Source organism: Panicum virgatum, chromosome 2N, assembly GCF_016808335.1.
Source record: "Panicum virgatum strain AP13 chromosome 2N, P.virgatum_v5, whole genome shotgun sequence".
NCBI classification, from domain to species: domain Eukaryota; kingdom Viridiplantae; phylum Streptophyta; class Magnoliopsida; order Poales; family Poaceae; genus Panicum; species Panicum virgatum.
Window position 1 is genome coordinate 33752726 of NC_053146.1, and position 72089 is coordinate 33824814.

The 72089-nt window shown below is 47.9% G+C and overlaps 1 protein-coding gene across 3 annotated transcripts; it reads left to right on the forward strand.

The window, feature by feature from the left end:
- Positions 1-20274: 20274 nt before the first annotated feature.
- On the forward strand, positions 20275-45967 carry LOC120660224 (transcription factor TGAL7-like). 3 transcript variants are annotated; one of them, XM_039938644.1, is made up of 11 exons: positions 20275-20676; positions 21379-21467; positions 22223-22281; positions 22462-22617; positions 22912-22977; positions 23150-23209; positions 23716-23793; positions 23890-23944; positions 24544-24815; positions 27998-28225; positions 45412-45967. In XM_039938644.1, exons 1-11 carry the CDS (start codon positions 20654-20656, stop codon positions 45574-45576), a joined length of 1251 nt encoding a protein of 416 aa, XP_039794578.1. In that variant the 5' UTR covers positions 20275-20653; the 3' UTR covers positions 45577-45967. The 3 variants fall into 3 exon arrangements, with proteins under 3 accessions (XP_039794578.1, XP_039794579.1, XP_039794580.1); XM_039938645.1 differs by having other exon boundaries at positions 24547-24815; XM_039938646.1 differs by lacking the exon at positions 20275-20676 and having other exon boundaries at positions 21381-21499.
- The last annotated feature ends 26122 nt before the right edge of the window (positions 45968-72089 follow it).

Consider the following 72089-nt stretch of genomic DNA (forward strand, 5'->3'; position numbering starts at 1 on the left):
ACTCTTAAGATAAGAGCAAACCATAACAGATCAGATCTACTAGACATAAAAGAAGAAGGGTGTTGCCTCTATGCGACTAATTCTATGTGATAAGAACTAGCATGAGATTGAAACGTGACTGCACAGAGACAACATGATATTCGCAGATGATAAGCAACGAAGCACAACATATCTACTAAAAGCCATGCTACGAACATCATGATAACTAGTATTACTCGCCATCAAAAATGCTTCAGTACGAGTAATACCAAGGTAAAAGCAAGAACAATACTGCCCTGATCGCAAGAAGCGATCAGGGTAGCATGGCACTTACTTGGATGAAACCCTAGGATTAGGGGTGGCGATGCGCCGAGAGTTGTTGTTTGCGAGTTGTGATGACGCTCTTTTTACGAATAACAAAGGATACATATTTATAGTCCGGAGACTTGGGAAACAATCTAAACTAATCTTGTCCCGATCGGACTCTATCTCTAACCTTGAAGTAAATCTAAAGATACATGGCCCATGTGGCCCAGATGCTCACGCAGGAGCCGATTTACAAGTCTTCCTCAGTCTTCTGCTTTAAGCCCATCTTGATTTCGGCCCATAAATTAACCCTGTTAATTTATGGCGATAACAGTTATTTGCTTATCAGGCCACTTCTTACCAACCAATGCTAAGCCTAGGTCCGTTGAACCATCAGAAGCTTAAAGCAAGGTTTTGGTCATTCACAGCCTAGTCCAAGTTCATGCCAAAGTTCAATAGCAAGCAGTCCCGAACTAGATCAGTGAGACAAAACAAACCCACCTGGATCTTTTCAATATAGCACAGCATGGACATCATTCAGATTTTAATGTAATTTAGCACAAGATTATCATATAAGCATTGAAACTCGAGCTGCATAAATGATTCCAAGAAAAGGATATAGCTGCCAGTCATGTACAAGACAGTAAAAGCAAAGTCAGCCTACACACACTAGTAGCCAAGTAAAGCGGTGACCATATTTCAGATTTTCAAAAGAATAAAAGCCATGCACGGTATCAGATATTCAACATATTCAAATGAGCCTAACCACACATGGTCACCAGCATCCACACCTCAAAATATATACACAAAACACAAGTAGAAGCTACTAAGCATACAAGGAAGCTAGTGTAAGTGATAAACGCATATACTGTATGATGATGCAATGGTGGGTTTGAATAATACCAATCAAATTGACTGTTGACGAGCCGATGGTTAAAATCCCGTCTGGTCCATACTTGCCATAATGCATTCTCATCACAACTATCGGCTGTTAGAAAGACGAAAATCTGTAGTCTAAAGTCCAATCAGCACATCTGTTGTCATAGAGAGCTCTTCAAATGCTTTGTCGACATGGATGAAGTAACCGATGTTGATCGCATCGAAAGAGCACAGAAGCTGAATCAGCTGGCTGATGTGACGAATGCCCTGACCCTCGATCCACGGGGGTCGGGCGAGATGGACCCATCCGTAGGCGACGAATGCCCTGACCCCGTAGGAGCAGCATTCACCGATGTCGATGGTGTCGTAGGAACAGGAATAGCCGATGACGATGACGATGTAGAAGTACTGTTGGCTGGATCAATAGGCTAATGTATCATACACTCCCACGCCCACATGGGAGCAGAAGTAGCCGATGTCGATGGCCGGAACTGCGAAGGAGCGGAAGTAGCCGATGGCGAAGAAGCTATAGGAGCACCGGCGGTAATTCTTCATCCGGACGAAAATTTTTGTATGGGTCTCCATATTTCATCACCAAATCTCCGCTTATGCCCCCCGAGCCAGATCCTTCATGTATTGGAGGAGATCAGCTCTCCAATCGGCCGTACCCAATTCACTATGAACCAGAGAATTCAGACGTTTTGCCGCCTGATTGCTGGAATCGGCTGTGTTTAGGGCTGATCTGCCCATCGGCCCGGACTTAGATATTATCCATGATAGAGCTCATACGCCGTGAGCTTCTGCACCAGGTGTGCCAGAGATGTGAACTCCAGCTGGAAAGCCAGATCCTTGATCGGCTTGGCGAGTCCCAAAATAGCCAAATCGACTGCCTCCTTCTCTGTGATGCGCGACGAGTAGCATCGGTTCTTTACTTCTCTGAAGCGCTGTATATACTCTGACACAGTCTCTCCTCGCTTCTGCCTGACTTGGGCGAGGTCGGCAATTCCAGCTTCAGCAGGCTCCGAGTGGTACTGGGTATGGAATTGATCTTCAAGCTGCCTCCAAGTTCGAATCGAATCCGGAGCCAGTGATGCATACCATCCAAAAGCTGGGCCTGTAAGGGATTGGCCGAAGAACCGGACCCTCAACGGATTCGACACTGAGATCATCCCAAGCTGCGTTAAGTATCGGCTCATGTGCTCGATGGAGCTGGCTCCTTCTGACCCATTGAACTTGGTGAACTCAGGAAGCCGATACTTGGGTGGCAGTGGGATCAAGTCATAGTCACTTGGATACGGCTTGGAATAGCCGATCGCTTTCCTCTTGGGTAGGATGCCGAACTGGTCTCTCAGTATTGCACTGACCTGCTCCACACTAAGAACTCCTGGGGCCGATGGCTCAGCACTTGGCCCAGTAGCGTACTTTGCCAGCCACGCTTGTTTCTCCGCGTCTACTCCAGAAGCTCCTGGGTTTACCATCTGCACCGAGCGTGTTGGATTGACGCTGTCAGGAATGTAGGCGCACGTGTAGCCGTGCGGAATCTCCTTGGGTGGCTCGGTGAGGAATTGGCCTTCTCCAGGATCGCCGCCGATCTTGTGGACGACATAGATCGGTGAATTTTGTGGTTTTGGAGCCGCAAATGAGAACGGCAATACCGGTCTAGAATGCAGTGCAGCTTCCTCTGTGTGGCTCCCCAGGGTTGGCCCCGATGGAGAGTACTGGTTCTTGATTATCTCCTGGATGACGCGATGCGCCATGCGCTCGAGTTCGATCAACAAGCTCTGAGAGTGCCGATGAAGCGCATGGGCCACCATGTAGTTCATCTCCTGACTCAGGGCTCTGGTGCACTCTTCCGATGGCACAGATAGATCTATATTGTTGAGAGCGCCTTCTGGTGAGAACCCCTTCCACCTGATGCCATGGTTGCGGGTCTTCTCAAAAGAGCCGATGAGATCGGCTTCCAGCAGAGCTTTGATCTCATCATACTTCTTCTTGTGTTCCGGAGGGAGCTCTTCATATGTGACGGGCTTGGGAGCGGGTTCTTGATCTTGAGCTCCAGTCATTGTTGCAGTGGACGTTGTTGCCGAGAAGAGTCCCACCGGGCGTGCCAGAATGTGTTGTCGGTCGAAACCCACCGGCGAGCAGCAACAGGCAACACGAAGAGCCAGGAGGTCGCCGGGGCGCTGGCAGGCACTGCTCCCTTGTCGACGGCCCGCAATTCCAGCAACGCGCCGCGGCTTGTGAAGACGCAGGGCGTGCCACCTGACCTATACCTGATCAGGAAGGTGCGGACGTGCTTGCGATGATTGACCTGCACACACAAACACGTGGAAATATAAGTCCGAGCCATGGTCGGCTCCCCGGGACGACTCTTGCATCGGCTTTAAAGAGCCGATCAAGTCTCGGTGTCAGATGGGATCTGTATTTATCCAGATATTGATGAATAAAGCAAATAACTGTAAAACTGCTTCAATTAAATCTAATTGATCTAATCCACAACGGTAAAGGCTTCACTGCTAGATCGGAACATCCTACATGTGACTGGGCCTAATAAACGTAACAGATAACTAAACCATAACCAAAACAGAGGCCTAAGAACAAGCAAGAGCCGATTCCCGGATCAATTCCCTGTTAAGACTAAAGAAAAGCAACTAAGACGCCACCGGATCGTCCAACCCGTTTGCAAGGCCTAACCTAGCAGATATTACGCCAACTCTTAAGAACAAGAGCAAACCGTAACAGATCAGATCTACTAAACATGAAAGAAGCAGGGCGTTGTCTCTGTGCAACTAATACTATATGACAAGAACTAGCATAAGATTTGAAACGTAACTGCACAGAGACAACATGATGTTCGTAGATTATAAACAACAAGGCATGATAGATCTACTAAAAGCCATGCTACGAACATCAAGATAACTAGCATTACTCGCCATCAAAAACGCTTTAGTACGAGTAATACCAAGGTAAAAGCAAGAACAACGCTGCCCTGATCGTGAGAAGCGATCAGGGCAGCATGGCGCTTACTTGGATGAAACCCTAGGATTAGGGGTGGTGATGCGCCGAGAGTTGTTGCTTGCGAGACGTGATGACGCTCTCCTCTACAAATGTCATAGGGTACATATTTATAGTCTGGAGACTTCTTGCCGTGCAAGGCAACCTCTAAACTCTTTCCTAAATGAAGACTAGAGATAGATTACAACTCAATAATGACTCGAAGATTAGATAACATGATCTGGACTCTTCCCTCCACCGGCCCAGATCTTCATTAAGCTTCCAAATATCAGCCGAAACATGCCGTATAATTCTGGCAGATTCTGGTCGTCCTATTGTTTCGGCAGTTCCCGTCAACTCCGAGCGAATCTGGATGTGATTCCAATCGTATTGGAAAGCTTATCTCCTTAGCTTTCCATGCATATCTAGAACGTCCAAAACGGAGTCCATATGTGGCTTGGGCGTCCATTTTTGTGCGGCCTCTTTCAGCAGTCCGAACCAGCCTCGCGAATAGACTGGGCTTCAACATGGATTAGGCACGTGACCCCATCTCAGCTTGACCTTTGAGTGCCCAATTATCATTGTATTTGGCCAAACTTAAGATATAAGCCTAGCTAAGTGGACTCCTTTACCGTGGGCTTCTTCTGACATTTGGCCTACCAATCCTGGTCAAATTCTGGCGATAACAGACCCGTGCGCCGCCGTGACGAGCAGAGGAAAGAGGCCACTTCTGGAAAGCGGCCCCAAGATGAAGACGAGCCGGAGCAGCGACATGTCACTGAAGAAGAAGTGCGTCACATCCGCAATCAGCTCCCAGCTTCCAATCGGCTTCTGGAAAAGTACCAGTATCAGTACAAAGTGCGCCGCCGATATGAATCAGAAGAGGAGGAGTATGAGCACCGCACAGGGAGGACGCTGGGGAGGCGCCAAGCTATACACGACCACTGGCATTGCCCGTTCTTCAGGTACTATTGGAATTCTAGCATGAGCCGATTGCCTACTATAGATGATTGCTTGGAGTGCAGGCCTCGGGAACGCCAGCAAGGCAAGACATCGATGTTCCAGCGCTTAGGGCCCAGAACAAGTCACGATGATTGTGTGAGGCGGCCATTCGGGGATGATCTCGAGCCAGAAGAGGAAGACAAGTATCATCATCCACGGTGGTGTCCTGACGGGCTCAGCCGATCACAGAAGCGCAGAGTGCAGCGCCTACGCAATCTCGAAGAGGCGGAAGCAAAGTACCTTGACGTGCTGAGGAAAGTACGTCCAGATCACGCAGAACAAGTCAGGCGCCCACAAAGGGTGGAAAGGCGTTCTCCAAGGAGGGAGTGGCGCCCCAAGTAGCCAAGAGCCGATGACAAGCCATCGGCTCATGTGAACATGGTGTTCGTGCTCCCATCGGAGTTTCGGGCGCTACAACCGGAGGAATTGGCCATCGCGCAGATGGATCTTGGCCCCCAATCGATCATCTTCGAGAAGCCAAAGGAAAAAAGCTACAAGCACCTGAAGGGATTGTATCTCAAGGGTTTCATCGATGGCAAACCTGCGAACAGGATGTTGGTTGACATTGGCGCCACAGTCAACCTGATGCCGTATTCAGTGCTGCGCCGGTTGGGTTGTTCCACTGTTGATCTTATCAAGACCAATGTGATGCTCAATGATTTCAACGGCTAGCCGTCGGAGGCACAGGGTGTCCTCAATGTGGAGTCAACAGTAAGAGTACATACACAGTACTGCTTGGGAGGGATTGGATTCACTCAAATTGTTGTGTTCCTTCCACGATGCATCAGTGTTTGGTCCAGTGGGATGGACATGAAGTGGAGGTGGTCCGTGCAGATGATTCCAGCGAGGTTTCGCTTGCCGACATGAATGCCTGGGATGCGGAGGGGCAAGAGCCGATTTTAGGGATCACGCTGGAAGATTGTGATCAGATTGAAGCGACAAAAAACGGGCTGAGGATGGTCTTATCCACTGGCCTCACAGAATAGACACATCCTGGCAAGCTACAGAATCCAGCAAGGTTAGAGAGGCCGGTCCCAGTGACCGGCCCCAAAAAATGAGTAATATAGATTTGGGGTCGGAATTGTTACATCATGTACATACAATGGCCTACTATGGCAGTTGGCCATTCATTGAATATTTGGTTTCGAATGATAATGGAAGTATAGAAATGGCCAGCCCATGCGGTTGGCCAAATAATTTTTCTTGTCATCTTCCTGTGTTTGCCGCTGATTTTGTGGATAACAAAGACTCGCCTGCGTTCGCAGCTGGTTTTTCAGAAGACGGCAAGCTGGGATACGGGTTCATGTCAGCTGATGATTTGGAAGAGGTTGACATCGGTCCTGGGGATAAGCCACGACCGACATTTATCAGCAAAAAGTTGGATCTGGTTTTGCGTAAGGAGATGATTGCACTGCTGAAAGAGTACCGGGATTGTTTTGCATGGGACTACACTGAGATGCCCGGTCTAGACAGAAGCATCATCGAGCATCGGCTCCCGCTCAAGAAAGGGTTTCGGCCGTTTTAGCAAAGAGCACGTCAGATGAAGGCCGACATCCTAGAAGAAGTCAAGAAAGAGGTGGAGAAGATGTTGGATGCTGGGTTCATCAGGCCGTGTCGGTATGCAGAATGGATCTCTAGCGTGGTACCGGTACAAAAGAAGGATGGTCGATGGCGTGTCTGCGTCGATTTTAGAGATCTCAACAGAGCGACGCCAAAGGATGAATACCCGATGCCTGTTGCAAAGACATTGATCAACGCAGCTGCCGGCCACAAAATGATGAGTTTTATGGACGGTAATGCCGGCTACAACCAGATCTTCATGGCCCTAGAAGACGTGAACAAGACCGCGTTCAGAGTACCAGGCGCGGTCGGGTTGTTTGAGTACTTGGTTATGCCCTTTGGATTGAAAAATGCCGGTGCAACGTACCAACGTGCCATGAATTACATTTTTCATGATCTCATCGGCAAACTGGTAGAAATTTATATTGATGATGTTGTGGTCAAGTCCAAATCAGCTGGGGGGCATCTAGAAGATCTACGTCAAGTCTTGGAGCGGACTCGAAGGTTTGGGCTCAGAATGAACCCAAAGAAGTGTGCTTTTGGAGTATCGGCCGGTCAATTTTTGGGATTCCTGGTGCATGAACGGGGAATCGAGATCGGCCTGAAGAGCCAAGAAGCTGTGAAGACGATGAAGCCACCTACTATGAAGAAAGAGTTGCAGAAGCTCATCGGTAAAATTACTGTCAGACGATTTATTTCTAATCTGTCTGGGCGCATCGAACCGTTCATGGGTTTAGTGAAGATCAAATCTGATGATGAGTTTCGTTGGGGGGCAGAACAGCAGCAAGCTTTCGATGAAATCAAAGAATATCTATCAAAGCCTCCAGTGTTGGTTCCTCCTCAGCAAGATAGGCCGTTCTATGTGCACCTATCTGTGGGTGACACTTCCATTGCTTCGGTTTTAATCCAGAAGCACGACGGCCAGGAGAGGGTGATTTTCTACCTCAGCAGGCTCATGTTAGACGCCGAGACCAGGTATCCTGAAATCGAGAAGCTTTGCCTTTGCTTATTCTTTACATGTACAAAGCTTCGTCATATTTTGCTCTCGGCAGAAACAATTGTCATATGCAAATCGGATGTCATAAAGCACATGCTATCGGCTCCTGTTCTGAAAGGCCGGCTTGGAAAATGGATGTTTGCATTGTCAGAGTTCGATATTCAATATCAGCCTGCAAAAGCAGTCAAAGGACAGGCACTGGCGGATCTTGTTGCAGACAGGATCAGCACTGATATTGCTGCACTATTTATTCGTGCTTGGGCTATGTTTTTTGACGGATCGGCTTGTGATGATGGGTGCGGTGTGGGAATTCTGTTGGTGTCGCCTCGAGGGGTGACTTACTCCTTTTCCATCAGGATGACTGCCGCATGCACCAATAATTTGGTGGAATATGAAGCCGTTAGCAAAGGGATGGAACTGCTCCTAGAAGCTGGTGCAGAAGCGGTGGAAATATTTGGAGATTCGAAGCTGGTGATTTCTCAGCTCACGGAAGAATATAGATGAGAGCGAGGCTCTTTTTCCAATATGGATGCAGTGCCGTGAGTTGATGTCGCAATTCAGGTACATCAATTTTCACTGGATACGCAGGACTCTGAACAATGAAGCCAATGATTTGGCACAGATGGCTTCCGGGTACAAGGAAATGGCCAATGGGGTCGACGTAGAGGTTCAGTTTCTAGAACCTAGAGATTGGAGAGCCGATATCTTCAATTACTTGAAGGATTCGGCTCGGGGGGCACCCAAGAAGATAAGACTCAAGGCGATGAAGTACGTTCTGATAGGGGATGATATGTTTTACAGAACCTTGGAAGGACTACTGCTTAAATGTCTGGGACCTTCAGAGTCAAATCGGCTCTTGCATGAGGTTCACGAGGGAACCTGCGGTACTCATCAATCGGCTCATAAGATGAAGTGGCTGATTAGGTGATCGGGTTATTACTGGCCCACTATGCTTGAAGATTGCTTCAAATATTACAAGGGATGTCAGGCATGTCAGAGGTTTGGCAAAATTCAGATAGTGCCAGCATCAGTAATGAATCCTATCATCAAACCGTGGCCATTCAGAGGTTGGGCCATGGACATGATTGGTCAGATCAACTCGTCATCTAGCAAGGGTCACCAGTGGGTCTTAGCTGCTACAGATTATTTCACAAAGTGGGTAGAGGCAGTCCCCATGAGATCAGTAGCGTCAAGAGATGTGATTAGCTTTGTCAAAGAGCACATCATTCACAGGTTTGGGATTCCTCAAACCATTACAACCGATGGATCGTCTTTATATCAGAGGAGTTCAGAAAGTTCGCCGATGACATGGGGATTAAGCTGATCAGATCATCTCCATACTATGCCCAAGCTAATGGACAGGCTGAAGCATCCAACCAGAGCCTCATCAAGCTCATAAAGAGAAAGATTGATGAATATCCTAGGCGCTGGCATGAGGTGTTGTCAGAAGCTTTGTGGGCGTATCGAATTTCATGTCACGGGTCCACCAAGACATCGCCGTACCATTTAGTCTCGGCCAAGACGCTATGTTGCCATGGGAAATCACAGCTGGATCAAGGCGTGTCGAGTTCCAGAATGATCTGACAACTGAACAATATGCAGCCTTGATGAATGACAATGTGGAGGACCTGACAGAGCTAAGACTTTGGTCATTGGAGAAGATTAAGGAAAACAAGGCTAAAGTCGCTCGTGCATACAACAAAAAGGTCAGGCCAAAAGAGTTCCAGGTTGGAGACATAGTTTGGGAGGCAGTACTACCATTGGGAACCAAAGATAGAAAATATGGCAAGTGGTCTCCAACTTGGCACGGACCGTACAAGGTTGATCAGATTTTGCCTAAAAATGCATACATGCTTGAGGAGTTGGACGGCGTCAAGTTTCCTATTGCTGTTAATGGCCAACACCTCAAGAAGTATTTCCCGAGCATGTGGAAAAACAAGTAACAAGAGCCGATGAGATCCATCTGGCTGTACTGAGAAAGGCCAACACGTTGAGTTGGCCGGTAAAAAAAATGAATGAGAGGCCAACACATTGAGTTGGCTAGTAAAAATACATATGAGAAACAAGATAGCCGATGTGTAACCATCGACTTAAGGTGTTTTAAACGAGTACAAGTTTCAGGTTTAACAGGCAACATCAAATGTTTTCTGAATAGTTCTACTAGTTCAGGAATCCTTCTATGGCATGGATGGCTTCTGCACGTATAGCGTCAGCTCTTGCAATGATTTCTTCGTCGTCCTTGTCATCGCCTGATATTATCTGTCGACTCAAGGTGCTTATCTCTACAAACTCTGCCTGTATTTGTTCAGTCATTTCTTGGGCTTCTTGCTTGGAGTTTGCGATCGAAGCTTTTTCCTCTTGGATTAGTCTTTGGGTATTGCGGACCTTTTCTTCAAGTTCCATCAGTTCCTTTTTCAAGAGGTTGAGTTGTCTTGTGCTCTCGGAGATATCAGCTTTAGCATCCAGAGTTGCCTTCTTTTGGTTGAGTAGTTTGCACTTCTGAGTGATGTCGGCTTTCAGAGGGATTTGAGAATGACGCCGTTCTATTCTCTATTGTGCTGCCTTCACCTCTGCCCGAAAGAAAGGAAGATGGCCGGCTGGCCAAAGTTTGACTTGAAGTGATTCTGGAAGCTGGGATTCTATCTACTCGAGAATTTCTTTTATCTGGCTGGAATCATCAACCAGAGTAATGATCGGAGCAGATAGTAGATCCTTGATGAGTTGAAGCTGATTTGCCAAGTTAGCCGATTGTTGCAAAGATGGTGCTTTTGCTCCAGGGGCAGTCAAACCCATTGATGCCGGGTCAAAGGAAAGCAAACCTGAAATATCAAAGCCCTATGGACATATCTGAAGTTAGAGCAAGGTGCATTTATGAAGCTGTCGGATGGTTCAGAATTGGTTCTTGTAATGTTACCTATTCTGAAGAAGAAGCGTTAGGCGGTTCAAGAGCGATCGTCCTAATAGAGCTTGTGTCGACACCAAGAACATTGACTGTGTCAGCTTGCCCCTCGCTTGCCTCTATCAGTACATTAGGATTTGCAGTTATCTCATGTTGTACTGGGCTTTCTGCATTAGGGATGTCTTCAGCCATGTCCTGAAAATAAAATTACGGTCAACCAAAATATATGTGCATAAGGAAGAAGTTTCAGAAAAGATGAATCACCTGGTTGGAGTTAGTATCTGATGGACTTGGGGAAGATTGGACAATTCTCTTAATGATCCTTTTTGTAATCATCTTCCACTTTTTGGTTGGAACTCGGGGGGCAACAATTGCAGAAGCTTGTCTTCGTTTGGAAGCCGACTGAAGTAAGTCTGGCTGAATAGTCATTATCACTTTCTTCATTAATGGTGATCCCTTGCAGAAGAGTACATCAGGGGCAGCTGGAAGAAAGTGGAATGGCTCCCTGTTGCTGGTTATAGGTTCTGGACTATCTTGTTGCTGCAAACAGGGTCAATTTGCTGCAAAAATAGAGGACTTAGAAAGAATGAATGCATAAATTCAGTACCTCTTCTTCGGGGATTACGTATTCAGGGTCAATTTGCAGCAGTTGAGGACCTAGAGCTTTCTTGAATACATGTGTTTTCCACATTCCCCACCATGTGCTAAAATCGATTGATGAAGGATTAAAGGACAGATCGGCTGGTATTGGAATGTGGAGATCATCGAACATGCTATAGCATCTTGAGCTGGTGAGACCATCAGGTAGATTGGCTCTACTCTCCACCAAGTGGTGAATATGGAAGTGGGGAGGGACTTGTCCTATGCCAAATTGCCGAGCTGCTATGACTGGTTGGCAAGTTTCGTAACCTGGCTTGATAATTCTATTGGAGGTGCTGATGCCAATAGGAAGGAAGCCAGGTCGGATCATTAAAGAATACAGATGCCGAGTGCTGTTGTCATCGGCAAAGCTATCTAATCTGAAGGCAATCGGGTTCTCAAAGACTTCAGATTCAGTGAATGGGAAAAAGAGAGGGTTGTCTAGACCTTTGTAGAAGACTCTGAACCATTTTGTTGTATCTGTCGGCTTCAGTTTACTGCCAGGAATACTAAATAAAGCTTGGCCATAACTAGTACATCTAATTGGTTTGCCACTCTCATCAGGAAAGGAATTCTTGGTTAGGCCTTGGAAGTTTGGGATCTGGTACTGAAAGTATAGTTGTGCCCACAACTGAATAAACCACCAAGGGCCTCCAGTTCTCAGTTTCTTTTGGTTAAGCAAGTTAGATGTCATCAAATGGAGATATCTGTAGGTTTCTCCAAGGAAAAGTTTACCTAGGCCAGTGCGGTTGCCATGGGCCAAATGATAGGCCAAGGGAAGATAATTCTTAGTTGGAGCTAAGGAAGGGCCACAGAAGATGAAGTGCTCTAGCCAAAGATTTAAGAAGGCTGTGTGTTCCTTTTCAGTCACTGGACCTTTTGTTTTCATGTGCTGGTTCATGTAAGTGCCCCAGTTTGTGCAGTTTTCCTTGGATGAAAGTTTAAAGGGGACTTCTGCCATTTTGTGGGCAGCAGGATTGAGGGATTCAATGTCTAGGCCAGTGATCATGGTGACATCTAGCAGAGTAAGGGTCATGGGACTGTGGCCAAAGAGGAAATAGTTCAGAGCATCAGACCAAAAATAGCCGATGGTTTTCAGAAGATTTTCATCTTTGTCAAGAGGTGATAATGATAAGCTAAGTGCATTAGCTATGTTCAATTCCTGCCACAAGGGCATATAAGCTTTTACTACTCTGTTGTACCATGTAGTCCAGCTCTCAGGGGGGTTAGGCCAGGCTCTTAAGCAATCGGCCCAAAGGTTCAAATCAATGTTTTGACTTACGAAAGGAATCCTATTTGCTTCACAAGAGATTAAATCTGTGGGATTTTCATAGGTTCGTGGGCCAAGACAGAAAGATTTTGGATTGGAAGGATGTGGCAGAAGAATGTCTGACACCTAAAGTTCAGAAATTCAGAAATTTACATGTGGTGTCATATTTCAAAGTTTAATTTGTTCAGAGGCTTAGTAAGCTGAGGAAAACTAAAAGAATTAGGCTGAATATTACCTTCAAGCCGCAGATTGCCGCATCATCGATTGCAGGATTTGTTGTTTGAGCTACAGAGTCCGCCATGGTTCAGATCTGTTGGTTTAGGGTTTGATTGCTATGGATTCTGAATCGAATTCAGGATGCTTAGATAAGTTCTTGCTCGAATTTGTAGAGCTGGGTTTTCGAATTACGCTCAGATTTGAGAGTTTGTTTCGAGTTCGGTTCAAAGTGGAAGTGATACTCTACTCTTGTGCGGGTTGCTTCTAGTTTGAATTTCGTCGGCTCTTAGATATTTATAGAAGCCTGATGCGTTGCCATCGGCTTTTTGGAAAATAAATCAAACACAGAGCAATTGAAGGAAATTAACTTCATTAAAAGGAAAGGTTTTTACAAGGAAAAGCCGACTTTTACAAAGGAATTAATCCTTCGGCTTTATGATCCTACTCCTACAATACTACGTCTACTGCTCGTAGGTACCTAGTACCTACGGCGCTTGGGGCTTTGGGCCGGCGCATCCCCGCCGTCGCTGTCGTCATCGTCGTCGTCGCTAGCGCCGTCGAAGGCGCTGCTGCCGCCGTCCGTCTCGACGTCGTCGCTCCAGCCGCCGCCGCCGCCGCTCTCTTCCTCGCTGTCCTCCTCGGAGGACCCGAGGAAACGGAAGGACTTTCCGCCCGTCGGTTCGTCGCTGGAGGAGGAGCCGATATCCTCTTCCGAGGAGGAATTGACTCCATCCGAGGAGGAGTCTTCTTCGTCGCTGCTTTCCAACTCCTCCTGGAATAGGAGTTGGAGATCTTCTCCCTCGGTCTCGGGCTCGTCCTCCTCGGAGACGACCCTGAAGTCGAACTCCTCTGCATCCCAATACAGAGGGGCCAGCGCCTCGTACGCTGCTTTCGAGTTCCACTCAGGAGTCGGCTCTCCGGGATGGAGTCGATGGAAGAAGCGGAGAGGGAAGAAGAGGAAGGAGAAGAGGAGGAGGAAGAATCTCCGAAGGAGTTGGAGCCGGAGGAGGAAGAAATCGCCATGGTTACTGGACGTGGGGTTTTCTGTGCTACTTGGCTTGAGGAGGAAGATGAGTTTGCCGTGAAGAGAGCCAATTCGGGATGAGATTAAATAGTAAAAGATGGAAGACGGATCAACAGTTTAATATTCTACGAGGAGCCAGTTGCAGAGACGTTGCGTCTTCCTTGGTGGTTGCAGTGGGTTTTAATGAGCATTAACGGGAAGATGAAGCGACGGAGTGGTTTTGGAATTATCATTGCCAAAACCAGGGGGCCATGTGTTATCGCCATAAATTAACAGGGTTAATTAATGGGCCACGAGCGAGTTGGGCTTAAAGCAGAAGTTTAAGAAGGCTTGTGAATCGGCTCTTGCGCGAGTATTTGGGCCATGTGGGCCATGTATCTTTAGAATCAGTTTAGATTAAAGATAGAGTCCGTTCTGGACGCGATTAGGTTTAGATTGTTTCTCAAGTCTCCGGACTATAAATATGTACCCTATGTTATTCATGAGAAGAGAGAACGTCCTCATGTTTGCAACAACAATCTCGGCGCAATGCCACCCCTAATTCTAGGGTTTCATCCAAGTAAGCACCATGCTGCCCTGATCGCTTCTTGCGATCAGGGCAGCATTGTTCTTGCTCTTTACCTTGGTATTACTCGTACTGAAGCATTTTTGATGGCGAGTAGTACTAGTTATCTTGATGTCCGTAGTATGATTTTTAGTAGATCTATCATGTTCTTATTGTTTACCATCTACGAATATCATGTTCTCTCTATGCATCCATGCTTGATCTTAAGCTAATTCTCATTGCAGAGGCTTAGTTGCGTAGGGTTAACACCTTGCTTCTTTTCTATCTAGTAGATCCAATCTGTTACGGTTTGTTCTTATTTTATAAGGATTAGCTCAATATCTGTTAGGTTAGGCCCTACAAACGGATTGGATGTTCCGGTGATGTAATAGATGCTTTATTTTAGCCTTAATAGGGATTGTTCCAGGAATCAGCTCTTGCTAGTTCTTAGGCCTCTGTTTTTTATTATGGTATTAGTTATCTATTATGTTCGCTAGGCCTAGTTACGTGTAGGACGTTCCGATCTAGCGGTGAAGTTTTTACTGTCGTGGATCAGATCAGCTAGATTTAATTGAAGCAAGTTGCTCATAATTAATTGCTTTATTTGTCAATATCCGGATACACACAGATCCAATCTGACACCGGGACTCGATCGGCTCTTTGAAAGCCGATGCAAGAGTCGTCCCGGGGAGCCGACCACAGCTCGGACTTATGTTTCCACGTGTTTGTGTATGCAGGCAATTCGTCACAAGCACGTTCGCACCTTCCTGATCGGGTATAGGTCAGGTAGCACGCCTTACATTCTCCAGAATCTCCGGGCGCGTGACGGATTGCGGGCCGTTTACGAGGGAGCAGTGCCTGCCAGCGCCCCGGCGACCTCCCGGCTCTTCGTGTTGCCTGTCGCTACTCGCCGGTGGGTTTTGACCGACAACAGAAACAAAGATTGATTCGTTATAACTGTGGCGACAAGTCCTTTTACAGTGATCCAGGGCCCCCGTTCTTGATCTCCTCCACTTTGTCGATTAGTCCTTTGGAATCGAGTTCTTGAACCCCTCTTGTGATTCGCTTCATCCATATTTGCAATATCAGATTGCGTGTTTACATCTTCTTGCTTGTGTCCTTCGATTCGCTTGCAGGAAAAGCCTTCTCAGTGAGGTCAATCAAGTTGTGCTAGGTTGGTAACCAACGAAGCAGTGGTGTAACGGTTGCTTGACTTTGAATCGTGCTGATTAGAAGTCGGATCGCCAAAATCACACACTCCACCAATCGAATTTACCTCTACCTCTCGGAAGATCGGACCTACTCCTCATCAGAGAGCAAGAGAGAGGAGAGCCTTCTTTGAGAGAATGGAATGAAGTGTGTGTGTGTTGAGGGGGGTGGAGAAAGGCCCTATTTATAGATCTAGAGGTCGGTTTCCCGCCAACGCACATATGGAAGGTGATCAAGTGCCTTGGTAGCTACTCCTCCTCGAAGTGCACCTGGACGGGAACCAGGCCAGGTTCGGCCGACCCCACCTGGCAGCCCCTTGGCCTGATCCTTTGCTGAGTGGTTGATTCATTGGATCTTATCCTTTTCCTCTAGTGCATCTTGCGTGGAGGCCCCATTTCCTCTGACATGTGGACCCTCTTTGTAAGGGTGTGATGCCGGATGCGATATTCTACGTAGTTGTATGGCGTCTGCTGCGTGTTTTCATCTTATTCCGCTCCTGCTCATCTGAAATGTACAAAACTCAAAAACAACTATGGAGCGAGGTTAGTGATACAAATATGTGAGTAAGGCATGTGGTTTTCCTTTATTATTGAGTATAGTTGACGGGTGAAAATGGCACTTAAGCACCGTCAACACGGAGCTTGCTCACTGACGCCGTCCCCGCGGCTTCTATACAACCCGCAGAGCTTGGCCTTGGATAGAGGATCCTGGCCATGGAGGAGCCCACCTCTATGCCCACTAATGGCGGATGGAGAGGAACTCAGCCATGGTGGAGCTCGGCCTCGGTCCGGCCATGGGGAGCTCAACCCTAGCCTAGTCATGTGTATCTCAGATAGACCTTTTAATCATTGTAAGGCTCTTTTACTTGACATTGTTGCTTATTTTGCCATTATAATGTCACTATATGTATGGAACTTGATCCTGGCATACATATAGTTATGCATTCGGTTTTCTTTTAAAAACAGGGTGTGACAAGTACACGAGGTGAGCTCACCAACCTGACAACAGTCAGGTAGAGGAACGACGAGATGATTGTTGATGATCATTAAGTGCAAAATATGATTGTCAACTATACTCAATAATCAAGGAAAGCTATACACCTTACTCGCATATTTGTTTCATTGTCTAGTTCCACTACTATTTTGTGAATTTAGCCATTTCAGATGAGCAAGAGTGATATAAGGAGAAAACACGTTGAAGACGCCACAAGAATGCGCAGAAGATCAAATCTGGCATCACACACTTAGAAGGAGGGCCCACCTGGCAGAGAAAACGGGGCGCCAAGCAACGTGCACGTCATTTGAATACATGCACTAGTACTCTCTAACCTAGCCTAAGCTCCATCTAACATAGTTTAGTTATTTCTTTTTCTTCTTTCTTTGTTTCGTTCCTTTATTTCATGAGAGTTGTCGTGTGTGTGTCACAATACCATGTTCATCTCTTTATCATGGCTTACCCCTGTCAAAGTTATGCCTATTACTTAAGGCATGAAGTCATGATTATTACTAAGTAATGTACCTTTGTCACTGTCATCCTGCTTTGGGAAAAAATAAATAACGATATACAAATACTTTCAGGTGAAATGCTACAACGGTATATCCGTACGCTTGCAGATTATTTCTGTAATCATTAAGTTATACCACCGGCATTTCCTGGCGCGTCGCTTGGAATGGGCTTAACACCCCTGTTCCTAGTGATTGCACGAAGAAATATCAACAAGCATTTCTGGTGCCGTTGCAAAGGATGGCATGTGAACAAAGATATTTTACTAGTGCATAATCTAGGCCACGTACATAAAGATATAGTCACTACTTTTTCAGGCTAATGTCACTTTATGTTTTCTTCTACTCTTTTTGTTTGGAAGCAAATAGGGGTAGTGTATGACCGGTTTCTCCCAACCAGGGAACTACACAGAAAATCCAGAGAAGCTCGTGAGGAGGTCACAACCTCGAGTCATCCCTCCTTCGGCTATTCTCCCGGCACAGGAACCCATTTCCAATGCACCCATCATTTTTTAGGCTATGGCTAAGAAGAACCTCCGTGAGTTCTCCATCCCCTCCACCGCCAATGTGGCGACCAGACCCAACATCAATGTTGGGAACGTGAACTTCGAGCTCAAGTCAAGCCTTATCAACATGGTGTAGGCTAGCCCATTCTGTGGCAAGCCAAATGATGATGCAAACGCACATTTGTAGAACTTTCTGGAGCTCTAGACACCGTGGTGATACGGGGTGTCGCCGCCGATGCCATTAAGCTTCGTCTATTTCACTTCTCCATGCTGGGGAAGGAGAAATTGTGGTTCTACAAGGAAAATGACATTAACACCTAGGACAAATGCTCCAAGGCGTTCCTCGAAAAGTTCTTCCCGCTGGGCAAAATAAATGCCTTGCGCCGGAAGATATCAAGTTTCAAGCAGACAGGGATGGAATCCATCCCGGAAGCTTGGGAGAGGCTGCAAGAATACATCCTGGCCTATCCCTACCATGGAATGGATGAATGTCTCATCCTCCAAAGCTTCTACAATGGGCTAACGACGATATCAAGAGCCCGTATTGATTTTGCTGCTGGAGGAGGTTTCCTCAACCTCACAATCACCAAAGCCAAGGCACTGGTCTAGAAGATGGTCTCCAATCAGGGGTGGAGCGAAGAACGACTCCAACCCCGTACAAAAGGCATGCATACCATCAAGGAGACAGATATGATCGCCGCCAAGCTGGACCTCCTCATCAAGAAGATGGAAGAAGGGAGCAAACAATAGATCCATGCTCCCGTATACGCCATGGGTTTGCACTTCACATGCGAAGTCTGTGACAATGATGGACACTCAGAGAATGATTGCCCCGATAACTATGATGATGCCGCCTACATCAACAACAACAATGGGTATCATCCACCGCAAGGATGCTAGCGGTGGGGCCAAGCACGCCCACCATTTCAGGGAGGTAACAGTTTTAGTTCCAATTTTAATTCAAACCAACATCCCTTGGGAGAATTAGTGTTAGGACAAGCTAAAACCAATGAAAATATAAATAAAAAGCTTTTGGCCAATGATAAAACCCTGGAAAGTCTAAATGTGAAAATTGAAACTTTGACCTCCACGCTTAAAAATCAACTAAGTTTCAATAAAATGATCGAGTCTCAACTAGCTCAAGTTGTTGCTGTTACTGATCCTATTTCTGAAATATTAAAAGAGGTGACCACGAGGGAAGGTAAGTCCACTCGTGATCCACTACACCCTAACCATGCAGGGAAAGCATCAGCACAACAACAAGAAGAGAGGCCATCAGCACAAGAAAACACCAGGGAACCCGAGAAGGAAACGGCCCCGTAGAATTTCACTGACACAAGTTTTGTTGACATGAACCAAAAAATACATGTAAACATCCCTCTGCTGGACGTAATGCATGTACCAACATACACCTGCTACATCAAGGACATCATCAACAACAAGCGACGGAAGAGTGTAGCACAACTATACTCAACCAACCTCTGGAGAAGAAGAAAGATCTAGGGTGCCTAATGTTGACGCTTGCTGGAGATCATTTTCAAACATCAATTTGATCAGAAAATATCAAGAGTTTGGATGTACTATTACCTAAATCCACTATTACCTAATAAATAATTACGACACAACAAACATTTCGAAAGAAAACATACCTGACATATAATACTATAAAATAGTAGGTACATCATAAATTTGGATGTACATTTGATAACCTACATGCCACAATGTTTCTGGTAGTAGTTGTGGTCAAATACTTTCTGAACATCAGTTATAGTTAATTAAAAGTTTTGTATAATCTCTGAGTGCGTGAAAAAACCTTTCTACACTGACTTGTAATTACAGCCATCATCAGTATATCACCGTGCGTATGATCACATACCATTTATCACTTTCAGTATGTTCATATACTAATTCTAAGATATTTTAAATGGATATATATATTAAAAAAATTAAAATCATTCACCTTACTACTAGTATATAAAAAAATAAGTGTGTCCATATACTCTATGTATGGTCATGTAACCAACGTATATATCATGTTCTAGTATGATCACATAGTCCATGTAAATACTCTTCATTTGATCAGATATATCCTACATCGATACACACGTGGAAGTAGCTACAAGTGAGCTTAGAAAAGAATATATATAGGGCGAGGCTAAAATGCAACAAACTGCATTCTCTGTAGAAAATGCACCCACCCTGCAGTTGCAACCAAGAGAATACATCTATTGCAATTGGGTGAATAGACCAATTGCAATTTGACAAAACTGATTGCAACTGGGCACGAACTAGTTGCAACTGGACATGAACTAGTTGCAACTGGACACGAACTAGTTGCAACTCAGACCAATTCGGTTGTAACCGGACAGTAACTAGTTGCAACTGAGCATGAGCCAGTTGCAACTCAGACTGACCTTGTTGCAACTGGAGGCGATCTGGTTGCAACTAGACACGACCCAGTTGCAACTGAGAGGGTAATTGCATTCTCTATACAAAATGCACCCAGATGCATTATAACAAAGCACTAGTATGGTCCCAAGTTTTAAGACACGTGTCTTCACAAGTAAAATGTGTTGCATGTTGGATGCACACGTGCAATAAGACAGCCTCCAACTTAAATTTCAGAGACTGAACCACTGACATTTACGGCCTACCTCATTTACTCACACGCTTCCATATCTAGAGGCCTCTTCACAACCTTCCAATCAACATAAAGACTAGTATGATTCTCACCCCGGCGGCCTGTGCATCTCTCTCTCCCGGCTCTCTCTCTCTATACCTCTCTTAAAAGTCCTCTCAGGTTCTTGGTCAAAAGGTGAGGGTAGAAGGGAGGCGATTTTAGGTGACATATATACAAACGAAAAGGCTTTGCAGACTTCCTTTAAAGCTTTGTGCCAACTATAAAAAGAGAGGGTGCAAACAGAAGACGGTTTTGCCATTAATTCTGGTTTTGGATCCTTTTGCTGGGGTTGTGCATAGTGTGAGGAGAAAGAGCCGGGTGGAGGATGGTCAGGGCCTTCATAAGGTCTTCATCAGGCGGGGTTCTGCTGGAGAAGAAGACCACCACCACCACCATCACCAAGCACCTGAGCTCCCCCTGGGTCTCCGGAGCGCCTAACCGCCGACGATGATGCCTGCTTCTTCCACCATGTAAGTCGCACAAGTTATATATCTAGCATCACAGCTGCACATGTTGATGTCAAGTTCCCTTTTCTTTTCGTGTGTTTGGGGGAGCTCTATCATCTGTGTCGTCTCCATTGACTGGAGAAGGTGTTTTGTGCTTGCATCTTTCTTCTAGAGATTAGGGATTTGACAACTCGCTCTCACATGGTTGCTTCTCTTACGCGCAAGAGAGAAAAAAGGTGTATGAGAGGTTCTGTGTGTTTGCTAGGGTATATGTGAAAGAGATTTTTTCCCTTGTGATAAGAGGTTTTGACCGCCCTCAGAAGACATGGTGCCATCCATATCTTGCATCCCATCGTGTGGATTTAAGTTTTTTGCTGCTTATTTCTAAAATTCAACCACACATGGACATGAAGAGGCCGGTTGAAAGTTGGGGAAACACAGGACCCCCCATCATGGAACACAATATCTCAGATTGTTTATTGGTTAGTTAGGGGTCATGATAATAGTTTAGTTGCTGAAGTAAGGAAGGACACCAAATTACCAAATACCAGGATATGATTCTTTTCCTTGTATCTTTCAACAAGTAGCTAGATCAGAGGCTTTTAAAGGATTTGTCACACCGACTGTTCTATCTGCTCCATTAAACAAAGCAAATCCCCCCTACTTGCTTTCAAATGCTTCCAACAACTAACTCTTGCTTATTTCATCATCCAATTTCCCTTTTAGGAGCAAGGAATCAGCAAGCTATGACATGGCGGAATTCGACCAGTCAGCAATTTTTCTCTACCTGGATGGCCACGATCAAGAACAACGGCGTATGTTACCGAAGAAATCATCTCTCCTCTCAGTAATTGTTTCCACTCATCTTTAAAAACAAAAAGTTTAATTTCCCCCTTTTTACATGGATATATGTCTCTGCCACCTATATATATAGATATGCCTGCAGGTCCTTCTGTCTAGGTTAGCAGCTAATCCCCCTTTTCTTCCATGTCATGGTTTCTTTTGGTGCGTGCTGCTTTCTTTTTCTTCGGATTCGGTATTTCTTCCTTCCTGTGTGAAGAGTGTGACATGTAACAGACTCTGTCACCATGACACGGCCTTTGCAGGAACTTGTTCTAAAAGAAGCTATAAATATTCCCCCTTTCTATTTCTCACCCATTCCTTTCCAATTTGCACCTTCTCATGTACTCTGTTGAATTATAGCCCCAGAAGCATCTCCCGGACGTTGCTGTACATGTACTGACTCGATGTCTCTCTATCTCTCTCTGTGTGTCCCTTCTCTCACGCGCGCGTGTCCATCTGCGCATCCATGTATCTATTGGGGGGGGGGGGGGGGGGGGGGGCTGTCCTGTAGAGAGAGACATCATGTAACTTAGCAGAGGCAACTCTATCTATTCAAGCACTGGTTTATACACAATCCATACTACGCACATCTCTCTCTCTCTCTCTCTCTCTCTCTCTCTCTCACACACACACACACACACACACACATTCAAGCACATTGCACTTGTATCCAGTTTGTCTCTGTGTATAAATGAGCTTACAAAATTATCAATTGCATACTTTGCAGAGACTCTAAACATCTTCCCATCGCAGCCGATGCATGTAGCCGAGCCAATTCCTGCCAAGGTACGTACACAGCTATATACACAACTACCGGTACAGTACTCCATGCAAACTCCTGCTAATAATGCTTTGATGGATAAGCCTGACTGGTACTCCATCTCCATGCATGGTGAACATGTTCTGTAGATAGATGCATATATATGGTGTGTTGAACCTGTAACGTTAACTGATCTGTGTGTATAGGATGTTAGCGTGGGCATGGTGGCAGCCATGCCCAATGGCAACTCTTCTCCTCCCAAGAGACAAGAGCAAGGTGGCCAGAGGAGTCCTGCTGTACCTCCTGCCCCCACTGTGGCCTTGCTTACCTCAGCCAAGGAGACCAAGAGTAGCCTAACTAAGGTATCGATCTAATCTCTCTCTCTCTCTCTCTCTCTCTCTCTCTCTCTCTCTCTCTCTCTCTTTCTCTCTGTGGTCTTATCTAGTTTCTACCTTTTCTAGTTGGGAGTGGATACTGCTGACAACTTATAACAGGTCTGGATTCTTTTGGTGACGTTGTTCAAGCTGAACACTGCATAATTGAATCTAAACCTAGATGTCTTGTAGTACTAGTGTGACTGGACGTCACACCCCCCCCCCCCTCCCGCGTGTATATACGCACACATATTTTGACTGAACAAACGAGGTGCCTTGCAGAAGGAAGCAACTAACGGTGGGAAGGGTGCAACATCTGGCGATCAGGAGAGAGTGAGGGACCCTAAGGTAACAGTCTGTGTGACCCTTAGCCTTATATTAGTGTTCTGTTACAACAGCTCAAAAGTTATATCATCGAGGGTGAAAAGTCACATCCTACATACTACATTGCAGTGTTATACCAATTTTTAGGTTATGGTACGGTGCTTAGTTTCACTTGTGTTCATATGTGTTGTTGCAGACCCTGAGGCGGCTTGCGCAGAATAGAGAGGCAGCTAGGAAGAGCAGACTTAGGAAGAAGGTGAGTCAGTCAACTAAGTAACGGCATATCCCTTAATCATGTTGATGTATTTGTTTCTCAAGCAGTACAGCATTTTGAATCCATTGTTTCCTGACTGACTCTTGATTGTCAGCAGGCTGATTAAGTAAATTTTACGATGTATCAGTTTTTGGCTCTTTCTTTGGCCTGACATTTGCTAAAGGACATGTCTCAATTTTCCTTTCCCATGAATTTGACAAACCACCTAAAGAATAACATTACTTTCCAAAATCTCCATGTATTCTTCCGTTCCTCATGATTCATTTTCGATATACGTGGAACTCAAATCTTTGTGACCCATATAATTATTTAAAACTAGCATTCACTAAATGTTTCATTTCTTAATTTTGGATATAAGAAATTGTATTGATTTACTAGCTCTGTAGCCAGCCTTTTATGGGATGTTCAGAGAAAATCTACAAAACGAACAATTAATTGTGCTTTCATACCATATGATTGATGCGTTCACTCTACCTTTTACTCTTCAGGCTTATATCCAACAGTTGGAGACAAGTAGGATCAGGCTAAGCCAGCTTGAACAACAAGTTCAAGTGGCAAGAGTACAGGTACCTGTAATGGTTTTTGCTACACAGTACTTATATTCTTCATGTATATGCATGTGTATGCTAATTAACAGGTGAATGCTAACATATAATGTTCAGGGCGTCTTCCTGGGCACTGGCGAGCAGCCAGGTTTTCCTTCTGCCCCTTCACCTGGTAATGGGACACTTCATCATCTCTTACTTTTTTTAATCAACAATCTCAACCTTGTGTTATTGCTTATTATTTATATCTCAATTTTCAAAGGACTCCAGTTGTAAGTTTCTTGATTGTGTTTCTCTTTATTAAAAATACTGCGAACGGCCCTGCCTGCCGGCCGGGGTTCGATCCCCTTTGGGGATAGATTTTCCGGTTGGTAGTGCAGGGGTAAAAAAACCACCTCGTATGTCCCCATGTCCAAAGCATAGTCTGGGTCCAGCCTAATTCACAAGGCGACGGACCACTATGTATGGGTAGGGGCAGGGGTTCGGGGTTTTCTTGACCTGTGTGAGAATGTCTTTTTCTTAATACAATACCGTGGGGGCGGTTTTTCCCCCGCAGGTCAAGTTTTTTATTAAAAATACTTTAAACTAATGTTCAACAAAAAATACATTAATTTTGAAAGAGCTCCATCAGCTACCTTTTGAATTTTTGCCAACATTCTAATAATTCCTTACTTCTAATATTTTTTTCAAAAAGAAACATGTTGAACTACTACACATACTACAAATGATCCATAATTCTGTACATTAATTTGTTTATGTAATATTGATCAGCAGCTGTGGTATTTGATATGGAGTATGGGAGATGGGTTGAAGAACATAGCAAATTGATATTCCAGCTCAGGGCCGCGCTGAATGAGCACCTGGCGGATGAACAGCTGCAGGGCTTTGTCAATGGTGCAATGGCACAGCACGAAGAGCTACTGAACCTCAAAGGTGCCCTGGCCAGGGCCGATGTCTTCCACCTCCTGTCTGGAGTGTGGGCAAGCCCTGCTGAGCGTTGCTTCCTTTGGTTGGGAGGCTTTTGCCCCTCGGAGGTTATAAAGGTATATGGTTCGTAGAAATTTGTCTGCCACATTAATATATATATAGTAAATATATACATATATAGTAGTAAATTTCAGCCATTTATCCGTTATATGCATAGATATAATACTCTATGATTATCACAACTACAGAAATAATTTATAAGAATGACTTATTTTTTCAGGGGCGGGTTAAAAGGTAATCCGCTCCTGCAAAGGGCGCGGAGCTACTGTAACAATTGATTTGCTTCTGAAAATGTATTTCTAGGACGGGTAATGGCGTCATCCGTCCCTGGAAATGGCCATCATTTTTAGGGACGGGCGACACAATCACCTGCCCTGAAAATCGATTGTTAGGGACGGGTCCATCACCCACCCCTAAAAATGCAGTTGCCCCCAAAAAATTGATTTTAGGGGGTCAGTGATGGCGACCCGCCCCTACAAATAATCTCACACAAAAAAATCATAACTTTTTCATATAATCTCGGATGAAGACAAATTTTATACCAAAGTTGATCTTGACGATATCTAAAATTTGTATTTGATAACTTTTTCAATTAAGGTCACTTAATAGTCCAAAACTAAATTCTATAGTCTCAAAATCTAAGTTTTGATGATTTGTTTTCAAACAACCTCGGATGTAGAGTAGTTTTATATCAAAGTTGTAGTGTTAAGATCTATTTATAGTTTATACATTATTCATCAAGACCATTTAGGATCACAAGATCATTTACTCGTTATGCCCTACATATGGCTATGACTATATACTATCTCATACAACTCAAGTTATATTTTCAAATTATTTCCACAATCTTAACTTTTATATACATTGAAATATGTTTGGCATAATTTTTTTTATATCTATAGTTCACATTAACCATAGTGTAAAAGTTTCATTTTTTTTATTTTCTGGGCTATATTTAAATATTTAAATAATTTTTTAAAATAAAATAGAAAAATATTTTTAGGGGCGGGTGATGGTGTCACCCACCCATACAAATCGATTTTAGTGTCAGTATAAAAGAATAGTATATCTCATAGAGTCACATGTCACTGTTTTGTGTGGGGGAGGGTATGCGTGAGGCTTAAGGTTAGCGGTTGAAACCACAGTTTATGCAAATGTGCATATTTCATCAAAAACATTATATCTCGCCAGTAAAGCGGTTTGTGGTGGCTAGTTGACTGGGATATTTTCTCCTTTTTTTGCTATTTTCAAGATTTTTCTAATTTTTTTTCCTTTCAAGCTTTGTCAAAAATTGATTTGTAGGGGTTTCTAATGTGCATTTGTAGGGACATGCACATTACCCGTCCCTACAAATTGACTTTTAGCTGCGAGAAGTAGGGGCAGATACCGTACCCTTTCCTAGAAATATATTTTTACCCGCCCTACAAATCTTTTGTTTAGTAGTGTATTTTTTTATTTAAGTATTTCCGTGCAATCCAAATTACTGAAGTGGTAACCAACACAGTGACAGGCACAGTGTGCACCAGTAACATTCCATAATTATGAGCATTGTCGTGTGTTTGTGATCGCTAGCCCATAACCCATAATAACCAAACCGTGTGAACGAGTTGACTCTTTAAAGATACTTGTCCCTTTTTTCAGACGGAAGTTGTGCTGTTTATACACTCCATTTGGAAAGGTCCCTTGATGTGTGTTATCCAAAATATTATTGGTTCCTAGTTGGCGCCCTAGTTGTAATCCTCAGCAGTTACGTTGCAGGTTGTCTTTCTGTCTCTTGTCTCATTTTCGTTTACATATATATCTCTCTCTTCTAATAATATATCATGAGAAAGCTTTTGACATCTATTTTTAAAAAAGTATGTGTTCCCCTATTGTAGAATATGAGAAATAGCTGGTTGGTAAAATATGAGCTAGCTAATATTGTGAAACTCATGGGCTACCTTAGTTTTCATTTACCATATAAAAGTTTATCATGACCTATATATATGTCCAACCTTCTAGGTTGACCCTTCATTGCATCTAGCTAGCTACTTGATCTGGTCAATGATTGATGTCCGTGGTAGATTGAGTATGTGTTTTTAACTTCCAATATGACTCTTAAATTTATTTTTGTGGTTTGGTAATCTCTACCTAACCCAAGAGCGTTGAAAGGGCTGGATGCTCGGAAGAAACTTTTTTTTTTTGTGGCTGTTGTACTGGACTACTGGAGCAGCATTTCATGTACCTTGACGGATTCTATAACTGACGGAGTTGAAAAAGAAAATCTTAGCTAATAATAATGTGGTAGGAGAGATCCTACCTAGCTAGTTCCCTGAAGTTGATGGACAAGTTAAGAGGGTTTTTGGATTCGTGCACTGGCTAGACAAGAGGAATCGATATGGGAGTAGGTAACCAGACAGGAACAGGTATTGAGGTATGGAAGATGTTACCAGATGCGTGATGGAGATAGACTAATAGATAGATGGTCCATGTGGGCTTCGTTTTTTTCCTTCCGTCCCCTTCCATATTGTGCCTATATTTCACTTCTTTGGCCTTCGAGAAGGTATATATGCATGTTTCTATTACATTAAATTACTGACACATATTTATAAATTAAAATTGAAAGTGGCTGCACAAAATACAAATTGAAAATGGATTTCAATAACCTGATATTTTTTAAACAGCATTCATTGTACCCTTATTATTATTTTTCTTGTGAAAATTTTCCATTTTCATAATGTCAAAACAGAATTATTTGGTGTCCTAGATTTATTTAAAACTAGGTTTCATCGTCCTAAAAATGCTTATTACAGATATGATGTCTGTAAAAATATTTTCACTAAGTTAACATCACATACATTTACATGTCTTTTCTTGTGGACTTTTATGCACATCTAAATTTTCAACTTACTGAGCGCACATTACGGCATATAGATCATACTGATTGAAGTTTTCTTGGCACACTTTTCTCATATGATGCATACACGGACCATTTGTGCACCCAGTCTTATATATGGGCATATGACAAATTCAATCTGACATATACATGATTATTTACAAGATATATATTGCGCATGTATCACTTTATACATTTAATTATTTGCTTTAATAATTGGCATTTTCAGTTCTATATGCATGTACGAAAAAACACAACATATATCTCTTCTCATGATATATGATGGATCATGTTGATTATTTATGAATAAGATGGACTTACATATCATGCAGCATGATCTTTACGGCATGCATGTATATGCAGGTGATGCTGAAGCATGTGGAGCCGCTGTCAGAGGGTCAGATACTTGGCATATACAACCTTCAGCAGACAGTGCAGGAGAGGGAGGAGGCTCTCAACCACAGCATGGAAGCCACCCAGCAGAGCATCTCCGACATTATCGCTGCACCCGATGTCGCTCCCGCAACCTTCATGGGCCACATGTCCCTCGCCATGAACAAGGTCAGCTCTATGGAGGGCTTTGTCATGCAGGTACATACGTAATTCTTTCACACACAAATACTTGGTCAATAGTATTGAATAACTCATCGATGCAATGAAGTGTCACACATAACTATGTTTATGCATTATTATTCATAATAGTGCCATCAGCTTAATACAATTGAGGGCTAGGCCTTTTGTAAAATCACAAAGTGAATCTAAATCCGGGTTAAATATAATGAAGCATAGGTGGCACTAAATAGAGAAGCTGTAGATGCAATGGAAAGGTCCAAGAAAGAGCAAAGGTTCTTTGGGATCTAAGGCCGGGAGTCTCCATCGATCCTAGCCACTGTCATAAGAAAGTCGCCCTACGTACAGGGTTTCCTAATGTATAAGTTTTGGACAAATATGGTAAATCCGCAAAAAAAAAAAACTACCACAGCAAGTTTCACAAAAGGGGCAGGTGTAGAGGATCCATTATCGTAAAGCGCCAGCATCATCCGAGGGTCATCTACTCATCATCTTTATGGTTGTTGAGAGATCACGTCCAAACAAAAGGCTGAACAGTCTGCATATACTACCTAAACAGAACAGCGTAGCCGAGGCTCTTTGTGTCGTCAGGTCAAACACATATTTGTACAGCTCCAAGTTCAACAGAAGAATCATATCCCTTCCACACATGTGTTGCGGAGGCGAAGAGCAATCAATAATACATGTGTCGGTGTCCTGACCCGGGGGTCCGGATCCCAACTAGTAAATGCTGCGTGTTTCCTCGTCCCAGATGTTGATGCAAGAGGCAACACAATAACACACGGGTTTATCCTAGTTCCGGCCGCGAGGCCGTATGTCCAGCAAGAAGATGTGCGAGAGCACTAGCGGTAGCGGGGCGTGCGGTGGTCCCGGACCCCCCAGGACAGAGTGCTGGCGTGTGCACTAAGGAGGTCCGGGAGTCACACGGAATTCCCGGACCCCTCGAGGGAAGAGGTCCGATTCTCCGGCTGCTGGCACCGGGCGTCCTTCTTCGGGGGGCACGTGGCAACAACGGACCCCTTCCCAAGCAGAGGGTGGGCCCGGGGCCATACGTGTGATGAGGTGGTGTCCGGACAGCCGGAGTTGGCAAAATAGTAACGGGAGCAGTATCGAGCGCGTCTCATCCCGCGTCGCAGGTCTCATAGTGTTGCCACAACACCCGGGATGGCGGAGCAGTGACTGGAGTTGGCGGACGGGACTCCGGTCATAGCCACTGTGGGGAATGGCGGCCTGACGCCGTCTGTCCTGGGCGTTGTGGATGAGTGGTTGGCTTTTAATGCCTCCGTACGATGGGCGGGTGAGCGGCAGGGCCGTTTGTCCCTTACGCCGAGGGGTGGCCTCGAGCGAGGTGGAGATGATTTGCCAGCTCGAGGGTAGGTTCGCTACCCTCGAGCGAGGCGGTGATGCGGGGCGTAGTCGAGGGTCTCTATGGAGTCCCTCGAGCGAGGCGGAGATTGCCCCGCGGGTTCGAGGGGGATGCGAACGGGCCGCATGCTGGGCTTCTTTGAGTCCTTTACTTTCTTCCGGATTGGGGGGAGGCCATGGGCCTTCGCGGGCCCATTTGTCTAACACGTGTTCGTGTTTTTCAGGGTGATCTTAGTACCCTGATTAGGGCACCCCTAATCATGGTATCCGACAGTAGCCCCCGAGGCTTTGGTCGAGTCAAGGGATTTGGCCAAAGGGTATTTCGGCGATTTCCCCCTTGACGTGATTGGTTGGTGCTGTACACCCGCCAGGCGCACCTGGGTGCCGGCCCAGCGGATGTAACAACTCGCCGGTCGGGGTAGTGCGCCTGCGGGGAGAGTACTTCGAGGCGCGCGCCTTTTTTGTTTTGTCCTGGGGGCGAGATGTATCTGCGTGCTGAGTGGGCCAGGGCGATGATGACGCCTGCTGCTCGGCAGCTGGCACTTTCGTCGCGCTGCCCCGCGCTCAGGGCCTCGGCCCCGCCTTCCTTGGTCGCCTTGCGATGCGCCGTTCGAGGGTGGTCGGCCTGGGCCGATGCTGAGCCGCTTAGCGTCAGGGACTCGGCTTTATTTTGTTCGGTCGCGTCTCAGAGCGATAACCGAGGGCATCTTTTGCTCGTGGAATGCCGCGCTGTCACGGGCCGCCCAAACCTTCGTCCTTCGACAGGCCTGAAGCTTGGCGCCCGACGCAGCTATAAATAGGGGTCATGGGACACCCTTTCTTTTCCAACTTCCCTGCTCTTTCTTCTAACCTCGCCTAGGTCTTGTAATGTTTTCCTTTGCCTTTCGCGACCGGCCCCCAGATGGGGTGGCCTGGCTTTTTTAGGCTTTGGTGCTAGAAGAATGCTTGCGAGCGGCGGGGGAAAGCCGGAGAGGGCGTGCACACCATCCCTCAGCTTAAGTGGGACTAGCAGAAGAGCATTGGGCCCGTGGGGTCCTGCTTCTGCGATGTCCCCTAGCCTGAAGGGGGATGGAGACGCCTGACCATGGCGCTGATGCCATGTTCGGTGGCTATTCTTCGCATCGTCCCCCCCAGCAACAAGGTTGCTCTCGGGGAGACGGTGTGGAGGGTGCTGTTCGCCAGCTCGACCCCCCGCATAGTCTTCGGTGCAGGAGATGCTAGAAGAAAGCTTGCGAGGAGAGCATCCCGCTGGACCCGTGCGGTCCGGGGGCTGTTCCTCGCATCCCTAGCAGCCTGGCCATCACGCCAGCCAGGGGCTTGGGGCCTTTCTTCGTTGCTCACTCCTCCCCAAGACAGGGAAAATTGCCACGCAGGTGGCAACATGTTTGTACCTTTCGACGGCTTCGTGCCGGTAACCCTTTGTAATCTTTACTTGCATCGAGCAATAAAGTCCCTTTCTCCTTCATGTGGATGATGACCAAGGGTATAGGGGCATACAGAGGGTTTCAGCCCTCGAATATGTGTGAAGTTTCCTCCGTGGGGGCGCGTCAGTGCACCCGCGGGTGTAGCCCCCAAGGCCTTGGAGGAGTGTTTGCATTCGTCCAAGGGCTATAAACGTCGCCCCGCTGGGTTGCTTCACCGGGGTGGCCATCCAGCGTCTTTTTCAGCCGGCATCGGCACTCTTTCAGCCGCCCTCGGCATTCTTAGTGCTAGCACTACGACCCGGCATTCAGCTTAACCGTTAGGCGGGCACGCGTTAGTAGTTGGGGATTTGGTTAGACATGCGGAGCTTCACAATCGACGGTTATCCACTTGTTCGAGGGTGCGGCCAGAGCCGCGGTGTGCGAGGAGCCCCCGAGCCCAGGCCTGCGTGAAGGCATTCAGGGGAACCCTCAAATTTGATTACGACCCTCGTCGCCCTTCTGCAGAGAGGAGGGGTGAAGTGCACCATGCTACCCATGCCCGGGCCGCGAGCTATGGCTGCTTCAATGAGCTGTTAGCGGGTAGTTCAAACGGACGTCCATGCCCCGTTCAATAAGGGTCGGCTCGTGGTCCATGGACACGTCACATAAAGCGCTTGCGAAGGTTCGCTAGGCGGGGCTCGGACCCGTTCGATAGGGTCCGAGGGCTCGATGCTCTCCCTCGATGGGATCCCCCTACTAGGCACCCTCGACTAGCCTTGAACACTGCGTAGGATGTCTCGAACTCCGCATTCGAGGGTAGCTTGTACGGCACATCCATGCAGTCCCTGACTCTGGCGATCTGGGGCGCCTGTCGAACCCTCGACGGGCCAGGCTTCGAACCCCTGATCAGTAAGGCATCGGAATGCGATTCCTTCGAGGGTGAAGGGCCCCCGGGAGGAATATTCTGTCACGATTTGAGAACGGCGCGGAGTCGCGAGTCACGCGCGCGGGTCTTCCGCTGGTTGTGGGTGACGTGGCCCGATTCGTGCGGTGCGGTGTGAGTGCGCCTTTTCAGGCAGTAGCCTTGGGCAGACAAAGCGGCATGGGCGGCGGCTGACGGATGGGACAGTGCAACAGTCGCGCAGCGCCCGCCGGTTGCCGTGCCGCAGTTATTGCTGCGTGCGCGCGTGGGAGACTCTGCGGTTGTGGGGCCCAGCCGTCAGCGACAGCGAAATCTAACGCATTCAATGCGGTAGATTCGGGCTGTGGCTGCGGACCCGCCCGTCGCGGTGAATAAAAATGAAGAGAAAGGGGTTGTTTTGGGCTCACCTGGCCATTTGTCTTCGTCTCGCTTTGCCTTCTCCGCCTCCCCTGCGACTCTAACCAAGAGCGAAAGGAGGAGGAGGAAGGAGGGTGAGAGCGCACCCTAACCGTCCCGGAGCCTACATTCCCACCTCCCCCCACGACTCGAAGAGATGTCGGATGTCCAGGAGCCATTGCCGTGGGGGAAGTCCTCCGCCACTGTGGCGGTTCTGGAGCAGTTGGTCTCCGACCGGCTGTTGCCGCTGAACCCCGACTCGGGGGCGCCGGCGTGGATCTCCCCGCGGCCAGAGGAGACCGAGCCGAAGCCCCCCCCCCCAGGGCTACGTTGTGAGTTTCTTGCGTCTTCATGAGCGGAGCTTCGGCGTCCCCGTCTGCAGGTTCATGTGGGCATTGTGCGAGTACTATGGAGTGGAGCTGCATAACTTCAGCCCCAACTCCATCTCACAGGTGGCGGTCTTCGTCGCCGTCTGTGAGGGGTACCTCGGGATTGAAGCTCATTGGGATCTATGGATCCACCTGTTCCGCACGCGAGCTCTTCGTCGAGAACGCGCAGGGCCAACCGAAGCGTGCGCCCGTACCGGAAGAACTTGTATATCCCCAGTAAGATGACGACGAACAACGCTGGGTGGAGTCGAGGGTGGTTCTATCTACGAAACTACAACGGCGTGCTCCCGGCGTTCACCAACTGGGTACTCCGAGAGCGACCACCAAAGTGGGACTGGGGGTATCGCCCCCAGCACACCAAGCCAGGCTCGGAGTCCTCACCGACGCGCTGGCACACCTGGCGAAGAAGGGGTTGACGGCAGTGGCCGTCATTGCAAACTTTCACCGGTAGAGGGTGATCCCTCTCATGGAGAGGGCCCTGCTGATCTTCAAGCTCACCCCCGGGACCCAGGCTTCGGGCTCGAGGACGGCGGTCAAACTGCTCCCCCACAACACCGCCGCCCGGAGGGCGAGGTACGTGGTGGCGGAGTTCCCCAATGACCCCGAGGATCTTTGGAGGATCAAGATGCACCCCGAGCCGGGGTACATTTCTCTGGTGAGCCTCGATTCCGAATTCGTTGTGTGTCTTGTGCGGCCCCTTTCTCCGCCCCTAACTTCAACTTGGTTATGTTTGCAGGGGTTGAATTGCCACCCCTCGAGGCCTCTGGTCCCGGAAGAACGCCAAATCAACCGCCTGCACGCAGAGAAGTTGAAGAGGCAGAAAGACGCGGCGGAGGCGACGGCCAAGAGGAAGAGGAAGAGGAAGAGGAAGGAGAAACACGAAAAGGCGTGCAAGATTGCACGCTCGGAGGGGAAGCCGAGGCCCGCCACACCCAAGTCTACGGATGAGGAGGAGGACACCTTGGATGCCGAGGACCACCTTCTGGGGGATGACAGGGCGGCAGCGGGTGCGAATTCCCCGCCAACCTATTAGTGGGATGTCGACGAGGGGGCGCCGGCAACGCCGGGAGAAACAAGGACCGCGGCGGAGTCATTGGCGGATCTGTCCCTCGAGGGGGCGGAGCGGGAGTCGCCCCCGCTGGCGGCGGGTGAGGAGACGCCCGTGCCCCGGGTGTTGATTTACGGCGGCGAGTCTGCGGCGGGCGCGGAGACGCCCATGCTGACAGCCCCGAGGCTCTAGGCCGACCCGAGGACGGCGCCCTCGGGACAGTCTTCGAGGGGCGGTGCAGTGCCGCGGGCCCGAAGAAGCGGTACGGGCAAGCGGAGTATGAGCGCTCGATCTGGGTAAGTGGACTTGGATTTCGTTCCTGTTGTCTGCTTGATCGATTTCCGATTCTGTTGTCCTCAACTTTTGTTCCCCGATTTCCAGCCCCGGGGCCGTTGCCAGGGATGTGTTCCCGCTCGCCCCAACCAAGGCCCTCAAGACCGGGGCACGCAGTACGCCGCACATGGCGCCGCAGCCCCTGCCTGCCGTGGACCTCGTGGTGGAGGCTGCGAAGCTGCGGGAGGCGATGGCTCGAGGGGCCCAGGCGGCCCAGCAAGCTCGATCACAGGATGATGGAGGCGACGTCGGCCAAAGCGGTATCGAAGCAGCCGATCAGGCTGACGCCGTGGGGGAGACCGGCCGGGGTGGCCCGGACGGTGCCGCCCGGCTAGACATCGAAGTTGAGGCCGGTCAGGGCGACGCGGCTAGCGCCACCCGGCCGGCTACAGGGGAAGAAACTGGTGGGGACGTGCAGGAGTACCTCGCCAGCCAAGCGGAGGCACAGGCCCTTGTTCCCGAGCCCCCGAGGGCTGAGGTCGAAAGCGTTGCAGAGGAGGAGACGGTGCTAAGGGTGCCAGGGATGGAAGGTGCCCCCGTCTCGGAGCCCACCGAGGCCCGGGACGAGGGTATCGTCGCGGCGGTGCCGGTGCAAACGGCGCAGGGGAGCATGGGGCCGGTGGTGTAGCTGCCGGACAGCAGCGAGAAATACGGGGATTCGATGGACATCGAACCTGCTGCTGCGGCAAGCGCCGCCGCACACATCGCCGAGTTCGCGTCGGCCAGCGTGGATGTGCTCAATGTGGGGACGTCCGAGGGGCCTCATCACGGGGCGATCATCCCGTCCGGGCTCCCCTCGGAGTTCGACGTTGGCAGTGAGATCCTGCAAGCCCTCGACCGCGCCTTCCAGTTCGATCAGAAGACGGATTACTAGGTCAGCAAGGTAAATACTTTCCCCTGAAAATTGCTCGGATTCGATTTGACTTTAACGTGCTTTTACCCACGCCCTTCCACTTGCAGCGGCTGAGGGAAATCTCGCGCAAAAAGAGCGCCGAGATGACCCGGCTGTACTCCCAGATGAGCTGGCTCGGGCAGCACAACGCCGAGCTAGTGCTTAAGAACATTGAAGCCAACACTAAAATGGCGGATATGGGAGCCCATCAGCAGGCACTTGAGGAGGGTTTGGCGCGGGTTACCGGTGAGCGTGACGTCCAGCGGGCCGCAGCAGAGCAGAAGGCTCGGGAGGCCAAGGCGCAGACTGCCGAGCTGCAACGCCTTCGGACGGCACTTGAGGAGAAGGCTCGGGAAGCCGAGGCGCAGAGCGCTGAGCTGCGGCGCCTTAAAACAGCGTTTGAGCAGCAGGAAACCGAGCTTCTCCACGAGGTGACCATTGTCACGCTCACCGGGACCCTCCAGGAAAAGGGCAGATCCCTCGAGGAGAAAGAGGTGGCCATCCAGAAAGTGGAGGCCGCCCTCAAGGAAAAGGAAAACTCCTTGTCCTCGCTCGAAGAGGCCGCCCGAGTCCAGAGGGAGGAGGCGCAGAATAGCATCATGGGTAAGTACCTTCGAGTTTTTGCTGGTTTATTTCTTTTCGCAACTTACGTTGATTCCCTTTGCTCAGAGCTGAGGCAGAAGGTGGCGGATGAGTCCACGGCGAAGGAAGCAGTCCACACCGCACTCACGGCGGCGCAGGTGGAATTCGCTGAGCTGGAGCAAACCACCGTGAGCGTGTGCCAAGGGCTCGAGGGGGAGGGTGCCGTCTCGGCAAGTTCGGTGATCAGCCGCCTGCGAGCGCTAAGCGGTCGGATTGCCAAACACGCCAAGAGCACCTTCCGCCTCGGTGTCCTGCGGGCCCTCGCTGTGGCCTCGACGCACTACCTCATGGATCTCCAGAGGGTGTCATCAGGGTACATCATTCCCGATGATGCTGATGCGGACGCCGTGTCGGCCATTATGGACGACGCCGACGCAGCCACGGAGGAGTTCGCTACAGTCCTCGCCGGGAAGCTCGAAGCTGACATCCCTCCCATAGCCGAATTCGATGCTGCTGAAGACCCGCAAGGAGAGATGTTAGCCTGTAGGAAGTCTGGGCCTCGAAGCCCATGTAATAGATTAGTGTTCATTGTAATTACACTTTGTAATCGTGTCTATGAATATAAGAAATTCGTTTTCATTAAATCGACTGTGTGGCCCATCGAGGCCTTGTGCGTTCGAGCCCGCGTTTTCTTTACTCCACTTCCGTGTTCTCGTACGCGACTTAGATAAACTTCTGCGAGGAATTTCGCGTTCATAAGCAACGTAGGTGTAGGATGGTGAGGGGGGTGCCGTATCCCGGAGGCGTAGGCGGCCCCACGACTCGGTCAGCCCCGTACCGTAGTTGCTTACGCCTCGCGTCCGTTTTTTTCAAGTGTACGAGAAGCTTTAGAGGCGAGACGGAAGTTTTTCGAAAAAATGTTGGCGATTTTTGGGGACGTTCAGGGGTTCCCCCGTAATAGCCCCCGAGGGAGGCTTGGCTTTGCCGAGGGTAAAGCCAGGTGTACCTCAGTGTTCGTGCGCATCCGAGCCTTCGAAGGTCTAGAAGGTTCCCAAAAATAAACAAGCAAAGCGTACTTCTTTATTATCTCGGGAAATCGAGAATGCGAGTACAAACAATGTACAAATAGCTTGGAATTCTAAGGATAGAAGCGACGTAGCTGTTGTATCTTCCAAGCATTGGTGAGGACTTCGCCTTTTTCGTTCGCCAGCTTGTACGGGCCAGGTTTGAGCACCTCGGCGATTATGTACTGTCCTTCCCATGGCGGTGAGAGCTTGTGGCGGCCCCTGTTGTCCTGTCGAAGCCTCAGCACCAAGTCCCCTTTGTCGAGGTCTCGGCACCGGACTCTCTGTGCCGGATACCTTTGTAAAGACTGCTGGTAGCACGCAGAGTGTAGGAGCGCTACGTCTCGAGCCTCGTCCACTTGATCCAGCGAGTCCTTGGCGACCCGTACTCTAAGTCCGTGGGGAGTATGGCCTCGGCGCCATAGACGAGGAAGAACGGGGTAAAGCCCGTGGCTCAGCTTGGGGTCGTCCTTAGGCTCCAAATGACCGAGGGTAGCTCTGTGAGCTACCTCCAGCCAAACTTGTTCAGCTTGTTAAAGATCCATGGCTTCAGTCCCTGAAGGATCATGCCATTGGCATGCTCCACTTGCCCATTCGTCTGTGGGTGCACCACAGCCGACCAGTCCACACATATGTGGAAATTGTCGCAAAATGCCAAGAACTTCTTGCCTGTGAACTGGGTGCCGTTGTCGGTGATGATCGAATTCGGGACCCCGAACCTAAAGACGATGTCGGTGAAGAATAGTACCGCTTGCTCGGATTTGATCCTGCCAATGGGTCGAGCCTCGATCCATTTGGAAAATTTGTCGACTGCCACTAGCTAGTGGGTGAAGCCCCCGGGTGCCTTCTGCAGCGGACTGACGAGGTCCAGTCCCCACATAGCGAAAGGCCATGTGATTGGGATGGTCTGCAGAACGTGTGCGGGGAGGTGTGTTTTTCGAGCGTAAAATTGGCAACCCTCGCAGGTCCGCACGACGTCGGTGGCGTCGGCGACTGTGGTGGGCCAGTAAAAACCTTGCCAAAACGCGTTACCCACAAGGGTACGTGGCGTGGCATGGTGGCCGCAGACGCCACCGTGGATGTCGTGGATCAGCTCCTTGGCCTCGGGGATGGGGATGCATCGCTGCAAAACGCCCGAGGGACTGCGCTTATATAACTCGTTGTCGATTAGGATGAAAGACTTGGCCCGTCTAGCGAGGCGCCGCGCCTGAGCGTGGTTCGAGGGTAGGACCCCTCGACTCATTCAGTCAAGGTACTGGGCGCGCCAATCTTGCGAAGTGGGGGCCTCGTCGATCTCCATTGCTTCGGCCTCATCCGCGGAGGTCCCGAAGTCAATGTCCATGGGCTCGACCTCGTCCGCCGGGGGGTTCCCGCCGGAGGGCCCGGTGGATGAGGGGCCTGGCTCCGTCAGATCCTTGAATTCGACGGAGGGCTTGGCGATGTCACGAGCGAAGATGTTCGGGGGGATGGTGGTCCGCCCCGACGCGATCTTAGCAAGTTCGTCGGTATCCTCGTTATACTTGCGCGGGACGTGGTTGTTTCTAGGCCGTCGAATTTGTCTTCGAGGCGGCGCACTGCTTTGCAGTATGCCTCCATCTTCGGGTCGTGCCAGCTAGACTTCTTCATTACTTGGTCGATGACGAGTTGAGAGTCACCGCGCACGTCGAGGCGTTTGACGCCGAGCTCGATGGCGATTTGGAGCCACTAAGGAGGGCCTCGTACTCCGCCATGTTGTTCGACACAGGGAAGTGTAGGCGTATCATGTATCGCATGTGGTCTCCGAGGGGTGAGATGAAAAGGAGGCCGGCATCGGCGCCGGTTTTCATCACCGACCCGTCGAAGAACATGGTCCAGCATTCGGCCTGGATTTGTGGTGGGGGTAGCTGAATGTCCGTCCACTCAGCCACGAAGTCAGCCAAGGTTTGGGACTTGATCGCTTTGCGGGGGGGCGTAGGTGAGAGTTTCTCCCATCAGCTCCACAGACCATTTGGCAATTCTACCCTCGGCTTCCCTGTTGCAGACTATCTCTCCCAAAGGGAAAGACGAGACCACGGTGACGGGATGGGCCTCGAAGTAGTGGCGCAGCTTGCACCGAGCCAAAACCACTGCGTAGAGCAACTTCTGAATCTGCGGATAGCGTGTCTTAGTTTCAGACAACACCTCGCTGATGTAGTACACCGGCCGTTGGACGGGTAGAGCATGGCCCCCCTCTTGTCTCTCGACAACGACCACCGCGCTGACCACTTGGGTCGACGCAGCTACGTACAGATAGAGGGACTCGCCGTGCGTGGGTGGTGTGAGAATGGGGGCGTGAGTGAGCGATGCCTTCAGCCTATCGAGGACTTCCTGGGCCTCGGGGGTCCACGTGAAGCGCTCGGTTTTCCTCAAGAGTCGATACAGGGGTAAGCCTTTCTCACCGAGGCGCGAGATGAACCGGCTGAGGGACGCCAAGCATCCCATGACCCTCTATACCTCCTTTAGGTCTCGGATCGGTCCCATCCGAGTGATGGCCGAGACTTTCTCAGGGTTGGGTTCGATGCCCCGTTGGGAGACAATGAAGCCCAAGAGCATGCCTCGAGGCACCCCGAACACGCACTTCTCGGGGTTGAGTTTTACCCCTTTGGCCCGTAGGCAATCGAATGTGATCCTGAGATCGGCAACCAGGTCGTCCGCCTTCCTGGATTTTACAACGATATCGTCGACATATGCCTCTATGTTCCGCCCGAGATGGTCTCCGAAAATGTGGAGCATACACCGCTGATATGTAGCTCCGGTGTTTCTGAGGCCAAAGGGCATCATAATATAGCAGTACATGCCAAATGCTGTGATAAAAGAAGTCGCGAGCTGGTCGGACTCTTTCATCTTAATTTGGTGGTAACCGGAGTAAGCATCAAGAAAGGATAAAAGTTCACATCCCGCAGTTGAATCTACGATTTGATCAATACGTGGCAAAGGAAAGGGAACCTTCGGACATACTTTATTTAAACTAGTATAGTCTACACACATCCTCCAGTTTCCGTTCTTTTTTCTTCACTAATACAGGATTAGCTAGCCACTCGGGATGGAATACCTCCTTGATGAACCCGGCCGCCAGAAGTTTCTGCAACTCCTCGCCGATCGCCCGGCGCTTGAGCTCGTCGAAGCGTCGCAGGCGCTGCTTTACCGGTTTGGAGTTGGGTTGGATATCAAGGGAGTGCTCGGCGACCTCCCTCGGTATGCCAGGCATGTCCGAGGGGCTCCACGCAAAAATGTCTGCGTTGGCGCGGAGAAGGTCGACGAGCACCACTTCCTATTTGCTGTCGAGGGTGGCGCTGATCTGTAACGCCTTGTCGTCGGGGTGGCTCGGGTCAAGGAGCACCTTCTTGATACCCTCGGCGGGTTCGAAGCTCCCGGCGTGTCGGTGCATGGAGTCCAAGGCCTCGCTTGCCATTTTATCGAGGGTGGCTGCGAGGGTCTCGTCCTCCGCTTGAGCCTCCGCGTGCTCAACACACTCGACGTCGCACTCGTAGGCGTGCTCGAACGAAGAGCCGACGGTGATGACGCCCTTCGGACCTAGCATCTTCAGCTTGAGGTAGGTGTAGTTGGGGATGGCCATGAACTTGGCGTAGCAGGGACGGCCAAGAATGGCATGATAGGATCCCCGAAACCCCACCACCTCAAAGGTGAGTACTTCCTTGCGGAAGTTAGCTGCCGTGCCGAAGTAGACAGGCAGATCGATCTGGCCGAGGGGTTGGACGTGCTTCCCGGTGCAACGCCATGAAATGGTGCCTTGCAGGGACGAAGCTTGTTCAGTCCAATCCCCATGAGCTCCAAGGTGTGGGCGTACATGATGTTCAGGCTGCTGCCTCTGTCCATGAGCACCTTGGAGAAGCGGGTGTTGCCGATGATGGGGTCGACAACGAGCGGATACCGTCCCGGGTGCGGGATGTAGTCGGGGTGGTCCTCACGGCCAAAGGAAATGGTATCCTTCGACCAATCGAGGTAAGATGGCGTGGCCTTGGTGATGGAGAAGACTTCCCGGCGCTCACGCTTGTGCTGCCGGGAGGTCATGTTCGTCGTTGGTCCTCCAAAGATGAAAAAGGTGTTCTCCACCGGGGGGAACTCGTCATTTCCACCTTTGTCGCCAGCATGCTTCTTCTTGTCTTCGTCGCGATGCGCGACGCAGTTGTAGTATTTCTTAAGCATTTCGCACTGCTCGAGGGTGTGGTTGAACGAGCCCTTGTGGTAAGGACATGGCGTCTTAAGCATGTCGTCGAACAGGCCACTACCGCCTCGAGGGGGGGCCTCGAGGTCCTTTGCGGTCCGGGGCGGCAGCGAAGGCCTCCTCGGAGTCCTCTGCCCGCCCCGATCTGCGTTGGTTCGGTGGGACCGGCTTCTTTCCCTTCCTTCCCCGCTTCTGTTTCTTGGCGGGGGCGTTGGGATTGATGTTGCTGCCCTCCGCGGGCGCATCGTCCTTGCGCTTGTTCGGCTTATCGTCGAAAATGGCACCAACAGCCTCCTCGCCGGCGGCATAGTTGGTGACGGCGTCGAACAACTCGTTGGTGTTCGCGGGTCGGCTTCTCGCGAGCTCGTGCACCAGGTTCCTGCACGTCGTACCCTCGAGGAAGGCGTTGATGACCTCGACGTGGGTGACGCTGGGGAGCTCGGTGCATTACTTGGAGAAGCACCGCACGTAGTCGCGCAGGGACTCGTTGGGCTTCTGACGACGCCCTTTGAGATCCCCGGAGTTCCCAGGGCGCACGTATGTGCCCTGGAAGTTGCCCACGAAGATCTGGACCAAGTCGGCCCAGTTGTGGATCTGGTCCGCGGGCAAGTGCTCGAGCCACGTTCGTGTGGCATCAGCAAGATGAAGGGGAAGGTTGCGGATGATAACCGCGTCTTCCGTCGCACCGCCCAGCTGGCACGCTAGGCGGTAGTCGTTGAGCCAGACTGCGGGATCGGTCTCGCCCGAGTACTTGACGAGGGTAGTAGGCTGTCGAAAGCGCGGGGGAAAAGAAGCGGTATGAATCTCCCGGCTGAACACCCGGGTGCCCGGAGGCTCTGGTGACTCGCCCCTGTCATGCTCGGGGTCGAAACGTCCACCCCATCGAGGGGTGTATTTCCTGCCACCGATGATGTAGCGGGCGTCGCCGTCCTCGGCGTGCCCGCGTGTGTCGTGGAGTCGCTCCCTTACGGGAGCCTTTCCAATGCGGTCGTGCACCGAGGGTGCCTTCGCACCGGGCGCTCTGGCTGCCTTGCCCTTCCCTGCTGGTGGAGTGTGCACAGAAGCCTCATGGTCCTAGTGCGCAGTTCCTCTAGTAGGCTTCGGTACGGTCGAGCGCATGCGAGACGCAAAGCTCTCGGCTTGCTGCACAACGGCTTGCTCGATGAGCACCTGTGCCTCGCGGCGCAAGTTGCGGCTCGAAGGTGTCAATGGCTCGGGCAAGGCTTGGAGTAGGTAGGCCGCGGCGATGAGTTTTTTGCCGGCCGTCTTCAGTTCCAGAGGTTTGTCGACGTTGTCGTCGGCCAAGATGCGCTCCCAGGCAATGCGCGCCGCCGCCTGGGCGTGTGCACCACGCGCGGTGCGCTGCTGCTCGAGTGCGATGCGCAGTTCCTGTGTCTGCCGGCGTTGCTTGTCGAGCTTGGCTTGAAGCTCTTTGAGCTGTGCCAGCTGGGCTTGCTGTGCCGCCGAGCTTGACGAAGAAGAAGGGGCCGCAGGCGGCACCACCAGTTGGTTCGCCTGTGTGTCCGGCCCGCCGTCCCCGTCGTTGCCCAGGGCATTGTCGTTTTGCTCGTCCGCAAGGTCAGCCATGAAGCACTCCCGAGTGGGATCGTACTCCCCCTCACTAGAGTCCTCAGAGCAGGTGAGGCAATAAGCCGTCGCGAGCTGGAATGAGCGTAATGTGTCGGGGTCGCGGACCCCAGAGTAATTCTCGGCCTCCTCGGCCGTGAACTTGTTCATGAAGAAGTTGATGTCGTCGACAATCGAACTCGCCGTTTCGGGGTAGGATTCGTCAAGAGACGACGCGATGAGGTTGCGGATCGACAGAAGATGATAACCCGGCAGATCCTCATACTCGGTGAAGTTAGTGCGGCTTGAAGAAGCATAGGTGGCAGCGTTGCGCATCCCGAAGGGAAAGGGCGACGGCGAGGTCGAGTCCCACTTGGGAGGCACTGGTGCTGCAGCAGATGATGATGCCGGCGCAGGTGACACTGAGGCTCGTGATGACGAAGCGATGGCCCCGTTGGCCGCGATGCTGAGTTGTGACATGCCAGCCTCAACCCACGTGGGGGAGCTGTGGCGTGCCGCACGGCGCCGCTCCGCGCGTGCTTGTCGCGAATGCTGGCCCGAGCGCCTGTTGCGCCGGGCTGGTGAAGTCGGAGCGACGAGGTTGCATCTGGTTGAGAGGAGCTCCATGAGGTAACCGTTGCCGGTTGCTCTGAACTCGAGACTCCCGAACCATTTCACGTATCCCGATGGGAGCGGATTTGAGACGCCCACGCGGTATGGGTTGGATCTGACCGCCATCCCTGAAGATCAAATGGGAACAAGAGAGAAAATGTCATGCAGCGTGCCCCTACCTGGCGCGCCAACTGTCGGTGTCCTGGCCCGGGGGTCCAGATCCGAACTAGTAAATGCTGCGTGTTTCCTCGTCCCAGATGTTGATGCAAGAGGCAACACAGTAACGCACAGGTTTATCCAGGTTCCGGCCGCAGGGCCGTACATCCAACAAGAAGATGTGCGAGGGCACTGTATTATCTTGCACCCGGAGTGCTTGTAGTAGGGGGTACAAGCGAGGCGAGAGAGGGAGGGAGGCTCCCAAGTCTCTGCTAGAAGAGGGGTTGAGAGTGGCGAATAGCAATGTTGGGGTTAGAAGTGAGTGCGTGTGCTCTGAGCGGTATAATGCCTAGAGAGCCCACCAGCCTAGGTGGCGATGGCAGACAACGCCCCCCTTAAAGGAAGCCCGCCTCTCCTTTTATAGTCACAAGGAGGGACGGTATACATGCGCAGGGGAGCGTGGAAGTCGTCATTTTCCCCCGAATCGCGGGGGTGCAGTGGTCGAATACTGTAGGAAGTACACTGTGGGGTATGGCGTCGGGCGTGGTGGTCGTCTTGGGCATCGTCATTGACCTCGCGGAGATTGTGCCGGCGTCCTACCAACCCCAGCAGGCGGTGTGGTCGTCGCTGTAGGGTGTACAGTCCTCCAGATGTGGCGTGATGGCGTTCAGTGGGCCCTGCAGGTCAGGGTCTTGTGTGTACCAGCGGTAGCGGGGGCACGGTGTTCCCGGACCCCCCAGGACAGAGTGCTGGCGTGTGCACTAAGGAGGTCCGGGAGTCACACGGAATTCCCAGACCCCTCGAGGGAAGAGGTCCGGGTCTCCGGCTGCTGGCGCCGGGCGTCCTTCTTCGGGGGGCACGTGGCAACGACGGACCCCTTCCCAAGCAGAGGGAGGGCCCGGGGGCCATACGTGTGATGAGGTGGTGTCCGGACAGCCGGAGTTGGCAGAACAGTAACGGGAGCAGTGCCGAGCGCGTCTCATCCCGCATCGCAGGTCTCATAGTGTTGCCACAGCACCCGGGATGGCGGAGCAGTGACTGGAGTTGGCGGACGGGACTCCAGTCACAGCCACTGTGGGGAATGGCGGCCTGACGCCGTCTGTCCTGGGCGCTGTGGAGGAGTGGTTGACTTTTAATGCCTCCGTACGATGGGCGGGTGAGCGGCAGGGCCGTTTGTCTCGATGGAGTCCCTCGAGCGAGGCGGAGATTGCCCCGCGGGTTCGAGGGGGATGCGAACGGGCTGCATGCTGGGCTTCTTTGAGTCCTTTACTTTCTTCCGGATTGGGGGGAGGCCGTGGGCCTTCGCGGGCCCAGTTGTCTAATATGTATTCGCGTTTTTCAGGGTGATCTTAGTACCCTGATTAGGGCGCCCCTAATCATGGTATCCGACAACATGTCACCAAGATGAAGCCAACCATAGCATACAATGATATGACAAGATGTGTAGAAGTTGGGACATCATGATCATGATAATTGTGCAGAGAAAATAGAGCAGCAGTTGATAGTACCAAGCTGGAGTAGTCTACAAGATTTATTCGCTCCATTCGATCAGATTAATTAGGTTTATGCAAAATATAATATATGAGCACTGATCTATATAATCTCAGTGACCAAATTCATTTTCTTCTTAATTTTCTAAACAAAGTGTTAGTTCTTGCGTACTCTTTCTTACAAACTAAAATTTTGTACTTGTATCCTATTGGTAGTAGCTAGCTACATATAAATTTAAGGTGAAAATGTATGAAGGCATAAATAACTACTACGCTATTCTTTAATGAAAGTGAGGCCCTTAAATTTCTACTATCATGGAATAGCTAGTAGCCAACCAACTATATATACTTAATGTTTAGTTCTCTATCTGTCCCATGAAGACTGCAATTCTAGTTTTTTTTTTCCAAACAGATTAGTGGTGGCGCGAAAAGACTCTCATGCCCTTATTTATTTGTCACATGTATTTTATTTTGCAACAAATCAAATCTGACCATTTAATTAGGCTGGTAGTTCAGATCCAATTTCTAGAATTGCACTCATTGCACAGGATTGCACTTTTCATGGGATGGGCGGAGTAATAAGACCTGGAGCAATTATTCCTGTTATTCTGCAACATAATTTATACTGCATGTACCTTCACATATGACAACTTTGGTTACTAACTCCAGCTGATCATAGCACTAAGCACGCTAATGCTGTTAGTTTCAGAAAAATAAATTGACAAAAAATATAATACGATTTTCACCTTGGTACTAATATGTCTCTCTTGCTTCCCCTACTGCAGGCAGATGGACTAAGGCAGCAGACCCTCCATAAGCTCCACCACATCCTGACCACCCGTCAGGCTGCTCGGTGCATGGTTGCGATCGCTGACTACTTCCACCGCCTTCGCGCGCTCAGCACTCTCTGGGATGCAAGGCCAAGGCAGGAGGATGGGCTAGCGCTGTAGATGAAGCTCGCAGAATAAAACGAGGAAGAAGAAGTACAATAATGCATGCACGTGCAAGTTTAATTGTTCTTCTTCTTCTTGTTGCATGCATGCAAAGCTAGTTAGTCTAAGAGAAGAAACCAATGCATGCAAGATTTAATTGATCTAATTAAGAACTAGTGTATGGTGGCTTAGTTTCAGCTGGTAGTGCACACTGATGAAGAAAGGATTGTTCTTCATATGTGTGAGCAGCAACTTCTTTAAGGTGTACATGGCCGGGGCAGAGAAGGTAGGAAGTAAGAATAGTGTTGACTGTGGACCTCCCTTTTGTTCCTAACTTATGCACCAACTATTTTGGAGGTATTCACCCAGAACATCATTGGAATGGGGTTGGTTTTCTTTCGAATGCTAATTTACCTGTAATGAAATTATCGCATGGTAGAAGTTGCTCGCGTAGCTTTCTGATTGGAATATATTTTCTCATAAAATTAAATAGAATAAAGCCCATGTTTTTGGGTTAAAAATGGTGTCCTAATCCGTTCAATATATGGAAAATCTTTAATACACGTTCATTTTTCAATGACAATATTTTTCTAGCAAAACAGAATAACTTTTGGTGCCTTCTTCTATTCTCTATATACCTTTTCTACCTAATAATCCATCGATCAAGATCTAGTAGACATGGGTGGACAGTGGTTTTGACTATATATAACTGTCAAGGCCCATTCTAATTACCGATCCTTACCTTATCTTTTTCTTTTGAACAATGGAAAGAGTGTCCAGCGTCTACACTTTATTGCTTCATGAACAATCAGGTGGAAACAGATAGATCCTTTATCGGTCCTTATTGCATATAAGAGACATGTACTGTACATAAAGACTCTGTGCATGAATTTCAAATTATTCCTAGAAAATTTAATATCACCGCAGTAGAAACCCTCATCCATGTTGGTTCTTAAACTTTATCCATGCTGAATATTGAGAGAATAGTAAACTTAGCAACACGGATAGGGTTGATTACTTTATTATCTATGCCCGCACATATGTATTGTCCCTACCATCTCCAGTTACATGTCGATAGTTCATAGGGATCCTACTGTATCCCTATCAGTCCTATCAGTCCTAATTACATGCATCTAGGCATTATATCATTGCCCTAACGGTGCGCTAATTAGGTGCTGTCACCCTCTTGATCCGTCTTCCCTAGGCCAAGCTAGACATGCATGGAAATAACAAGTAGGGTCTCTCTGAGGACGAGTTGCGCCCTATTGAGGAACTCCTACAGGATTTCATCAGCATGTTCTCAGGGCCTCTCCCAGAACAGATAGTGGCGGGGATGACAGCGATCTTCGACCTTGACGACGATGAGGCAGAGAACGTCAATGACGCGCTGCTTCAACACGCGGGAGCCACCATTGAGGACCTCCAGGAAGACGCTGCAGCTGACCAGGCTTGATCGCCCCAGCCAAGCTCATGAGCATCCAACACCCTTATGTCTCGGCATGTCCAAGTATCTATTTTACTCCGCGTAACCGTGTCCTGCTGGCTGCGACCTTCGGGCACTAGAGAACTCCGTTTAGCTACTGCACTTTCGCCCTGCTGGCTGCGACCTTCGGGCTCCAAAAAACTCCTGTACTTCCTACACACCCGCCTTGGCGGATGCGACTTTCGACCACATACCGTTGCTGCTCCACGGCGCTACTACCGTCGACACTTGAACTCCCCCTGCTGCCATGAGCTCCCTACTTCCTCTCCATGTCAGAAGAGCCCCCTTCGGCCTCCATGAGTCACAACGACTTCGATATCCTTTCCTGGAATGTTTGAGGATTAAACATGGCGGCAAGATGTTTAGCGGTGCATGAAACAATTGCGGCGAACACATGTCATATTGCCTGCCTGCGAGACAAAACTTCAGCACATTGATGACGGCCTCGCACGCTTCCTAGGCGCTTACAAACTTAACTGTTTCGCTTACAATCCTTCTGTTGGAACCAAAGGTGGAATCTTAATCCTTTGGAATGATGCGGTAGTCGATCTTTCGAACGTCGCTATTGGGCGGTTCTCGGTATCGGCGACAGTACAGCTGCGACCATTCATCCGACTCCTTCCTTCTGTCTACAGTTTACGGCCCGTCTAGAGCAAGAGGGAAGGAGGCGTTCCTGCAGCAGCCTAAAGCCATTGACGGGAACCAAATGGCTCATCCTCAGTGATTTCAATATCATCTACCGAGCACGAGATAAAAATAACAGCAACCTCAACCTGCGGCTGATGAGGAGATTTCGAGCAGCATTAAACCATTGCCAGCTAAAAGAAATACATTTACAGAACTGCAAATACACGTGGAGCAACGAGAGGAGGCGCCCGACGCTCGTTCATCTAGACAGGGTGTTCTGCAATGAGAGCTGGGATCTAACTTTCGAGAGTCATTCACTCCATGCTTTATCGTCGTCACCCTCCGACCATTGCCCGCTACTGCTAGCACATCACAAGGGTTTTCACAAGCCGACGCCTTTCAAGTTTGAAAATTTCTGGGTGAAGCTCCCAGGCTTCCAGGATGTCGTGGCTCGCACCTAGGCACAGCCAACGTCGCACACGGAGCCTTTTCATCGGTTTGGCCACAAGCTTCACGTGACTGCAAAAGCCCTACATAATTGGAGCAAAGCTCTAACTTTAGACGCCAAACTAAAGTTACACATTGCCCAAGAAGTCATCCTGAGGCTGGACATTGCTCAAGAATCTAGAGAACTCACGGATTCAGAACACCGTCTCCGGTGCAAGCTCAAGAAGCGCATTCTTGGCTGGCCTATAATCGAGAAGGCCAGGAAACAACAAAGCTCGCGAATCTCCTATCTCAAGGAAGGTGACGCCAATACCAAATTCTTTCATCTTAAGGTGACCTCAAGAAGGCGAAAAAACTTCATTCAACGCCTGCGGAATGGACAGGGATGGGTCTTTGCTCATCAAGAGAAGCAACAACTCATTCACGATCATTTCTCCACTATTATGGCGGATCCGCCGATGCGTGCGCGGGACTTCAATTGGGACGCCCTTGGCCTGCCTTCGGTCATCCTCGCTGCTTTGGACGACCCCTTCTCTGACCATGAGGTCCTGACTGCCATTAAACAACTACCACACGACAAGGCTCCGGGGCCGGATGGCTTCATGGGCTGCTTCTTCAAGGAATGCTGGAACTTAATCAAGCATGACCTTCTAGCGGCGATCAATTACTTCCACATGGGACGATGTGCAAACCTCAACCTGCTAAACAAAGCAAATATCGTCCTCATTCCGAAAAAAGAGGAGGTTGAGCCCGTCTCGGATTTCAGGCCGATAAGCCTCATCCACGCCTTTGCGAAAATTATTAGCAAGATACTGGCTCTCCGGCTTGCACCGAAAATGCAAGAACTCATATCTACTTGCCAAAGCGCCTTTATTAAAGGAAAAAGCATACACGACAACTTCCTCTATGTCAGGAACTTAGCACAATGATTCCACCGGAGCGGGACGCCTTCACTGTTTTTCAAGCTTGACATCTCTAAAGCTTTCGACTTAGTACGCTGGGATTACTTGCTCTCCCTGATGCAGCATAGAGGTTTCCCCCAGCGTTGGATAAACTGGATAGCAGCGATTTTTTCCACATCTACTTCAACAATTCTGGTGAACGGAACTCCCACCGAACACATCCAGCACGGTCGCAGCCTGCGGCAAGGGGACCCCCTCTCCCCACTTCTTTTCATCCTTGCATTTGACCCACTGCACCGGCTGCTTCTAAAGGCCACTGAGCTAAAATTACTGCATAAGCTCCGAGGAAGGGCTGCCCATTTTCTGATCTCCATGTATGCTGATGATGCGGTTATCTTCGTAAAGCCAGCTGGAAGGGACATCAATAACATGGCGCTCATCCTCAAGAACTTAGGCGAAGTCACCGGCCTTACAACGAACTTACTGAAAACAAGCGTTACACCGATCAGTTGTGAGGGCATGAACCTGGATGACATTCTGGCTGGATTCCCTGTCGTGCGCACCAGTTTCCCTACAAAATACCTAGGGCTACCACTCACTGTAAGGAGACTGCGGAAATCTGATTTTCAACCGCTGCTAGAAAAAGCAACTTCCAAGTTAGCGGTCTGGCACGGGCCACATCTCACTCAGGATGGACGGGTCTGTCTGACAAAATCAGTGCTTTCTTTGCTGCTTGTATACCTGCTTTCAGTGCTGAAAAGCCCAAGGACATCCTTGACGAGCTTGACAAAGCACGAAAAAAGTTCCTCTGGGCAGGCGACATGACACTCACGGGAGGGAAATGCAAAGTAAACTGGACTAAATGTGGCATGCCCAAGGAAAATGGTGGTTTGGGAATTCTGAACCTTGAAAGATTCGCCAGAGCTCTCAGGTTGCAGTGGCTTTGACATGAATGGGTGTCTCCTGAAAAAGCTTGGGTAGGAACAAAAACACCGTGTGATGACACCGATGGTCTTCTCTTTGCGGGTGCATGACAATTTCAGTCGGCGATGGTAATAGGACGAGTTTCTGGCACTCAGGATGGCTGCAGGGCTGCAGGCCGAAAGACATAGCGCCTAACCTTTTCAAAATTACCCGTCCGAAGAATAGAACAGTGGCAGCCGCACTACAGCGTCATACTTGGATACGTGACATACGTAGAGCAGAGGGGCTTGCGCTTGTCCATGTCCACGAATTTTTCAAGCTATGGGGGATGCTTCAGAACGCACAACTATATCAAAATGAGGAAGATCAGATCAAGTGGAAGCTCACGAAGACTGGAGAATACACTGCGGCCTCAGCTTATAAAGCACAATTTATTGGCAATGTCAAAGCCCCAAAAGTACAAAGGATCTGGAGGGCTTGGGTGCCACCCAAATGTAAATTCTTCGCCTGGCTGGTGACTCAAAACCTAGTGTGGACTTCGGACAGGCTACAACGTAGGGGATGGCCGCACAATCCCTCCTGTTCCCTCTGTCGAAGTGCCTCAGAGACCGCTTTTCACCTTCTGTTAGAGTGCCGTTTCACAAGAAGAGTGTGGAGCCTAGTTGCGTCTTGGACGGCACAGCCCGCTCTGTGCCTGCAGCAGTGGAGGCCGAGTGAGGACACTCTACAATGGTGGACCAACATCACTTCAAGTGAACATGTCCCACGGAAAGGAATTCTTTCCCTCTCCCTTTTGATTGTCTGGGAGATTTGGTGTGAGAGAAACGCCAGAATTTTTAGGAAGCAGGAAATGTCAGCCCCAGGGCTTTTCTCCAAAATAAAGAATGAGGCTGCAGCTTGGGCTCTCGCTGGAGCTAAACATCTGGAGTCACTAATGCAGAGAGAGTAATCTTTTTTTGCTTTTCTTTCCGGTTAGCCGGATGTACTCTTCTTCTTTATCAATGAAATAGGCACAATCTCGTGCCCGTTCGTTCAAAACAAGTAGCATAATAAAATGAGCTGTCGTCATTGTCTTAGGTTGTGATCATGTACCCATGTCCATCCTAGAGAATAAAAAGGCAAAACTATGAAAAAGCATAGAAGGGCAAAACTATGAAAAAGCATAGAAGGGCAAAATATGAAAAAGCATAAAACGGCAAAACTATGAGAAAGAGAACCTTGGTAATAATTCCACATTATTGGTGTGCTATCACTCAAAATTTCCAAAGCAATTCCAAAGCTTGTACTAAATCATTTGAAAAATACATACTTGATGGTTGTCCTATTTGATGAGGACATCACCACATTGGATACACTCCTTGTCACTAATTCTACACCGAGTTCTTTAGAAGGACCAATGACAAGGTCTCGTGCACGTTATTTGAATTTTGAGGTGCCTTCTTCCTAATGTTACACCCTAATATTCATGAGGATGGGATGCTACTAAAGTCTTTTGATGTCTTATTGCTTAGGAACATGGGATCAGAAAATACACCAGTTCAAGCTCTACACCAAGTTTACACAAGCAACAATGACTACATACACAAGACTGAGTTCTCATGACAAGTACCTAAAATTCACGTGGAATTCTTTACCAATCTGTCATGTTTCAGTGTTCATATCATATATGGTTGGAAACCTTATCAAGTCTACTTTCCAACCCAACAAACGGAGCACCATTTGGACTTCCAATAAAAAGTTATGGTTGATTTACCGAGGCTCCACAGAAGCTGAGAAGACACACGAGAACTTCAAAGGACTCCATGAATACTGAACCAGTTGGCCTTCCACCTCCCCAAGTAGTGGCATGCGCCCATAGCCTTTTAGGAGAGTTGTTTCCTTCTATAAATATCACCTATGTACTGCTCCAGAACTTAGGTTTTGCTTAGATTGCATATGCACACTTTGTTTGTGAGATTTCGCCTTATACCAGACCGACTAGGCTGCTACTTTGGTTTGTGAAACCCCAACTTGCAATTTCTTATTGCCTTTACTAGTTCTTGCTTGTGTTCTCGGATCGTTTGTATGGATTATCCTTCTTGGCGAGATCATCGGGGCTTCATGCTCGTTTGATAACCATTGGAATAGTGGTGTTGTGATTGCAAGAAAGTCGATCAGCTCAGTCGGAGTCCATTGGATCATCTACGTCGTGATCACCACAATTCGACTTACCATCTACCTATTAGAAGATCGGGTCTTAGTCCCATTATCTAGTATCAGATTCTCTGGTTTATCGCTAGGTACTATTCACTTTTCCTTTAGATTTCATTTTTTTGTCGAACACGCAGTAGAGCTGCGTATTTTGTATTAAGAGAGAGAATTAGTCCAAAAAAATAATGGCACCATGCCTGGACAAGAGCACGGGCTGTTAAGGTACTCACAAGAAACTATTATAGAACAAAACGGAAAAAAGGACCTAACCACAAAGAAAAAACTACACTTACGTCTGAGCTAGCACCCTTCCTGAGTCCAAGGCAGCAAGCCCCTTAGCCCCAGAAATCTGCCAAAGCTGAAAATCATCCTTGAAAGTCTGGAGTGCTTGCTGCAGATATGGAGACCCCCCATCAAACACACAAGTGTTCATGTGTTTCCACAATGTCCAAGCACCAAGTATGCACAGAGAGTTGAATCCTTTTCTAAGCTGTTTTGGAATCTTCTTCCACAACCTTCGCCACCACTTTGCAAAAGAGCTAATACTGCGGCTTGGCATCACATGGGCTAAATTCAATGGTTGTAGGACCGAGAACCAAAACTGTCTTGCAAACACACACGAAGTAAGGATGTGCTGAACTGTCTCATTGACCTGATCGCAAAGGGGGCAGCGTTCCGGGTGAGGGAGTCCCCTTTTGTGCAGCCGATCTGCTATCCAACAGCGGTTTCTAATTACAAGCCATACAAATGTCTTGCACTTGCTTGGAGCCCATGATTTCCATATAGCCGCTTCCATGGTTCGAATGAGATGGAACTAACAAAGTTTATGTAGGCTGATCTTGTAGAGAAAATACCTGAAGCTTCAAACCTCCACTAATGCACATCATCTATTGTGTTGAGATTCCAGTCATTCAGAGTATCCCAAAGCTCCTGATATTCTGCAAGGCCATGCCATCCATTTGTGCCTCTAATGTCGGTAACCCAAATGTTATTCTGCAAAGCCTCATACACAGATCTTGTTTTTCTTAGTTTCACAGGAACACACTTGATGACATTTGGAGCCAAGTCTTCCAAGTAGCAGTCGTGCAGCCAACGATCTATCCAGAATAGTGTATTGTGCTGTTGACATGAAAGATTGACACACCAAGCCTGAGAGCACCGTTTGCCAAGCTTAGACTGCAAACACTTTCAAACCGAGGTGTGCCAGTCAATTTGACCTGTAAATTGACAAGGAGTAGGCAAATGTTAAATTCGAGAGCGTATTGGCTGGATTTCTGAATAACCCTCACACAGCGTATCGGCAAGGCACTGCCAATACAAAAAACAACAAACTATCGGGATAAACTAGTATTAAAGTGATCTGAGGGAATCGGCAAGGACTGCCGACTGCGAGTAGCGACAGTCGGCTGGATCTAACCGACACGTGCTAAAAGCAGTGTACAAGACTATGAATGTGTAGATTTGAACACGGCCACCCTCAAAACAGATCTAACCGGCTTTGCAGGATTCAGAGCAGAAACAAGGGGTTTTACAGCCGACCGATCAAACGTACTTTGAGCAAGATAGATTTGATAAAAGCTAAAACTACAGAAAAAACCTATAGATCTAACAAATATCGATAAATTGTGAATAAATCTAAACGAAGCAATAGCGATGCGCCGGTTGAACTAAAGCTTAGATTAATTCGATAAAAATGAAAGCTTACAAGCAAACCAAGTCACTCGAATGTGAGACGTCCTTGATCGGCTCGAAAGAAGTCGCCGAAAAGAAAAAAAAAGTTGCAGGAAATTGTAAAGGTTTGTTGTATTGGATGTGTATCAAACTTTATACAATGACCAGGGATACATATTTATACCTTGTACTAACCGAGTCCAAGCCGATTACGAAAAATACATGCATGGCGCAAAAGAAAAATATCCTAAATAAAAACATCGCCTTCCAAACCAGAGCCCATTAAGATTTGGTCAACCTTATCTTCCTGCCAGTCAACATAATCTTCAATCGGCAACAAACCATCAGCCGATTTCCTTGCCAAATCCGTCGTTGCCTTTCCAAATCAGCAATTTTCTTTTCCCTCAATATTAATCTTGACGCGCGTCAAAAAACAGCGTCAACACATGCCCCCCAGTTTTGGAGTAAAATATGCTTTTGCTCCGAAATTATCTCTCATCATGATTAATTTCTCCGAACGGTCATTTCAAACAATGCTTCATGCAGTTCCTCGTACCCAGCGCAAGCGGCGCATTAACTCCAGGACCTTCTCTTAGGGGTGTAATCTATAAATATAGCAATGCACTCCCCCTTTCTTCTCCACCAGCCTTCATTCACAACCAAGCTTTCTCTCTCCTCAAGAACTCATCTGCTCCACCGCTCTCCAGATCTCGAGCGAACTCTTCCCCGAGCACCTAGACCGCTTCAAGGCCTCACCAATGGCTTCCATCTCAGAGATCCCCCAGGTAAATAATCCTCAATTCCCCTCCTTTTTGTGTTACCATTTCGATCTGGGGATCATGGTTTTTTGCATCTTCTTTTTTTTCTGTCATTTTTCTTAGGATCTTAGGAACGAGATCACCATTCCCCTATCCGACCAACCTAGTATGGTTCGCTTAGGTCCTATGGGCAGCCCAGATCCAACCAATTTGATCAATCTGGAAACTAGTAGGATCCCCTTTAAGGTCTCCAACATGAACTTAGATTGGTCTCAAGCCTTCAGATCTTGGCCAAGCATCACTCCTGGTGTGGAGAAACTGGTTCCGTAGGGTAGCGAACAACTACCGGGCAGACTGGGAGCAGTACGACATTAGCCAATGTCTGAACTTGTCTCTATCGGAAATGGTTAGGAATGAGCCGATGCTCACATCGGCCTCCTTCTTCTGGTCTGACACCATAATCGCCTTTCTATTCGGCCATGGCCCGATGACGCCCACCCTATTAGATGTCCTCATGTTGACTGGCATGAACATCTCTGCCCCTGATCGATCCTTCACCTTTCTGGATAAGGCCTCTTTCAAAATAGAGACTAGGAGTATCGGCGGGTGGAAAGGCTATGTCAGCAAGAACATGAAAACCGGTTCAGTATCGGTCAGAGAGCACACGGCCTTCGTTAACATGTGGCTCAAGAAATTTATTTTCTATGGTAAAGCTGTCGGCCCGACGAGCAATACTCTTAAGATGGCCGAAACCTTAACCAGCAGAAATTTGATCCCTCTCGGTAAACATCTTTTGGGATCGGTTTACCATTTGCTTCATCAAGTATCAATCAAACTCAGGACCGATTAGCCGATTTCCAACCTTGGGGGTCCTTGGTGGTTCATCCAGCTATTGCTCAACATGTACATGCATCGGGCTATGGGAATCAATCTGGAAGAAATGACCTTCCCATCGGAGAAATTTGCTGAGGAAGAAGAGATGGTCACCCGCCGATGCACTTCATTTGGTGGAGCTGCCATATTGATTGCCAATGATCCTGACATCTTGGGCACAACTGATTTCTTCAAGTGCTTTTATAATGGGTTTACTGAAGATTCTGCCATCTGGTTTGCATACCATGATGACGACAACGATTATGAAAACCCCATCAAGTTCCAGCTCGACTCTTGGAGAAATGATGAGTACGGCACGAACAGCATGAAGGAAATAGTCGCCCCAAGAATCTTGCCTGATAGTTTCACGTTTGGACGGGGTACACCACCTTCGAGTTCTACTATCCATCGGTAGTAGCCAGGCAACTGGGATTTGGTGAAGCGCCACCCCTCCCTTACTTTGCTGACAAAGTCTATATTAGAGACACTGTCAATGACGGTCTTGCCTACAATCGGCTAAAGAGCTTGGAACCCAGCACCAACGCAGTGCAGCTCGCCGGTTGGCAGATCACATCTTTCACCATCGCCCCGTTTGCCCGATGGTGGTCAGAATGGCAGGAGCATCTCTTCTATGAGTCATTGAGAACTTACTGCATCGTTCTGGATGAAGATTACCAAGGAGCCAATGATGAGGTATGCACAAAAAATTGTTCCTTATATTTTTAATTCATAATACTCCTTCTCGTACTCCTCCAACACTTATTCCAACAGGTTGAGAGTACCAACCCCCTGACTATCAGCAGAAGTGGCCAGCCGATCAACAACGCACCGCCTACCAACAAACAACATATCGGCCATGACGCACCGTCTCTTGCTAACGTCGTTGTGGGAAGGAAGCGCAAGATTATCAGTACCAAGGTACCAGCCCGCAAGTCACAAGGCTCCTCCAGTCAAGCCTTGGCCATCACATCGCCACCACATGCCGATGTGTCAATAGATGTCCCCTCTTCACCGTCAGTAGGTAACTTTACTTAATTATTTTTCGATCCTTCTTTCAACAATCATTTTCACTTCATTCTTAACCATGTCATCAATCGACATTCTCAAGGTTAAGCTGCCGATCAACCCATCGAGGTAGAGGAAGAAGACATCTAGGGTACCCCTCCTCATACATCCCCGATTGTCCAGGTAATTCCTTTTTTCCTAATCATCCACTTGTGACCATTCATAAATTTCTTCGATGACCCAACATCTAGGTTCTATTGACCTTCCCAGATACAACGCCTAGCTTCCAAGAGGCCCAGAATGACCTCTCCATCGGCTCAGGAAAAATCCTTTTGACCTTCTTCAATTTCGATCATTGTCTTTTCCCTTAACCAATCTTTGTAATCCAGCAAACATTAATCGGTACACAGGACCAGCTGATCACACCTCAAGATGTTCCTGCCGGCACTGGCGCTCCGACGCTAATGACCATGCCCTCTTCTGTGATAAACTTTGACGAAGTCCACTTGAAACAGGTAAATTTACTTTCTTAGCCAATCTGTAAATAAAAACATGATAATCGACTTACTCCTTTTTCTTCTTTTCTTGTCAGGCGCAGGACACTCCCGATAACAGTATGTTCTCTTTTCAACTTGGAATGACTGCCTCAGAGGATGAAGTGGCATCGTCAGTAGAATTGACAGCACTGTTAGAGGATGGCAAGGCCAGGCTCTAGGAAATCCTACAACTTCCGAACCAGGACATTGGCCAACTCGTCCAAGACGCCGATCCGATCCGTGCCATCCTGAAGTCCTTGAAGGGTCAGCTCCCGGAGTCGCTCGAGGAAGCACTAATTCCTACGGCACTCATCGAAAGCCGCCAAATACCAGTCCTCAGAGCCCAGAAACGACTCACTGATCGGCTCCGGCAAGAGCAGATGATCAAGAAGAGAGATGACTGGAAAAGTCTAGTGGACGCAACCCGCGGAAAGACTGATTCTCTGACTCAATCCCAGGCGGAGATGGAGAAAACCAAAAGTGATCTGGAGGCCAAGCGCGAGCTCCTCACCAAAGAACTCGAGCAAGTAAACCAAGAGATCGCCAATGTGAGCAACAAGCTGTCCCAGCTTCCATCGGCACTCAAGCAACTTGAGGAAGAAAAACAAGAGCAAGCCCGTCAAGCCTACCAGCTTCATAAGAGTCTCCAACCGATCCCGGGTTCTGCCTACGCAGACAGCAAGGAGGTCCAGGAAGTTGATGATATTCGCATGCGTGTGATGATGGCGATCCAAAATGCCCTTGGACCGTTGTAATGAACTTTAATACTTTCATGTAGTAATTCTGGAAGTCGTCCATCGAGACACAAACAATGCCAATATTGCCCCCCGCAACTCTATTTTGTTGTATATACACTTCGTAGCTGCAGTTATCCTCATTCTCCCAACTCTTTTCTGTTTGCTTGGATTTTTATTGCCCTAAGGTCGATGCATATTGCATCGGCCATATAGTAACCGATGCTACCAAAACACTATCGATTTTCCTCACACATGTTCATGCGTGTATTTTTTGCACTGAAGGCGATACTTCTCGTATCAACTACGTTCCAACAACCAACCAATGCTTGCTCTATCGGCTATGCATCTACTCATACGCTAGGATAGTGTCTCTTCACATATTTCCCAAGTAAAACAATCCTTGTATGCTCCCAACAATTTCACCAATTCATGTTTATACTCAGGATCTAACTTAGCACTAATAAACGTCGGCCTTGGCTTATCACCATCTCTAAGATCTACCTCTTCCAATGCATCGGCCGACATACACCCATGTCCCAGCTTGCCTTCATCATCAAGGAACTGATCCATTAGGAACTATCTGGAGAACCAATTGCTTGGATCGGTGACAGCTCATAATCGGCAATCTTCAAGAAACCTGTTTCTCATGCTTGACTAGAAAAATAGCTTACTCTTTCATAGCTCCATGCATGAGCCTCTGTTGATGCAATACTGAATGAAGAATCAGTAGAAAGGACTTCCACAACACCGCTGATCCACTGTATAAGACACCAATGCATAGTAGATGATATGCAACAGTTGGCATGAATCCAATCTCTTCCCAATAGCAAACTATAAGACCCCAAAGAAAGTGGTAGGAAGGGTCTTACTGCCGATCGTCAAGTCAACGCACAGAGCTCCCATAGCTGGAGACACAACACCCTCAAAGTCTTTGAGCATCATGTCTGTCTTGGTCAAGTCCTCATTGCTCTTCCCATGCTTGCGCAGCATGGCATACGGCATTATGTTCACTACCGCACCTCCATCAACCAGCATCTTGGTAACGGGTTTACCATCAACAAACCCTTTTAGGAATAAAGCTTTAAGATGCTTGCGCTTTTCATCTTCCGGCTTCTCAAAAGTAGCCGGTACAGGCTCCAAAGTCAACTGATCCACAGCTTCCTCCAAATCTAGTTCATCTTCACCACTGCCTGGCGCCATAAACTCGCTAGATAACATGAAAACCATGTTAACAGGTGCAGCCAATGACCCAGGATCTTGTCGATCATCGGCCCTTGGCTTGATGCGCCAGACTTTCTATTTGACTCCCTTCTTCTTGAGAGCTTCCTCTCTTTCTTTTCTAGCAATTCTGTTTGACAAAGCCTTTGAACACGTCTCTTCTGTGATCTGGTCAAGCCTGCCGGACACCACCAAGGCTGATCAACATGATCATGAACCGGTTCTCTTTCTGCATCTCTACGCAATGGTTGATCATTAGGAATCCTTTCGTTAGACATTTGTTCAAACTAGTCATTCGTAGGAATCTGTCCCCCGCAGGATCATGCGGCATGGTCCTGCGACCCAGCCGATCATGCACAAATACCCTGCCCCCCAGCCGATCATGTACGGGAGTGCGCCTTTCAGACTCGCCTCTCTCCCTGATGATCGGCCCTTGAGGCCTATGGTCGACATGTGGTCTTTTATATGATTGGCTGTCATGATAGAAACCATTGCACTCAGGACAGTTATCTACCGTTGGTAGAGTCAGCCTTTCTTCCTGATAGTACACAAAGAAAGGACACCTCCAATGCCCCTCATTGCGGCGTGCTGCTTCTTCTCTGTATTGTTGTCTTTCTCTATCAAGTTAGAATTTGTTCAGCAGCATCTAGGAAGTGACTCTCTTCTGGGGCGCCGCAGAGCACTAAGCTTCATCCTGCGGCTTCTTCCCTTTGACTTCATCGGCCAAAACCTGAGCTCTTGGGTCAACAGCTCCAGATTCCTTGGCCGATTGTGACATTAGCACCTTTGTTTGAAGCACATTCTTTTTCCCTCTAACATCCACCATGTTCTTAGGAAACGGGTGTTGGTCAATCTTCATCGACTTCTTGGGGGTTTCAAACTTGAGCCTCCCCTGTTCGATAGCCGATTGAATCTACTGATGAAAAACATTGCACTCATTGGTGTCATGAGATGTTGCATTGTGCCACTTGCAGTACTTCATATTTTTGAGCTCTTGATCTGTGGGGATCTTACGATAAGGCTTCAACTGAATATGTCCCTCTGATAATAACAGATCAAAGATCTTGTCAGGTTTGGAGATGTCAAACCCAAACTTCTCTGACTCCTTATTGCCAAACGGGCATGAGATCAGCTTCTTATTATTCTGGAACCACTTAGTCAATCCCACCATCTGCTCAACATCAGAATCAGAGGAATCTGAGCAATCGGCAAAATTAACTTTCTTCTGAAAGTTATTCCTCTTCTGCTCATAGGGCCTGACTTCTCCTGACATCCAGTGTGCCATTTGACTGATGCTGTTAAATTCTTGATAAGCATACTTTTCTTTGACATGTGGCAAGAGCCCTTGAAAAGCAACTTCTGCCACTGGTGATCAAACAGAACAAAACTGTAGCACCGGTTTTTGTCATCTCTGAACCTTTGTATGAACGCAGCCACTGATTCATCATTCCTTTGTCTGAGGCTGGTCAAGTCCGTCAGCTTCATCTCGCACACACAAGAGTAGAAGAATTGTTGAAACTGTTTTTCCATATCAGCCCAATACAATATGGAGTTTGTTGGAAGTATGGTAAACCATGTAAAGGCCGATCCTGACAAAGACATGGAGAATAGACGCACACTCAGAGCATCTTCATTTGCTGCTTCTCCACATTGCATGATGAATCTATTGATGTGTTCCACTGTGGAGAATTCCCCTTGCCCTGAAAACTTGGTGAAATCTGGTAGCTTGTACTTGTGGGGAAGTGGGATCTGATCATAAGCAAGTGTATATGGTGTCTTGTACATAAATGACCGCTGTTTTGGCCTTAATCCAAACTGATCCCTTATTACGTCAGCAATCTTGCATGTCCAGTCAACCTGTTGGCCAGCTGCCTACGCTGGTTGTGGTGGTGGTGAAGCCATTGGCAAGGCAGCCGATGCTGGTTGCGGACTGTTTGGAGCCATCGGCTGAGCAGCCGATGTTGTCTGCGCTGTGTGCTGAGCGATCTGATTGGACGGTTGTTGGTACAGAACCATCTCGCTGTTGGCACCTGCTTGCTGTGATCCCTGGTTGACTGACTGCTGCGCCATGGGATGTGGATATGGCACGTTTATGTGATGCACAAAACCAGTCGTCGGGTCATGAAATACCCAGTTGACTCCGTTGCGATGGGGTAACCTTGATACAAGGATTTCTGTAGGAGTCATTAGTTGTATCAGCGTTGCCAAACTCTGCTGATGAGGCATCGGCTGGAAAGCCGACGTATTGGTCTGGCCCGTTGGCTGAGGCACTGACACATTCTACACCATCGGCTGTGAAGTGGATGCATTCTCTTGCTGAGGAATTGGCTGTGAAGCCGATGCACTTGTCTGCTGACCGGCCGGATGTGAAGCCGATGCACTTGTTTGCCCTACTGTTGATGGGATGAAGAATTCTGGAGGCATACCAAGACCAGTAGTTGGGTCCCAACCCAAGGGATAGCCTAACGGAAAGCCCCCTTGCATGGATGTGGTCAATGGTGTAGAACTTGTAAAAACTGGATTGAACTGAGGTGGCACTATTGAACCAATTGGTTGTGTAACTCCGATGCCCCCTTCTGGTTGACTCTGGGGAAAAACTGGAGGTATTGTTGTAGCCGATCCGGTAGGGATGAAATTCATCTAGCTGGCCTGCTGATAGGCCGGCCCTGTGTAGCCCTAGAATCCCCCTTCACTAAATGTCTTAATCACAACATTATGAACAGAATTAGTCATGACGGGTGCAAGGCTAACAAAAAGCATGTGCAACTTCTTGATGCACCATATCTAGCATCATGTTCTCACTCTGCACCTCAGTTAACGGCTGGAGAGTGGACAAATCAAACTTCTTGATCACATCACCATCCCTAGTTGCGCTGAAGGACTTGAGGCGTTCTTGTTCATAAGCTTGTAGAGCCTTCTCGAGCTCTGCCTTCTGTTCTTCCTTCAGCTTATCCTTGTCCACCAGGATATAGTTATCTTCACTGACACTAGCCTTGGACATGTTGAGATCTTTCTGGTCCCATCTGGCGTGCCAAAAGATGTGTTGACGCGAAAGATCGACACACCAAGCCCGAGAGCACCGTTCGCCAAGCTCAGACTGCAAACGCTTTCAAACCGAGGCGTGCCAGTCAATTTGACCTGTAAATTGACAAGGAGTACGCAAATGTTAAATTCGAGAGCGTATCGACTGGATTTCTGAATAACTCTCAAACAACATATTGGCGAGGCGCTGCCGATACAGAAAACAACAAACGATCAGGATAAACTTGTATTAAAGCGATCTGAGGGAATCGGCGAGGACTGCCGATTGCGAGTCGCGACAGTCGGCTGGATCAAACCAACACGTACTAAAACCAATGTACAAGACTACGAATGTGTAGATTTGAACACGGCCACACTCAACACAGACTTACCGGCTTTACAAGATTCAGAGCAGAAACAAGGGGTTTTACAACCGATCAAACGTACTTTGAGCAAGATAGATTTGATAAAAGCTAAAACTACAGGAAAAACCTATATTTCTAGCAAATATCGATAAATTGTGAATAAATCTAAATGAAGCAACAGCGATGCGCCGGTTGAACTAAAGCTTAGATTAATTTGGTAAAAATGAAAGCTTACAATCAAACCAAGTCGCTCGAATGTGAGACGTCCTTGATCGGCTCGAAAGAAGTCGCAGAAAAAGGGATGGCGAAGTTGCCGAAAAGTAAATAAAAGTTGCAGGAAATTGTAAAGGTTTGTTGTATTGGATGTGTATCAAACTTTTACAATGACCAGGGATACATATTTATACCCTATACTGTTGGAATGCAGAACCGACGACCTGGCACCAACTAGTGATGATGCTGCGTGTCCCTAACCCTAGGTGGTTGATGCAAGAGGTAATGCAGTAACGCAAGGGTTTATCCTGGTTCCGGCCACGGGGCCGTATGTCCAGCAGGGGTGTGCGAGTGCACTGTATTATCTCGCACCGAAGTGCCTGTAGTAGGGGGTACAAGAGAGGCGAGAGAGGGAGGGGATCTCCCAAGTCTCTGCTAAGTGATTGAGGCGAGTGCCAATATTGGGAGAGGGTGAGCGAGTGTGTGTTGCGAGTGAGTGGATGGAAGGCGATCGGATGATGATGAAGGTGCCCGCCTCCTCCTTTTATAGACACAAGGAGGGGCGGAGTACATGTACGGGGAGATCAGAAGTCGTCGTCTTCTCCCCAAATCAGGGGTGTGCAGTGGTCGGCTGCTGTTGGAAGTAAACTGTGGGGTACTGGAGAGCAGGGCGCCGGGCGTGGCAGTCATCCTGGGAAGCCCCTTGGCCTTGTGGAGATCACACCGGCATCCTGGTGACTCCTGTGGGCATCGTGGTGGTCGCTGTGGAAGGTACCGTCCTCCATGCCTGAGCTGGCGGAGAGCCGAGGGTTCTGCTGACGGGGGTCTTGCCTTGGTCAAGGCCCATACCTCGTCCGAGGGTTGCGCCCATGCTCGCCGAGGGTTCTGCGGTAGAGGAAGGTACGGAGAGTTGGCAGCACAGTGGCTGGAACAACATCAGGCATGCCCGCACAGGGCATCGCAGGTTCCCACAAGGTCGGGACAACGCCAGGGATGGTGGTACAGTGACCGGAGTTAGCGGACGGGACTCCGGTCACAGCATGTTGTACGGCATGGTGCTTAACGCCGCCTGACCCACGTTCTGCGGTGGAGTGGTTGGCATTTAATGCTTCTGTCAGTCGGGCGGGTGAGCAGATGGGTTGCTAGTTTCATCTGTTGAGGGTGGCCTCGAGCGAGGCGGAGTTGGCCTGCTCTCTGAGGGTAGGTCCACTACCCTCGAGCGAGGTGGAGATGTAGTGCACCGCTGGAGGCCTCAGCGGGGAGGCCTCGAGCGAGGCGGAGATCATTCCACGGGTTCGAGGGTGCCTCGGATGGGCTGTACCGTGGAGCTGGGCCATGAGCCAAGTATGTATTGGGCCTTTTTGGGAACCTGGGGAGGATCCGGGTGCTGTAGGAGAGTTGGAGGAACTCCATGGTATCCGGGTGCAGAGTGACGACGGAGTTGTCATCATTGGTGGCTTCTTCCTCTCCAGGATCGCCGTCGAGTAGTCCTTCTTCCCCTTCGGATCGGAGGAAGGCTATTAGCCTGGGTTCGGTGTGACTGTAGAGTCTGACAAGGTGGTTGGCACTGTGGGCCCGATTGCTTAGTTGTGTTTTGCGTTTTTTAGGGCGGTTTAATCCCTAGATTAGGGTGCCCCTAATTATGGTACCCGACATATACTAATCGAGTCCTAGCCGATTACGGCAAATACATGCTTGGCGCAAAAGAAAAATATCCTAAACAAAAACATCGCCTTCCAAACCGGAGCCCATTAAGATTTGGTCAACCTTATATTCCTGCCGGTAAACAGAATCTACAATCGGCAACAAACCATCAGCCAATTTCCTTGCCAAATCCATCGTTGCCTTTCCAAATCAGTAATTTCCTTTTCCCTCAATATTTATCTTGACGCGTGTCAAAAAACAGCGTCAACATGTGCCCGTTGCCGACTGTGGTCACCACCGACAGAGCAAACATGGCAGTAGTATTCGAATGCACTGGTATTTGCAGACCAGCCCAGGGTCGATCAGGTGTGGTCTTCTCAATCCAGAGCCAGAGCATTTGTAGGGCCCATCGCATAATTTCAAGATTGTGAATACCAAGTCCTCCCAGATCAAGAGGTCGCATGACCTTTACCCAAGCCACTAGACAGCTGCCACCATTAACTTCTTTTCTTCCTTACCACAAAAAACTTCTTCTAATTTTGTCCACTAAAAGTATGAACCATTGAGGAACTTTAATAGCCACCAGCAAATAAATAGGTATGGCTGTGAGCACGAATTGTACTAGCACAGCCCGATCAACAAGAGTCATCAATGACACTTTCCAACTTGGGAACTTATTAGCTATTTTCTCAATCCAAGCTAAGTCGTCACTTCTTCTCAGTTCCTTATCAGATATGGGTAGCCCCAAATAAGTTGTAGGGAAATTGGAAATTGTGCATTGCAAGGCGGTGCCGACGGCTTTCTCTATTTCCCCATCACAGTGCATCGGGATCACACAACTCTTACGCAGGTTGGTCTGCAAACCAGACGCTTCACCAAAAATTTGCAATAGGTTTTTGTGAGTTGTAGATCGTAGATTGTTGATGGTCCTTAAGAGCTAAAATTAACAGTCAACTCCTGCAGCATTTTGGAACTTTTCAGCACCAAACTTAGATATAGGGCTTATAGCTAACCAATTCCACAAGTTTTGGTGAATTTTGATCTGCAGGCACCCATTGTTGCATTCGGGCATAAACACAAGTGAACACGCAGAGAAATGCACAGATGATCTAGTCCTGCGTTTCACTTAAAAGAAGGGCCCACAAACCATAGGAAATGGGCGTGCCACACAAGATGCATGACATGGACAACACAAGGAGCCCACAAGGAGTGCGTCCACCAAAGATGGGCCCAAACGGCCACGAAAAAGGGCCGGCCGAACCCTGGGCTTGGCCGATCCCCCCCCCCCCCAGTGAGCCCAATCAAGCCCATTTTTGACGTAGAGTACCCCCTACTCTTTCTCAAGGTGATGCTGTGGTGCATCATCCTTATCCCGGGAGATAAGCTTTCCATACAAGGGTGACATGGAGTAGCCCCTACTCCTCCTCCACCACTATAAAAGCCTCCACCCCCCCCCCCCTCATTCATTCATCCATCATCCATTCACCATCCATTCATTCAAAGAGGAGTAGAGTAGGGAGGCTCCACCACTTGTATCCTTAGCTTAGGGAGTGTGTGAAGGAGAGTGCGGAGAAGAGCCGAACATTTCGGCATCTCTTCGGCTTTGTACCTCGACGGATATGATCCACTTGAGTAAGTATCCGAGTTCTTCTATTCATTGAGTTTAAGTTAAGTTATTCTTTTGTTCTCATTCGTTTGCGGGATCAATCATTCGTTCTAGTAGCGGATGCTCTAGACGAGGGCCCCTGATAAAGACGGGATAACCCTGGCCGATTCTAGAGTAGTAGTCGATGGCATAGACGTGGTGTCTAGGTCTTAGATTACCTTTGTTTGCTCTGAGCTGAGCTCCACGGTGTGAAAGGGGTAGACGGCAGGTGGTGACAGCCTTGTCCATCTGGCGTAACAACAGTTGTTGCGTTTAGCGAAGTTCCCGACATTCGGGTTCAGCTGTAGTGCAATAGTCGGAGGTCCTTGGCAGACTAGGGTCTGACCGGTGCCTGAAGTGAACGAGTGATAGCAAGAGTTTATCCTTCTTAAACCCATCCTTAGATAGAACCACACTGCCCTAAGGCCTCTCTATCTCTTATCTTCCTCTGGGTAATCTAGTTAGAAGATAGTTGCACTCCCGTTCCCCGTGGAAAATACGATACCCTGAATACTCTCGGGTGAAGTGCTACAACAGTATTTCCGTGCGCTTGCGGACTTCTCTATGAGAGTTAAGAAATACCAACAAGCATTTCGAGGTTCAAGTTGATTTCCACGTCTATCCCATCCTCGATTTTGAACTTCTCATAGGTTACCCTATAGAAATCCTTCTCCAAGAAAAATCTTCGCAAGGGAGCCTCAACCATGATTCCGGGAAAACTGCTTTCACCACGCCTATCTCTTGCCCGGACATTCCAATGGCGGAATATCATCTCAACCATAACTCACTGGAAGAGGTGATGTTTGTGTCGCCATTCATTCCACCAAACATTGCTTCACCTCCCGATCCTCTCGATGAAGCATCTCTCAAAGAGGACACGAGGGAGGAATTGTCAAATGGAAAAGAACACTTCTCTGAAGCAGTTTGGATTGATTCGTCCACCATGATCATTCCATGCTCCATAAGGGGAATCTTGGTAGAAGCCCATCTTATTCCCAACATGGAGGGCAATATTATTCCATGGCACTTGGCACGGACCCTTTTGGGTAGTGTTTCTCTAAAACCGTCCGGCAAACTTCTTGAAAGTTGTCCATTTGGACACATTCTTGAATGCTGGGGGGTCGCAAGTGTTGTGCCAATTACTATAGGCAAAATTGAGGTCAATATTAATTTTTACATCTTTGATTTCCTCGATTTTGATCTCGTAATAGGCCATCACCTAGAAAATCTTCTTCATACACCTCTAGGGAGCCTATATGAAAAACTTGGGAAAATGAATTCCACCATGCCGTGTTTTGAAAATCCTTTGGCGAAGCCTTGTCCCAAGCAGAACCCGCTCGAGATGATGATGCATGAGCAAACCTCATCATCCCCGATCGTGTTCAAGCCTCGTCCCAGTAGCCCACACTTTGTTATACTCGATCATGATCGGGATACAACCATGATCATCCACGATGAACCTCTTGGGAGAGAAAACCATCAGGCTAGGGAATTTAGTGAGGCACTGAACCTGGAGTCGAAAGGAAATGAGTCTGTAGATGGGCATGCCAGCTTCATCCTTGAATCACCCTCACCATGCCCATATAACATCCTTCCAGAGTCAGCCACACTCTGCACCACGAATGCGTTCGAGGGCTACAACAACCTTAGGGCCCTCTATGGCAAAATGCTTAGAAGGATGGTTGAAGACACCTATGTTTATCATAAGCATTGTAAATTTCGTGGATGCAATGTCGCGCTAACCTTGCAGATTTTTCACAACCGACAAACGGTGATGATGGTGGGGACTACATCATCACTAATAGCTGCAGGTTGAAAGTCCCCATGGTCGAGCTTATGACCATAAACAAAGCACTACCGGGAGATAACCCGACTTTCAAAAGAAAAACCTTCTCTTAAAAAAGTAAATAAATAATAAGAGCAAGTACATATTTTCCGAATAGTTTGCACCTTCGGGTATTCTTGGTCCTAACCCTTGTAGGTCAAGATTAAGAAGAACAGGGGGTATACGATGCCCGAGAATATGGGAGCTTCGTTAACACCCTGGTACTTTTGCGATGGAGCACAATCTGAAGAAGGAACCAACACCGCACACTTGATTCTGTATCGTAAGATACAAAGGTCCAAGTGTGGGGGAGATTGGTAAGCACCTCACCATAGGGTCCATCCGTACCAAGGTATATGTTGGCTTAGTATTTCAAAAAAAAAAAGAGAGAGTGAAAAAAGGGGAGAAAATGAAAAAAAGGGGAAGAAAAGATAGTGTGAAAAAAAGGGGGAAAAGGAAGAATAAAAAAGAAAGAGAGTGAAAAAAAGAGAAGGAGAAAAAAAATGATGAAACAAAAAAAAGATAAAAAAAAGAAGATAAAAAAAGGAAGAAGAGAAAGAGAGCAAGGAAGGGAGTGAGCATGAGCCAGCAAAATCTACACGAGTCAAAAGGCCACCATGTCTGCATGCCTTTAAGCTATGGCCTTACACTTCAGCAGAAAAGCATTCTGCCGCTTGGCTCCACCCAACCTTGCCCTAGCGTGCGTTTGCAAAGCCTCACCATAGTCCTCATCCACTTCTAGCTTTGCTAAGAGCCGTTCTAGCAGCCCGAGCTCACACACTAGAGGAATGCTCCTCTTCTGGTGCAGGGCTTTGCTACCCCACTCCATTTGGCACTCGCTCGCACACACGAATGGAGACATATTTTGTGCCTCCAATCATCATGCCAATGGAGCATGCCACCAAGGCCCAGGTTCCTGTACACTATCCGTGTGTGTGACCTAGCCTTACTATCACATGAGTCAGCATGGTCTATGTCCCTCCTCACTTCAGCTCACAAAAAAATGGAGGAGTCACGACAACCAAACATGACCATGCCACCACCGCAGCAATATGAAGACATCCATCCTACATGCAGGTGGTAAGTACACTCAGGTATGTAACCCCAAGTTCACCACTCTTTCACTCATATTTATCTCAGTATGATTATAGCTTGATCTTATAAATGCATGCAACCTTTGCCTATTTTTTGGTATGCTCTGGCTTAAGCCTTGTGCTTAGGATCTTTAATCAAATGAGACTTAGTGTCAAATTTGATTAACGAACCGTCAGAGTTCATACTTTCATAGGCATTGGATGTATATTATTTTGTGGACTAACCCATGTAGGGAAGACTTCAAATAAATGGGTAAGTCCACAAGCTAAGTTTAAACTGGAGGTAAATCAAGGCGTGGGATCCGACGTACGTCAAGAAAAATCTGCACAACGTATGAAGGAGGCACAATCATCTTTCAAGGTGCATCGTGAGTATTTGTGAAAATGCCCCTTTACGTTCATACAATTCTATCCTAACCTTGTTTGAGATTTGCTAAAAGATAAAAATGTGGTGAACAACAATAAAAATAAAATAAATTGCCTTAAAAAATATCTCTCTTGAAAAAAATGATGAAATAAAATAATGGCAAACATTCAGGAATTCATGCTTCTTGAACCTTCGAATTTGATTTTCCACAAGCATGGATGTGAACAACTAATCTCAAGGCAAATGAAAAAATCCATTCAAAATTCTTTAAACATACCACGAGTATTTGTTGTCCGCTAAACTTTTGCCGGGAATAGAAACAAAATGACCAAGGAGCATCATGCAACAACGAAACACTCATAAGACACTCCCTAGTTCCATGGAGGACAGAAGCACGAGGGACTAAGCAGAACAAAATGCAAAGCTTTGCTTCATGAAGCTTAGCTGTTGCATTATCGTTCATGCTTGGTGAGTTCTGTCAGGTAAGTATCCCACAACACGTGCATCCTCATGTCGCGTCTCCACCCTACTAAGTTACCCATCATACCTAGTTTGCCATGAAACAAAAATTATAACAACAATATAAAAAGAATATAAGTAAACATAAAATAAATTCAGGATTTTTTTGAATACTTGTTCAATAAAAATGTAGACTCACTGGTGATTCAAAACCGGTAGTGTCCTTGTTTGTTTCCATCTTTGTTTTCTTTTGAATAAAAGCATGTACAAGAATAAGTGTGGGGGGATCTTTCAAAGACACCAATTGCAAACTCGTTTGAGATCTCTCCCCCAACATGTTGCACAATATCGACAGTCCAGCTAGCTAAAGAACAGGACAGATGGGATCTAGAGAAGGATGGCCGAACCTCTGGTTCGACCAAACCAACTCTGATTCCCCTCAGTTCCCTCTTCTTCCTCTTCAAATGATGATTCGTGCAAACACACTCCTCATACTCCCTAAGTCTTTGAGTTTAATTGAACTTAATGCTAATCACTAAAACTGAACTCAATAAACCTCTTGGCAATCACTTTATGCACTGCATGTGTTTCCATGAATAAATTTGCATACTCTTTATTCCTTGTTTCCTTTTGAATCTTGTGAAATAAAAATTCATATAGGGACCCCATGCTTTCTAAGTAATTGATTAATGTGATATGATTTAGTTTAATGGAACCATGCTCTTCCATGCAAGGCACTTGTTTGCTTTTGCAAAATCTAAAAATAAAATAAAATAAAATAACTTGTCTCCTCAAATTAATTTAAAACTAGAAAAACTGGCGCGGTCTTGCCGCGCCACGACCTGTAGGCCAGTGCGGTGGAACATCTGGTTTTTGTTTATTATTTATGTGACATGAAGAAGAATGTGCAGGGTGGTGACTACAATAGAGAAAAGATGTGGAAGTTCTGAGGGAAAAGCTGAACTGCTCAGCACATAGAGTTACACTTCGTTGCAAGCATATAATTATTTTTGTTAATGATAACAAGCTTTGGATCCCTATGTATATACGGAATGTTCATGAACTTGGCATATACTCTCCCCATTCTCTTTTGATAGACCTATTTCACCTTGACACAATTACTAAGGAAAACAATCTTACCTATCATATAATAAATACAACAAAGAATTTTTAGTTGATCCTCCAATGTTTTAAATACAAACTCCTCGTTACTAGTGCTATTTATTATCTTAATTCATACCAGTAGCAAATAGGACTATCATTTGAGAATAGTTTAGTTTTTGAAATAGAACTATCAAAAGAGAATGGGGGTATGATACATCAAAATATTACAGACTTTTTGTATCTTTGTTTTTTCCTAGTTGCAAAGAGCAGAAGTTTGTACCCTTCGCAAACATCAGAGTTATTTCTGCGAACTAATAGTAGATCATAGCACTTGTCATACCGAAAGATAGAAATTGGACGGCTACGAATTACTGTAGACATGGCCTCATATTGGGGGAGAAATCGCCCCCCATTTAGGTCTTTTAAAGATTCCTACCAAAACCAAAGATAGATCTTCATGATTAAACCTTCATATGCAGTTTGACTTTGCTTTGTGTTTTGTCAAATTCTTAGACCCTTGTTAGAAACATGCCATACTCTCATGCTCAAGAGCACGTACACAATCATGCTATACTTCTACATTGGAAGATAGCAATGTTTTTCCATCCACATATCCACAAAATAAAACTCCATGCTCCATGACCTCTTTCTCCAAAGTCTCCATCAAAGACATGGGCTATGCAAAAAGAAATAAAATATGCATACCCAAAGAAGGTATGCCACATGCTTGAAAGAGCATGTAAAAAAATGTGTAAAAGATGCATACCCAAAGAAGGTATGTCTCATGCCCACAAGGCATGTCAAAAAGAAAAAAAAAGAGAAGAAAGAAAAGATAGCCCATGTCCAAAAGAAAACAAACAAATAAATAAAGGAGAAAGATGGATCATGCAAGGGAGTTTACATTCCACAAAAAGAAAAAAATCCACACACTTGCACCTCTTGATTGGATTGTATGACTTGTTTCTGCTCGGATCTTGTTTTTGACTTAACAATATAAGCAAAGCAAACATGCCTCTCTTTCCCTACCCAAAGCTCCAGATAAGCCTGATTAGCTGGTAGGAAGAAAAAGGCGACAACTTTGCCTTGGTAAGGAAATAAAACAAAAAGAGCGACTTGCGAGAATAATTTGAGGAGCAAAGCTATTCTTTTTTTTTCGAAAATCAAAACCATAAAGTTGCTGAGCAGGAAGAACTAGGAACCTGAAATCTAAGTCGTTCCATTTTTCAATTACCCAAGATCGCATGGTAGCCACTTAAAAATTCACAAGTTTCATATGGATCTTGGAATAACTTGTATGCAGGTTACATTCAGAGGAGTTGCATCCACCTTAGTCCTTCAATCTTTACTCGAGGACGAGCAAAGGGCTAAGTGTGGGGGTGTTGTTGACGGTCCTTAAGAGCTAAAATTAACCGTCAACTCCTGC

Excerpts from the sequence above, each read along its gene's own strand:
- LOC120660224 (XM_039938644.1), top strand. The coding sequence starts at position 20,654 with ATGATGCCTGCTTCTTCCACCAT. Across the intron at positions 21,468-22,222 it reads CCACGATCAAGAACAACGGC|AGACTCTAAACATCTTCCCA; the intron begins GTATGTTACCGA and ends CATACTTTGCAG. Across the intron at positions 23,210-23,715 it reads AGAGCAGACTTAGGAAGAAG|GCTTATATCCAACAGTTGGA; the intron begins GTGAGTCAGTCA and ends TTTACTCTTCAG.